At 47.3% G+C, this 72,089-nt stretch overlaps 1 protein-coding gene across 1 annotated transcript; it reads left to right on the top strand.

Moving 5' to 3' along the window:
- The first annotated feature begins 53,269 nt into the window (after positions 1-53,269).
- LOC123389045 (ral guanine nucleotide dissociation stimulator-like) lies at positions 53,270-55,036 on the top strand. The gene is made up of 2 exons (XM_045069701.1): positions 53,270-54,340; positions 54,592-55,036. The coding sequence occupies exons 1-2, from the start codon at positions 53,914-53,916 to the stop codon at positions 55,017-55,019; spliced, it is 855 nt and encodes a 284-aa protein (XP_044925636.1). The 5' UTR covers positions 53,270-53,913; the 3' UTR covers positions 55,020-55,036.
- The last annotated feature ends 17,053 nt before the right edge of the window (positions 55,037-72,089 follow it).

Here is a 72,089-nt window from a genome sequence, read left to right as displayed (position 1 = left end):
GGATATAAGAAGAGTCAGGGACCCAGAAACCTTGGACCCCAGACAGCTGCCTGCAGGGAATCTTCTCACGGCACAGGCAGGAGGGAGACAGATGTCAACTCTACTGTTCAGGCTGGGGAGGGAAGCCAGGACATCCTTGGGGCATGCTGGGGGACTTTGGAGATGGTTTAACACAGGGGTTTGGGGGGACAGACATTGGGGGTGGGTAGATCTGCCCTCTCTCTCCAGCCCATGGAATGTATTGGGAATAGACTGCACCCACCGGAACTGAGGCCTAAATGTCCCTAAGAAATTTTATCATGACTTGTATGTTCTATAAATTGTCAGCCACAAGAGTCTGGAGGCCCATCAGGCCATAAACAAGGCCTTGCCCTTGGCAAACAGCTCTCTTTCCATTGCAGTGAACCTGCCCCAAGGAAGGAACAGCTTTATGGGAGGCAGGAATGAGTTCCTCAGAGAAGACTTGGCATGTGACCAGAGACAAGGCCATCTGTATCTGCAGACGGGACTTCAAGTCCCCAGATAGCAGCAGTGACAGGGAAGGCAGGGGAGAGAGGAACCCAGGGCTCAGGGGTAGACCTCTAGCTAGGCAGGAAGGGCCCGGTGACCATGCAGCCTGTCTGGACAGGCTTGGGGAAAGTCCAAGCCCCACAGGGCCCCAAGTCAGCACCTGGCACCGATCAGTGCTGGTCCCCAGGAGAAGGTGGTACCATCATGTGAAGAAAACAGAGACAAGCACACTCAAATATAAAATTAAAATAAAGTAAAAATAAAACTTACTAAGCTAACTAACTGAAAGATGTATCCTGACTCTCAGGAGGTCAGTGGACTAGATGTGTGTTAATGTTCTTCTGCCAACCCCCGAAATGAATGACCCTGAAGATCATTGACAATGATCCATGCTCAGCCCTTTGCCTTAGGACCAGCCTCTTCCAGGTATCCTCCCCACCCCCACCCCTACCCCCAAGTTTGCCAAGTGGGTCCTGACACTTCATGTCTTGTGGAATGGTGACATCTGCTGGCCGTCGCTGTCACTAGAAGCAAGTTCTCTGAAATTAAAAGGGGGTTGTGGGGGACAGCACTTGGGTATGAGCCTTGACATGCCATGACCTCTACGCGGGGGTGGGGGTGGGGGCTGGCATTTTGTTATGAACACACACGCGTGCGCGCATGCACACACACACACACACACACACACACACACACGTCCTCTCCACATTAGAGAGCAGAAAGGCCCAGTGAGGGCTGATACGCTTGGAAGAGGTTATTGAAAAAGGATATGAACCTCCTCCCAGCAGAACCGGACCCAGCCTCATTGGTCCAGAATGACCGCTCAGTGAGTTGATAGAGCATTCCGTGATCTCTTTAGAGCTAGACCAATCCACATGCTTCATGCTTTCACTGCTTCCTGCAAAATCAGATGCATTTTTGTCATTCCTCTTGTTCCCTGGTCCCTGGGCCAGCACAGGGCAGGAATGCCTGCCAAGCTGGCAGAGGAGTCCAGCTTTATTTTATTTTATTTATTTATTTTTAAAATATTTTATTTATTTATTTGACAGAGATCACAAGTAGGCAGAGAGGCAGGCAGAGAAAGAGGGGGAAGCAGGCTCCCTGCTGAGCAGAGAGCTCGATGCGGGGCTCCATCCCAGGACCCTGAGATCATGACCTGAGCCGAAATCAGAGGCCCATCCCACCGATCCACCCAGGCGCCCCAGGAGTCCAGCTTTAAAAGTAAAATTAATAAATTTATTCAACAAATACTTGCGGAGTGCCTCTACTTCTAGGCGCCATATGCTGCCCGTAAAGCCAGGAACAGGAGGGTGATGTGAACGATGCGCACGTTGCGGCTGGGAGAGAGACTCGCAGAACATAAGTAGACAAAGGCACTTCGTGATGTTGGGAGGGAGAGTCAATATTTTGTGATAATATTATCATGGCAAGACTCCCTTAGATTGGCAGTATTTGGGCGCAGCCTGGAATGATCCGAGGAGCCAGGCAGGAAGAGGAAGACTATTCCCAGGAAAGCCAGCAGGTGCACAGACCTGGGTGAGATGCTGAGGGGGGCCACCTGCAGTGTGTCTGCTCTGGGGCGCAAAGAGGGCACAGGAGATGACTTGCAAGCAGAAGCTATGTGTACAGGGAAAAAATTCCTGAAAGGGAATTTTTTTTAAACCTTTACATTTTGTTTGTTTTTTTAAAGATTTTATTTATTTGAGAGAGAAAGAGAGCACAAGCAGAGGAAGGGGCAGAAGCAGGCTCCCCACTGAGGGGGAGCCCTACACAGCACTTGATCCCAGGACCCTGGGATCATGACCTGAGCTGGAGGCAGATGCTTAACCGCCTAAACCACCCAGGTGCTCAATTGATCTTTTTTATTTTATTTTATTTTTGGAATAAAAAAGAAATGGGCACATCCCCACAATATAGAATATATTCATATATATGTATATGTATATTCATATGTATCCATCCATCATATATATATACGATTGGTTGGATTTACACTGGTCAAGGAGAATTTCCCCTTCAGAAAAGGAACCTTTGCCCAAGATGAAAAATTCATCAAGAGAGGAATCCATATAGTTTTTCAGTGGAAATGGCTTATGATGGGGAAAGAGAAATCGATATACTACTGTTCGGTTTTGAAAGCACTGGCAGATTCTTTAAAGAAGAGGACATGGACTGTGTGGGCTAAGACAAGGTCAAGGCCTGTGTGAGCATGCCGCCACCAGGTGGCGCTGTAGCCTCACAAAAGTAGAGCACGAGTCCCAAGCCCTTGGAAATACAGCCTGGACCCCAAGTGTTTCCTCTCTCCAGAGGGAAGGAATGCTGCAGAAACGTGTCCATCTCAAATATTAACACAGGCTTGCTTTTGATTTTCTTTTTTTCGCAGCACAGCAAGTCTTGATTATCCCCCGTTCATATCACTTTGGTCCTGAGGTCCCCTCCAGGCCAACACATGTGTTCCCTCAGCCAGTGTGTCCCCAAGACAGGAAGTGCGTGGGAAAATGGGAAGTTTAATGAAATCAGCCCTTCTAGTCCCTGATGAAAGCCTTGCAGGAGTGTGCTTGTTAGGAGGCAGGAGTTAAAGAGGTATGAGGTTTGGACACAGGCTTGGTGACAGAGAAAGAGTTATTTCTAAGAATAATTCAGGTCCTAGAGAAGAAGCAGGTGTGATTTGAGCCATGAACATGCCCAGCACATGGCCAATGGTTTGTAATCATTACCTATTTTTACCTTTGTGACCCCAAAAGGCAGGTCCTGCCGGCAGCCCGCATATAGCTCAGGAATCCAAGGCTCAAAGAGCTAAGTCACCCAAAGCCACCAATTTGAACCCCGATACTCTGACCCCAAAGCCCAGGAAATCAGCTACCCATGTGAAAATAAGGACAAACCAGGTTTCCACCATAGCATGGGTGCATTTCCACCTCTCATTCCTAAAGCTGCCTTGAAACCTTTGATTCACGTGTGTCTCTCCCCTATTTACTCCTTTTTAAAAAAAGATTTTATTTATTCATTTGACACACACATAGAGGTCACAAGTAGACAGAGAAGCAGGCAGAGAGGGAGGGGGAAGCAGGCTCCCTGCTGAGCAGAGAACCTGATGCAGGGCTCCATCCCAGGACTCTGATACCATGACCTGAGCCCAAGGCAGAGGCTCAACCCACTGAGCCACCCAGGCGCCCCCTTATTTACTTCGTAATGATGGAAACAGTCTTGTTTATTTTTGCATCCCCAGGTATTGATTACAGATATCCACCTAGTTAACAAATCTTTTGTTCATTAGGTTTACTAGTTAGAAAATCACATTTTTTGAATTGAGGAAAATGCACATAATGCAAAGGTTACCACCCTAAGCCTCCTTGAACTCACCTTCTGGTGACCTCATGTATATTTTCTCATTGTTGGACCCCCATGGCTACCACCCACGCACGGAGCTCTTTGCATCTTGCAAAACTGCACGGAGCTCTTTGCATCTTGCAAAACTGAAACTCTGTCTCCATTAAACAACAATTCTCTATTCCCCTGCTCCCAGCCCCCCACGAAACCACATCCAGCTTTCCTGCTGGATGAATTTGACCACTCCCAGTGTGGAATCATACCATCTTTGCTTTTTTGTGACTGGCTTGCTTCAATTTCTTCATGTCTCAAGGCTCATCGATGGTATAGTTTCAATAATCATCACCTTTCATATCACATATTTTTTCAACAAAAAAGAGTAAACGAGGAGGGCACCTGAGTGTCTCGGGGGTTAAACCTTTGACTTTTTTTTTTTTTTAAGTTCCTTTTCAGTGTAACAGAATCCATTGTTTATGCACCACACCCAGTGCTCCATGCAATAGTGCCCTCCACAGTACTCACCCCCCCTCCCCACCCCCCCTTCAAAACCCTCAGATTGTTTTTCAGAGTCCACAGTCTCTCATGGTTCATCTCCTCCTCCAATTTTCCCTCAATTCCCTTCTCCTCTCCATCTCCCCATGTCCTCCATGCTATTTCAAATAAGCGAAACCATCTGATAATTGACTCTCTCTGCTTGCATTTCACTCAGCATAGTCTCTTCCAGTCCCATCCATGTTGCTACAAAAGTTGGGTGTTCATCCTTTCTGATGGAGGCATAATATTCCACAGCAAATATGGACCACATATTCCTTATCCATTCATCTGTTGAAGGGCATCTTGGTTCTTTCCACAGTTTGGCGACCGTGGCCATTGCTGTTATAAACATTGGGGTACAGATGGCCCTTCTTTTCACTACATCTGTATCTTTGGGGTAAATACCCAGGAGTGCAATTGCAGGGTCATAGGGAAGCTCTATTTTTAATTTCTTAAGGAATTTCCACACTGTTCTCCAAAGTGGCTGCACCAGCTTGCATTCCCACCAACAGTGTAAGAGGGTTGCCCTTTCTCCACATCTTCTCCAACACACGTTGTTTCTTGTCTTGCTAATTTTGGCCATTCTAACTGGTGTAAGGTGGTATCTCAATTAAACCAGCGACTCTTGATTTCAGCTCAGGTCAGGATCTCAGGGTCCTGGGATCCAGCCCTGCATCGGGCTCCACACTCAGCACAGAGTCTGTTTGACGATTTTCTCTCTCATCTGCCCCTCCCACTGGCTCATGCTCTCCCTCTCTCTCTCTGAAAATAAATAAATAAATCTCTCTTTTTTTCTTTTTATCTTTTTTTAAAGATTTTGTTTATTTATTTGACAGACAGAGATCACAAGCAGGCAGAGAGGCAGGCAGAGAGAGAGAAGGGGGGTAAGCAGGCTCCCCGCTGAGCAGAGAGCCCAATGCGAGGCTCCATCCCAGAGTCCTGGGATCACGACCCAAGCTGAAGGCAGAGGCCTCAACCCACTGAGCCACCCAGGGGCCCTCCCTTTTTTTTTTTATTTTTCCTTTTTAAACAGCAAACATCTATTGAATGTTCCAGGGTGTTAAGCAATTTTTAATTTTAATTTAAAATTTAAACTTAAGATTTTAAATTTTAATCATGTTAAGTAATTTTGCCTCCACCTGCTGACTTGAGCCTCCAAACAACCCCCTGTGGTAAGGGCTATCAGGATCCATAATCACAGATGAGAAAACAGGAGGTCAAGGTTGTATCACCAGCATGCGGTAGAGACAGGATTTGGCCGCGGGCAGCTTCCCCCAGATCTCATGCTCAAGTCAGCATTACCCTGCCATATGGCTTCTCTCTCTCTTAAAAGACTTGTGTTTTTGGAGGAGAACATAACTGAATTGAAATCTATACTTTAGCAAGGACCATAGAAATTAAGAAAGGTAACCAACCAGCTCAGGTCACCTAAAATATACTTAAGGGATATGTCCGTGGGAAGTTGAAGAAGATAATCAGAATGCAGTTAGAAGAGGCATAACCTTGGGTGTGGCTAAAATGGGGAGGAAGAGGAAGGGTCCAGAAAGGCAGCTTTGTATTTAATCAGTATAAATAAAGAAGAATTTTTGATTAGTTTGAGGAGAATGGAAAATAACCTAGAAGACCACGGCTGAGAGCTACTACAAAGAAGGGATAGGAAAATAGATCATATATCCAAAGTCCCTTCCAACTATGAGAGTCAGCAGTTTGATGCAAGCCTGGAAGAATGTATGCTTTACACCTCGGTGCCTGGAAGGATCCAGGACGTCCCCGGAGATAGGAAAATTATAAGGAAGGACTGATTTGGAAAAGCAAGACAAATCTGGTTTGGGGCAAATGTGGCTTTTTGTATGGCAGAAAGGGAGTTTTTGTTTCTTGAAGTATTGTAGGAGGTCCTCCGGAGGTGAATGCTGAAGAAAGTATAAGAAAAAGATGGGCGAGAAGAGCCTTTTGGGAGGGAGGTTCGGCCTGAACAGGACCAAGCCTGGAACAGCCTCCCTTCCCGGGGGAGGAAACGCCTTTGGGCGGCAGCCTGCTGTCAGCCTACAGAGGCCTGCGCGGGTTCCAGGAGAGGCTACCCGGGCCGCAGGGACAGGACGTCGGCCCAGCTGTGGGTGGCTCTCGGGTGGCAGAGGGCGTAGGACACCAGTCATCCTAAGCCATGAAAGGGCTGGAGCAGAGTGACACAAAGCAACAGGCGGTTGCCGGAAGAATTATTGCGCTGCTCCCTGCCCTGACGGGCCCCCTTCCTGGCCCCTCTGCCTCCTCCCTGGCAAACCCCAGTTCACCCTTAAGACTCAGGTGAGGCTCTTCTCCCGGGAGAAGCCGCAGCCCAGCTCCCAGGTCCCCCCCACCCCCAGCCCCACCCCAGCCTAACCCACAGACCTGCATTGACTGCAGCTGGAACGCAGGGCTGGGTTGTACCCACTTTGTAGCGCTGGGGCTGCGGGGCCTCCGCAGGCTGTACGCGCTGCTGAGCGGGTGTGAGCAGGGAAGAGGCCAGGGGCTGGAGAATGAAGGAACGGGGACAGGCTGTGGGGACAGCCCTTGTAGAGAGACTTAAGGATGCGCGAGAACGCAGAAGGTCTTCCCTTCCCCTCTCTGGCCGCCCTCAGAAGCAACCTGAGGGCTTTGAAGGGGCGGGCGAGGGGTGGGAGGTTGGGGTGAGCCTGGTGGTGCGTATTAAGGAGGGCGCGTATTGCATGGAGCACAGGGTGTGGTGCAAAAACAATGAATACTGTTACGCTGAAAAGAAATTTTAAATAAATAAATAAATAAAAAGAAGTTCATCACAGCCCTCCTTGGGTCGGATGGTGCCCGGTGACAGGGAGACTGCAGGGGCAAGGGACCAGAATGTGCAACCCGGCCGTGGTCTCTGGCAGCTGGAGGGGCGGGTCGCTCAGCAGGACCCAGAGCTGGGGCTGGTCCAGGAGGAAACTGGCAATTCTGTACCAGCTCCGTGCTACCTGCCAGGCCCACGGGCCAGGAGACTTTCCTGTCTCTGGACCGGTACTTTTCCTCATGAGACAAACATGAATCACTCTGTATAGCTCGTTTCGTCTGTGCTTCATCGCTTACTCACTCACCACTTTCACATGTGTATAACTGCTTGTCGCCCGCCCTCAACACTTTTGGTGACACCGATGTCTGCATGTACCAGTACCTGCGCTTTGTCCGAGGGACACTCTTGGAGCCCTGGGAATCACAGCAAACTTCCGAAACTCTTCCTTCTCTGGAAAGAAGCAGAGCACCATAAAGAAGAAACTCTCCAGGACTGGATGTGGCCTGTTTCCCCAGTGACTTGGCTCTGAAGCCCCCCTGCTCCGGAGAAGGGCGGAGGGATCAGCGCCATCCCAGCTCTGCTAATCATTGGCTGTGTCGCTTTGGACAAGGTACTTAACCTCTCTGAGCTGCGGCATTGTCATCTGTCAGTCTAAGGTAATCCTAACACCCCACCCACCCCCCCCCCCAACCCAGGGACAGTGTCCTGAAAACCCTTAACAGAACACTTGACAGCATTCCGGAAGGGAGCTGTTCTTCCCTCCCCTGCGAACCTTTCTTGCTAGCTCCTGCCTCTGAGTGTTCTCTCCACGGCGGGGATGAGGCTGTTTTGTATGCGGCCAACCAACGACTGAACAGAATGGTGTATCTCTTTCAACCCAGAACGTAACCTCTTAAATGGAACACAGTGAGGTTTTAAGCAGACGTGCAAAGTGGTTTTTCTCTGACTGTTATCAAACATGAATCAGGGGTTTGGGAATCTCTGGCAGTGGCTTTCCTCCATTGACCCCAGCATTTGACGAGGGCCCAGAAGACCTGTCCGTGACCTTGTCCTTGAAAGGCTGGAGTCATGCCCCCCAAATCCATGTCTTTCTGTAAGAGATGACTCGTTCACCCCTGCTCCTCCTGAACATCACTGACCTTACTCGCTTTTTCAAGCCGAACAATATGAATACGAGACCGGGGTGTTAACCAGCCAAGGGGACGCCTGAGGCTGAGCCCATCCACAGCCCGCCATAGGCTCGGGAGCATCACAAACACGCAAAACCTAAGGACTCTGAGCAAATATTTATTAAATCCAGTACACTGAAGGCACAGGCCTTGACTGCAGCTCTCTGGAAAAGTAATCATGATTTCCCCAGCTGGTAAGTCAGCTTGTTTATCTTCCGCATATTTTTTAACGAAGATCTGTTATGATTTCCCTTTACAGTGGTTAAGGCTCAGCACGCCAATTACTTTGGATTTATTCCACTTGACATCATCTCCTAAATTGGGGTTTTGCCTCTTTGTGCCCTGATAACTCATCCAAGCACCCATTTTATGGCTTCTGTTGGTAATACCTGAAGCCGGGATGCTTATTACTGAAATCGTTCCTTCGCTTCCCCATTTCTGTGCAAGGGAGAAGCTGGCACAAATCTCCTTTGGTGTGTGAGATGGATGCCCTATTTGCCTTGCCAGTGGCCAGATACTCTCCTCTGACCAAGACCTTGCCCACAGCCTACAATGCCAGGGCCAGCCGACAGCGTCTGCTTTCCAGAACAAATTCCACCCTCTGGGCGATGATGGTACTCTCTTCCCAGGACACAGCCCTCAGTTGATGCAGTTGCCTCCTTGGCGGGCTCTCCCATTTCCCCTATGTCTCCCCCAGGCCAGGTTTTCTTTCGGGGCCACGAGGCTAAGTGGAACCTGGGCAGCTGCACCAGCAGCACTGACAGAGGCAGCCAGTGAGGGGCCCAGCACCAGACCCTGAGTCGGACATCACCTCTATGACCCAGGGCGAGCAACCTAGCCTTTTCCGCTCCATTTCCTCACTAGCAGAATGAGGTTAATAAAGGAAAGCCTACCTTGAAAAATTAGAAATAATCGTTAGATCTGGGTTTCTCCAGGCCGTGCCAGCTAAGTCTTATGTTAAGCCCCCCCAAACAGCAACCCTTAGCATTTCCAAGGAATGGTCTATGGAGGTCTTCCCTCTCCATCAGGGACCCTCATGTGCTCATGATCAGCACCCCAGCTATGGCCTGGTGTTAGCCAACTCCTGCCCTCTATCATGGCCTACTTCAGTGGAATGGGAACATGAGGCCCCTGATCCTTGCCCCAGAGCCTTGGGGATGCACAAAACTGAAGCCACAGAAGAAACCCAAAGATCCAATGGTGATGAGCACACAGGTGCCCCTTCCTGTGGCTGCTGAAGTTGCTGGCCCCATGGAGCCTGTCGAGACCATCCTCTGAATTGTAAGGGGCACTTCCTTCTGTTCCCATTGGTTATTTCATTGTACCATCTTCTACTGAGGCTAAGTTCAGGGGGGCAGGAAGATGACAGGTGATAGATCTCAGTAGTTCTAGAACACACTCCTCCTCTCCCGACCCTGACCCATTCATTCACTTATCCAGCAGCTACATCTCCAGTCCCAACTACATAGCAGGCATTGGGGTCTGCCCCAGGGATACAATGGTGAACAAAATCAGGGCAACCCTTGGTCTTATGGAGCTCACAGGCTGCTGGGGGACAGTGGACAGCCAGCGTGGTAAATGCTCTGATAGGAAACATAGGGTGCTCTGTCTTAGGTACTAGGCACCGTGAGGTCAAGGAAGGCTTCCCAGAGGAAGCCTATTCAAAGCTTGAATAGCAGCTCTCTCACCTCTGGGAGGCCCTCTTCAAGAGACCCCCACCAACAGACTCTTTGCAGGGCACTTCATGGGTCCTGCAGGCAAGTCGAACAACCCTCTGTCCTGGGGAAGCCCTAGGTGAGCTCGACCCAGACACTCAAATGCGGGTGCAAAGAGACCAGCACAGTGCCTGGCCCAGAGCAAATCAGTGAAAGAGAAAAGGGAACTTGTTTTTTCTTACTTACAGGCTTTTAGCCAATGATATGGGGCTTGTCTGATAGTGGGTAGTCATTTGAAACAGTCCTAAGATGGGCTTAGGGGAAGTGGGGGTGCAAAGGTAGAATTCACATGACAGGGGACCCAAGGACATGCTTCCCCGTGGCCACCGGGGTTCCCCTAAATGATTTCTTCCCATGGTAATTTCGTGCAGTGTCTTTTTGCTGATAGAACAGCAGTAACTTGCATTTTCTGTAGCAAGAAGTTTTTCTTTCTTTTCCTCTTATTCCTCAGGTTTGTCTCTTTATGGTTTCCTGTGTTCCGACATCCTCTCCTTTCTTCACTTGAAAGTAAAGCAAATTAAACCGGATGAAAATCCTCTGTAAAGAGACATCTTGATCCACCAGCAGCTTGGCAGCCAAGGGAAATTTGCATCTCTTCAATTCCTTGTAATTATTCATTTCCTTTCTCTTTCCCCTCTTGAACAGAATGGCAGCAGCACAGCACGCCTGGTTATTCCCTAGATAAGAACTTGAAAGGGTGAAACTGAGGGCAATGACTCAGCTCTCTTTTCCAGACTCCTCAGTGTCCCTGAATTTTTGCCCGAGAGTTCCTGAGGAGGAGGGCCACTCCAGCCCCACGCAAAGACTAGCAACGGATGCATTAAGTAATATTCCTCCGAAAATGTATTGTCATGCCATTAAGGGTTTTCTGTTTAATATTTATTACCCACTTATAGTGCATTTGGTGTTAAGTGAAGCCATAAAAAGTTCAAAATCAATTATAATAACAATAACGGCTCCTATTTGCAGTTTATGGTTTAAGGTTTGGTTTCCCCTGCATTTACAGGTTGTGCACTTAAGTGGGTGGCTCAAACAGCCCAGCCAGGGTTCAAACCTGCTTGGAGAGAAGGCAGCTCCAACCTGCCATCTAATGGAAGTCACAGACTTCCCCCACCCAACCCCCTAAACTGGAGCCCTCCTTGCTGTTGCCATGGTGACGTGAAGATCCACCTCCTTTTTTTAATGCCAATCACCATCTCCAGTTCAGACCTGTCCCAAGTGATAGACTTGTAGACATAGTAGCTTCCTGGGCTTTGCTCTATGACGTTACTACGTCACATCAAACTCAACCCTTCTGAGGCTAAATGAGAACGTTCTGCACTAAAACCTGTGCCTCCTACCAGCTTCCCAAGCTACAGGGCTGGGAGTTCTGTCACCTCTCCCCGATTGCTCAGGGAAAGAAGGAGCTGGAGCAATGGTCCTTTCTCCAGGCATTAACCACCCTCCAGTGAATCCACCCCAAACACTGTCGTATGTAATGAGAAGAACCTGCAAAGGTTAAACTCTACCCAACTCCTGTCTCACTGAGGTCCATTTGTTCATGACCTGAGAAGAGAACTAGCCTAGGTTAAAAATCGACTCGATTCTATTGTACGGTGATACTTGTCGCCTTCAAGCACAACAGAGTTGGAAGACGGGGTGACTGATCATACTTTGGAAAGGAAGACAGGAAGTAAATTGGTTGAACAGAACTTCTAAGAAAAGGCCAGCAAGGGCTACGTGTGTTGTGCCCTGCAAAAATTCCTATTGGCTGCCTGCCTGAAGGTCAGAGTCATTCCAGGAGAAGCATTGTTCGTCTTCGTGACGACCACGACCCTGGTGAACCTCAAGAGCTGTGCCGCTCCAGAACTTTGGACTGCGGCTGGCACAGATTGACGTGACTGGGGTGAATCCCTTTCTCACCAACATGCAGGAGGATGGTGGTGCAGATGGTGAGAGGCAGAAGACAGATGAGGAAGGGTGGAGACCAGAAGCTGGTCTGGTCTGGAGAATTCCAAAAAGGCAGAGGCTGGCCCTTGAGAAATCTGTCAGCAGGGGCATTCTTGTGTGGTCCGATGGCTCCCCCCCTGCCGCCCCCCTGCACTGTTGTGCAGTCCATTCCAGAGCCCCAGAAATGCCTCTGCCACCGTAACCCCCAGCCCAATCCCAGGCTTTGATGCAGAGCCAGATGCCTTCCACCCTCCCTGGGTCTACCGTTGATGGACATTGTAACTCTTCCATCCTCACCTGCAGACCTGTGGGGACAGCCGGTTATCTGCCAGAGATGTTTTTTTAGATATTCTCATGTGCAGCAATAAGCCTGAAACTGGGAGTTCAAGGAACTTGTAAGAGGGATACATACTTTCATCTACCCACCCTGGATTTTCCCGTTAGCTTTACCCTCCCCATCAGTGAGCTCAGCAGGAGTGCAGAATCGAAAGCTACATATGTAACATCTAGGGGAAGCTGCCCCCAGGGCCTGAGCAGTGAGGAAGATTGCAAAGCCAGCTCCCTTCTGACACTCAGAAATTTCCCTACAAGAGGGATTTGCTTTGATTTGCTCAAGGCGAGCAGCACCATGGGACTGAGGCATATCCGAATTCTTGGAGGGTTGCTGCCTAAGCAACTTAAGCAGCCCAGGGAGTCAGGGGGAGGGGATAGACCAGCGCTCAGCACCCACTGAACCCTGCTGCCACGGTGCCCCCCAGGACAGCAGAGGCTGGAGCGTGACAGACTCCTTGCAGCCGAGGTTGTGAATGTGGGTCCAGTTGGGTCAGACCGTTTGCAGAGGGAGAGGAGGCAGGCAGCTCTCCGGGTGCCCGGCGTGCCTGGCCTCAAGCAGGGCCATGAGAGGCTGGGCTTTCCTGCCCCAGTGTGAGCAGAGGTGGCCGCAGCTGCAGCGTCTGGTCATGGGCCTCGGAGTGTCCAGAGAGACAGGGCGCTGGGCAGAGACGGGGGCAGGGCACGGTGATTCAAGAACGAGCCGAGGGGCGGCTTTCTGATGGGATCTAGACCCACAACTTGAAGCTAGACGCTGTCGGCTCTCTGGAAGACCAGTCCTGGGCTGTGACCCAATTCATAATCCACAGCTTTCAAGGTGCCCCGGAGCTCATATCCTTCATGGCAGCCCTTTATGAAGAAAGTCATTCCAGAGGGTCTGTCCTCTGCAAGTCACCCCTGACCATGCAGGATCAGAAAACCACTAAGCTCATGGGTGCACGGCATTGCCAAGAAGAAGTTTTAGGGGCAAAGAATAAGGTACGCTGGCCTGTGTGTGTGTATAGTTTAGAAGGTCTCCTGATACGCCACAAATATACAAGCATTCAAAAAACCTTTTTTTTTAAAGATAGTCATTAAACTGTGGCTAACTCAGGCAGCACCATGTCCAAGAGATCAGAATTAGCATCCCCGCTTGGAGCAGACAGAACTCATGTGCCTTCAGCCGTGAGACTTCAAGGACCTCCTGTCATGTACACTGTCTCCAAGGGAGGGTGTATAACCTCGATCTAATCATGAAGAAACACTGAACAAACCCAAAATGAGGGAGGCGATGATGAGGAATTGCATTTTCTTCTTCTTTATTTTTATTTTTATTTTTTTTTAGATTTTATTTATTCATTGGAGAGAGACAGGGAAAGAGCATGAGCAGGGGGGAGAGGTGGAGGCAGAGGGAGAAGCAGACTCCCTGCTGAGCTGGGAGTCTGACGCTGGGCTTGACCCCAGGATCCTGGGATCACGACCTGTGCCGAAGGGAGATGCTTACACATTTGAGTCACCCAGGTGCCCTGAGGAATTGACTTCTTTAAAAATGTTGCTGTCATAAAAGGTAAAGGCTGAGGAGACATTCTAGATTAAAGGAAGCTAAAGAGACACAACAGCTAAATATGAAATCTGTCCCTCAGCTGGAGTCTGTCCGGGAATGCAAGAAGTGCCACACAGCCCATTATTCAGTCAGTGGACAAAATTTGGGGAATGAACAATAGATTAAGTTAAAAGTATGAATCAACATCAACACACAAAGTTGATGGTTTTATGTCAAAGAAAATCCTTGTTCTTAGAAAACACACATGAAAGTATCTAGGAGCCAAGTTCCTTGATGTATATCACTTACTCCCAAGTGGTTCAGCAAAAAATTGAGAGAAAGCGATAGAAGGGGGCTGGGGGACAAAGAAAAGAGACAGTAAAACAGGTGGGTTAAATGTTAACAGGTGAATCTACATAGGTTTATAAAATGTTCTTTATTCTATTCTTTTTTTCCCAAGATTTTATTTATTTATTTGACAGAGAGAGAGAGAGATCACAAGTAGGCAGGCAGGGAGGAAGCAGGCTCCCCACTGAGCAGAGAACCCAATGCGGGGCTTGACCCCAGACCCTAGGATGACCACCTGAGCTGAAGGCAGGGACTTTAACCCACGGAGCCACCCAGGTGCCCCTTTTTGTTCTATTCTTATGTTTGCAATTTTTCTGTAAATTCAACATTACATCCAAATAAAAAGTTAAAACAAGTGCCATTTCTTTACCTCCATGGTTTAGGTTTTGCCAATATTAGGATGCCTGCCTCCTCTGGGTCAGGCTGGCTCCAATTCTCTGGGTTGCAATGAGACAGAGGAGCTAAGGTCGCTTCAAGGCAGAACCAGGAACCCGGGGCTCCTCCCCCTTTCTGTCCCATCAGTGCCTTGCTGAGTTTCCAGGCTTATTTATGCTGCTCCCGCCCTCTGGCCGAAGGGGAGACACTATCCTGGATCCCACAGCAGGTGCACTGGATGGAGCCTTTGCATTAGATGGAACTCAGCAGAGCTGCTGCCCCTTGGGTCCAGTGTGAATCTATGGTGGTTTGAGCTCAGTGTTTCCATCCATTTCTTTAACATTGCCAGGCCTTTGGTACTCCTTATGATCCTCTATTACCGTTTTAAGGACTGATTGACAAACCTCCTCCTAATTGTAAAGAAACATAAAACACAGAGAGGCAGATTGTTGATTTTTGGACTGCAAAAGACTTTGACCCCCAGATTTATATCATGGTCTGGACAGTGAAGAGACTTTCCAGAAACACTTGAGGAAACTGATCCAAAACCAGGTGCTAAAAGTAGGTTTGAGGTAGTAGAGTGTGAGGTTCATGGAACACAGAAGTAGGTGAGGTAGGACTAGACAAAGAGTTGGTGTTCCCACAGGTGGGCAGAGCCTAGGTAGGCTGAGCACCCAACAGTGGAGGCCCAGGCCCAGTGGTCACCCCCAACGAAGCCAGCTGGAGGTGGTAAGACTAAGCCACATGTCTAGGGTGGGAAAAGGCAAATTGTTAGCTCAGCGCATCTGAGGACCCTGTAACAGAGCCCCAATCCCTGCTACAGGGCTGGGTCCCAATGTCAGGGCAGAGGGGCCACCAAAAGACCTTGTGCTGAGACCGGAGTTCACCAGGACTTTTCAAGCTGCAAAGAATGGAACCCCACCATGACCTGGGAAGCCCATGGATTCTAGGCTATCCATGGAAGCCAAGAGCAGAGTTGATGAGGAGCCCAAGAAGTAAAACTGGAGGTGGAATCATGTGGGAGTGGGACTGTCAACCCTCTGGTCCTTGTCTCAGCTTCCCTCTGTGATTTGCTTCATCTGTCTCTCTCAGATCCACCTTCTCTGTCTCTCAGACCCCAGAACTGCAAATGAAAGTGGCCAACAATTTCCACACCAGTTTGGCCGCCTGGAGAAAGAGAGATGGATTCTTCTGTCAGGCACAGTTGTAGGCTCCTATGCGAGGGGATGGCTCAGATTTTGCAGTTTGCCCTTTCGTGGGCTAATTGACTCTAGAAGGAAGCCTGAATGCATTGTGGGTGGATGGTTGGATGGATGGATGGACAGATGGATGGATGGATGGATGGATAGAGTCGGGGTGTGGCATTTCCTAAGAAGACTAGAAAGACCGCCCAACACAATGCCATCCAGAAAGGGGTCTGCCGAGGCAGGCTGCAGAATTAGGGGACTTTAATACATGTCTCCACTTAAATGCTGCTTCTTTGAGGCTATTTTGACAAAACCTGAGACTGGTTGTCCCTGGTCATATGACTAATGAAGGTTCTGATTAACAACCAAAGCCTCTCACCCACGAGACAGCTGTGAGGCACAGGAACGAGGATTAGTGCTGACCTCTAAGACCAGGACTTCTCCCCAACATCCCTGCACTCGCCAGTTAACATGTTAGGAATGTGCTTCCGGTGGGCAAATTTTGCTGGGCTGTGAGGTGTTGGAAAGGATACAGTGAACTGGGGAAGAGGAGAGAGGAGAGCGGCCTGGGCACGGCAATCTGCTCAGACAAGGCCCCTCCCACACCAGAGCCCATCTGAGAGAAGACTCCAAAGAGGCTGGAGGTATGCCTGTGGAGAGGCATACCCAGGTATCAGGGGGCTTGACTCCTGTGACCAGCTTTGTGCCCAGACGGCATGTCTACATTAGAGGGGGCAAACTCCTTAGCCCTGATCGGTAGCCATCCGTCCGTCCGTCCATGCAGCCATCCGACCATCCATCCATCCATCCACCCACCCACCCATCCATTCACCATCTAACTAACAATCTTAATTTATTTATACATCAAGCTCTGTGCTATAGGGACTATTCTGGGATGGAGTCAGCAGAGACAGGCACATAAGCCCTAATATGATCACTACTTTAAGTATGAGTAAAGCGCCAGGGAGAAGAGAGAGGCTCTCGGGTCACCTGGGTGAACTGGGCTCAGCCTCATGGAGGAGGAGTTTCGAGCTGAGTTGTGAAAGATGATCCCACAGGGTGTGCGACGGCAGAGTGAACACTGAACAGGGGGCATCAGGATGCTCAGGTTTTTGTCCTGAGTCTGTGACCATGCCGCCTGGCAGGGGTGGGGAGGGGCTAAGTCGAGGCAAGAGATGTGCCCAAGGGGCTAAATATAAGGAGAAATCACCATCAGAGTCACGCAAGTGTAGGCTGAAAGGCCCCTTAAGTCATGTGGCCTAGACCCTCTCTTCCCCACCCCTGCTCCCAGCCCTCCCAAACTCCCCCTCCAGCTTTGGGTTCTTAGTAAGTCACTTCACCAGCTAAGCTCCATTTCTTTATCCACAGGGCCTTGGACTAGACAGTGGTGGAAGGACAGCTCCCTCTTAAAGATCCCATGGTCAGTCCAGCCCAGAGCGGCATGTGAGCAGGCAGACAAGGCCGGGGAGTCCCCGCTAGAGTCCCAACGAGCAGACAGAGCTCTCCTCAAGCCTTGAGCCAGACCCCAGGGCCTGGAATAAGTATTAGCTTTTCCTCTTCCCTCCCTGTCTCTCCTGGGTCCTGGTAGCTCCCATGCCTCTCCCCTCCACTTAGCATGGGAAGCGGAAGTCATCGCATCCCGTGCACAGTGGAGGGACTAGATTTCCAATAAGGTTTATGTGGGAAATGAGCTTCTTATACACCAGGCTGAGCAGTTCCACATTATAGCTGAAGGGAAAAGAGCCTGAAAAATCATTAACCTCTGTGACTGGATAAAGGAAGCTGAGCCACGAGAGGAGGGCCTTCCAGGGACTCAGTCTGCAAAATTACCAGCATGTGGGGGAATTTCTGGCCCCTCCTGTCCAGTAAGAAGAGGAAGTAGTTCCTCGGAGCAATGTATAGGGGTTGGACATATTTTTTTTTTAAGATTTTATTTATTGATTTGGCAGAGAGAGACACAGCGAGAGAAGGAACACAAGCAGGGGGAGTGGGAGGGGGAGAAGCAGGCTTCCCGCCAAGCAGGGAGCCCGAAGCAGGGCTCAATCTCAGGATCCTGGGATCTCGACCAGAGTCGAAGGCAGACACTAGACCGAGCCACCCAGGCGCCCCGGGCTTGGACAGCTTGTCACGGCTCCGCTGAGCTACTAGCCTTCTATCTGACTGATACTGAACAATCCATTTGGATGTTCCCTCAAGCGCCCCAAATTCAACTTGCCCTAAACAAGATACGCCATCCCTTACAACCCATTCCCTGTCCACCCTCACCGCCACTGGATCATCTTGTCTCCCAAGTAGAAACTACAGAGTGACGAGATGTTGCAGACAATTACCTTGAGTTGGTTCGGCACAACCCCCATTGCTGAAGCCCGGAGGCCTACCCCCTGGCCATTTCACGACGCCCCCGCCTCTCCATCTTTTCCTCCAGTGGCCTGGTTCTGGCTGTCATGCCCTCTTGCCCGGATCTTGCCTCCTTACTCATCCCCTTCTTCAGCCAGCTGTGTCCAAGACAACTAGAGTCACCACTACCGAGATTAGAAGAGAGAACTCTGCCCTGTCCTTAGAGTGGTCCATACGGCCCTCACAGGACTCCTCCTCCCTCTCCCTGAGAAGGAACCACGGTTCTGACTATTAGTAGGCTTTTGCATTTCTAGACACATCTCAGAATCAGATTCTAGGGTTCCAGAGAACAAATCTGGTTGGGGTTTTTACATCGAGATGTTTATTGACTTTCTAGATTAATCAGGGGAAGATTGACATCTTTGAAACCTTGAATCTCTAATCCACACCTGTTCTAACATGGCTGTCCCTCAGGTACTTAGTTTCATGCTTCTCAATAAAGACTATAGAAATCTTGTCAACATTTAGTATATTTTTTCCCTAAATTTTGAGTATTCTATGCCATCCTCGGTTGCCATTCTATCAAAATGTCATTGTTTTCATATTGATCTGGATCTGGAAACCTTTAACTTATGGGGGTTCTGTAGAAATAAGCTGCCCCCAGTTCCATCACGCCTGTCCCACTCTTCCCCCACCGTGGAACCATTGGTACATAGCGTCTTAGGCCTCCTTGGCTGCCAGGGCCCCAGAGCCTTTTCGTGGCTGGGGTTGAAAATGTTTGATGGAGGTCAATTTGGTTTTTGATGGACCTGTTGGTGGGATGAAGCCTGGGCACTCCCTGCAAGCCAACACGAAGCCTGAGCCCCTGACCAGTAAGGCAGCGCACAGCCCACGGCCGCCCCTCCCCTAGTGCTCAGAGCTCCCCTTTCTCACGGAGTCCCACTCGCTGGTGTTTCTCTCTCTTCCTGCAGGGAGAGCCCCAAATGCCCTCTCTCTGAGGACCTATCTTCTGTGCCTGGTTAGCTCCATCTTCTGGCAGACAAGACTGGAGTTACTGACGACGACCTCTATTAGAGCGTCAGATCAAGGGGACTCCCCCTTACCCGACTCTGTGGGAGAGGAGGGGTGTGGGCAGGAAGCCCGGCCCCCTCTCTCACACAAGCTTAACTTGAGGGATACAAAGGTTGGAGTTGGCAGGGTCAGGGGGTCACAGCCAGAAGATCCTGAGGGTATGAATGAGCTCTGTCCAGTGCCAAAGGCCCTGGTTGAGGCTCTGTCCATCCTGCAGCTTCCATGAGCAGCCGATGTGCATTGCAAAGGCCTCTCTTGCTCACACAGTTCATGTGGCTCTTGCTGTTGCCACTAAAACTCCATCTGCATGAACACTTGTCTGTCACCCACTGACCGGCACTGTCCTTGGAGGTTCGTCCCTGAGAGGATGGGGTTCAGCCAGGAAGGACAGGGAGCAAGCCGAGAGGAGTGGCCTGGCCTGTGCACCTCTGCTGGCCTGGAGCAGGGTCTGGTTGCTCCAGTGAGAGTCTGGGTGATTGAGCCCGGGGGGCTGGAGTGGCTGGAGCGTGTCACCAGACATGGCATGGGTGAGGTGTGTTCCAGGACACGGGCCAGGGGAGCATCTGGGAGAGGACAGCATCTGGCAGCCTCCCCAATGCTCTATGGTCACTCCCAGGGCCCCGACGTCATCACTGCTGGCTCGTCCTCCTCATGATTTCAGGTCTCATCTATAGAATCCTGGATTCCTTCTTTCCAAAGCAATGCTTCTCCCTAATGAAGACAGCATAGAGGAGCCAGCAGCCAGTCCCCTAAAAATGTGGGTAAAGCGTGTTCCAGTGTTGGTGTTTATAGGAATCATTCCTAAAGAAACAAACATTTATGGCACAGACGTGCTTATCGCTTACATTATGAGGGTCAAATAACTGGAAATGAATTCGTTGTTCAACAGAGGGGTTTCCTGAATGCTGTCACTGAGAATGCCCAAGGGGACAGAGCGACAGTGTCTGTCCACTGATGGGACTAAAGGTAGAACCTTCCCTGCCCCATTCTGTCACATACATGTGCGCACGTGTGCACACACACTCACACACACACACACACACTACACTTAGAGGGAAAGGCAGGGAAGAAGGACGCCGTGTGTGATGGGGGATTATTCCTTGGTAGAAGGAACGTGCCTTCTTTTTTTCATCTTTAAATCATTATTGACTAAATAGACATAGTCTGGATAAAGATTAAAGAACTCTTTATGACCTAACTTGTTAGTAAGAAAGGAGAATATTTAAGATATGATTTTAATATTTGATAAGATGCCCATCAGAATAGTTGAAACGCAGACTACCCGGGAAATTGAAAGCATGTAAAGGTGTCTCATGGACCCAGACATTTCTCTCGGGGTTTCTGCTTTTCAAGGCATGCTTCTAAAAGGGAAACCTAGCTCAGAATGAAAACAGTTCATGTGGGGGCTTCCCGTGATCTCTGTTCTTTCAGGAACATTCCTATGTAATAAAATGTTATTTGTATAACAAAGTTTGAAAAAGGGGAATCACACTTCTGTTCTGCAGACACACACAGAAGGCCATAGTGTAGGATTCCAGGCAGAGGAAAATCCAAGTGGAGGTGAAGTGGCCGAGACAGAGAGCAGAGCAGCGGTTGCAGGGACTGGGCGAGGGACAGAGCAGTGAGCGATGAGGAGCGTGGGTGTCTCTGTGACAGAAACGTCGTAGAACGACATGGTTGTGCAACACCCTGAATGGACCTAATGAAACCTCCATATCCCACTGCAAAGGATGCGAGTAAAATTTTATGTAAACTCAAATTCTACTTTATTTAATAAACTAAATCTATGAAGTAATTATAGAGGTGAACACAGAACACAAATATGATAAAAAAGGAAATGACGGGGGAGGGGGAGATATGCTCTGGGGGTCCAACCAGCACGAGCTGCTGCTCAGGGGCCTAGCCTGCTTGCTCCACGGAGGCAGGTGGCGGCAGCTTGTGGGCCCAGACTGCTTGCTCCACGGAGGCAGGGGGCAGCAGCTCGGGGACAGGACCCTGCTGGTCATCCAGTAAAGGCAAAATGCCAGGTGGCTCTTCTGTGGCAGAGAAGTGAACGAGGGCCCTGACGACCATCTGCCCTGGTCCCAACGGGTCAGGGGGGGTCACTGGTCTCCCTAACCCACTGTGAGCTGCTGCAGCAGGGATGGTGGAGACCAGCTCAGGCCCCAGATGTGCAGCGGGTGCCAGAGGGGCTGCTGGAACAACTTCCTGATTTTGCTCTGGGGCCGGTGCTGTAGCTCCAAGAAGAGAAAGCATCATCAGCTTGATTGACTTCCCTTTTGCCTTTCCCTTTCCCCACCACTCAGCGTGGCCTGCGTTCAAGACCCAGCCCCCAGAAGGTATCCCCGACGGAAGCCCATGGGGACAGTGATCTGAGATGACTCACTCTCTTCGGCCCAATTACAATCTACGGAGGCTTCCTCAGGGTGGCCCACCCTGCCTCCTCCTCAGGCCCACACCAGTTACCCCCAGTCCTCCTCACCCCCAGCCTCTGGCTCCGTGGCCTTTCTGGGAGGGCATTGACTTTCTGGCAGCAGAAGCTGGGCACGGCGCTGCAGGTCCGAGCCCGGCACATAGACCTGCAGGTAGGCCAGCAGCGTATGCAAGCTGGGAAACTCTGGAGGCTGCACAAAATCCCCTGGATACTTTTCCACCCAGGTGTTTAGGATGGCATAGATGGCCCTGGGGAAAGACATGGAGACAGAAAAGTCAGAGGACAAGGTATGCATCCAAACCAATATCCCAGGGAACCCCTGTAGGAACCTGGGCCCCTGGGCTTCCAGCTCCTGTCCGAGACCAGTCGGACTCCTTGTCCACCTGCGACCTGGCAGTCCTGCCTGAGACAGGCCTGCTCCCAGACGGCGGGCTGGCCAAAAGCCTCTAGGAGTGGGAGTCCGTGATCAATGGGGTGATCATTTCTGGACTTCTTAGAGGAGCTGGACACACTCCTCAGTCTGTCTCCTTGCCCACGAGCCACTTCAATTCAACTGCATGTGCCCAGGGAGGGGTGGTGTCTGGCCTCTTAATTACCCTCACTGCACTCGCCTCTGCTCCGTGAAGATCCAACCGAGGAGGGAACAAAGGGACTCTGTCTCTAGCCAGGCCTTCCCAGGACCCTCCCCATACCTCCATCGTTACCTCCTCTGCCCGTTCACTAGGTGCCATGAGAGTGGGTCTGTTTCCACTGACACTCACCTCCCACAGGGTGTGGGATGCCTGCTGCTCCCTGGGCTCTACTGGGTCACCACTCTCCCTGAGCCCCCTCTGAGCACTGAGTGCAGGTGCCAACAGACTGCTGTGCAATGCTTCCTAAATCCTGCGTTCTGGGTCCCAGAATTGGGGCAGAGAGAGGGCTGGGAGGGGGCAGCGATGGAGCATGAACCTCTCAGGGGTTGAAGCTGTCCTCCATGCCCCTCTTCTCTCCCACAGTGCTCACACACCTACCCCAGCTCCCCAGGGCACCTTCCTAGTTTCCAGTAGAAGCTCTCAGACAATTACCCTAAAGCAGGAATCACAGAGTGTGCATGAAGGTCCATCAGCCCCTTGAACTCACAGGACCCTCACTGCCCTGCTGGAGAGGGAAGGCCCTCCTGGAGCAGCCAAAGCTTACTCACATGTCGCGCTGCTCCTGGGATCTCTTGACCTCTTCATACGTGGAGTAATAGCACCCGAATCTAGAGGAGGCCAGGGGGCATCACATGAGATGTCTGCGGATGTTGGGTCTCACCCTCTGACCCTCGACTAGCCTGCAGCCCTGGGGTGCTGTCTGTTCTGTGCAGGGATCCCATTCAGCTCCGAGATAATTGCCTCCACCTACTAGGGCTTCCTGAATGCTTGCTGAATGAAAGGGCCCCAACCAGCCCATCACCAACATCTGAGGGGGCCTGGCCCTGCTCACCCCCAGGGATGACTGTTCTGGATTCATCCAGACACAGACCCCAGAAAGAATCTCAGATCTCCCTTTCAATGGCAAAGGAGCCCTGCTCAAGATCACAGTGAGAGTAGGGATTAGGCAGAGGCTTCATCATGAGGGGCACGGGAATGTTCAAAGAGCATGCCCACAGGCCCTCCAGCAGACTTTTCCACCGGCGCAGGCTGCCAGGTATCCTTTCAGACACCTGCCACTGAGTCCCTGTAATACCTCTGCCCCAGTTAGGAGCAAGGGGAAGTTTGGGGAAGCTTGGGGACCTGCCAAAGTCTCACAACCAGGCATTGGCCTAATCCCACGGGGCAGTTAGGGGCAGGGGAGGGTGCTCACCTTGCACATAGTTGGTCCAGCACCTCCCCGGTGCTGGCAAAGGTGTCGTATGTGTCCAGAAAGGTGTGGACACAGTGTAGATCTTGTCTGAGGATGGCAGGCACCAGGTGATCAATTGCGGCCTCCAGCTTGTCAGCCCGCTCTGCCATCAGCAGTGAGGTCCTCGTCCTCTTCCTGGTTGAACCATTTTTCCCCTGAGGTGAATCAGAGGAGACATGAGTCAGTGCTGTGGCCACCAGGAGGGTTGGGGCTTGGAGGGCAGAATGAGCCCCCAGATCTCAGGGACTTCTGCAAGAGGTGGGACAAGAGAGCCCAGAGTCCGAAAAACAATCACTGACTCAGTGTCTCATTGGGTTCAGCCTAAGGCTCTTGGTTTTGCTTCAGGTCATGGTCTCCGTGTCCTGAGGCTTTGTTCCTCATAGAGCTGGCTGTGTCCATAGGGCAGTGTGTGCTTGAGGATTCTGTCTCTCCCTCTGCTTCTCCCCACTCTCCCCCTGCCTCTCTCTCAAATCCATCAATCAACCAATCAGTTAAGAATCCTTTAAGGCAAAGAGAAAATGTTCTTGGTATCCATATAAAGAATTGATAGAAATGATGTCTCAACTTCCTAGTATCTCAGAACCCTTTGTGAGTAGAGTATTGATAGCATGTCCCTGCGTGAGTGGCATGGATCCTGTGATTTCTGATGACATAGCCCATTCTTTTTATTTTTTCAAAAGACATTTTATTTATTCATTTGACACAGAGAGAGGTCACAAGTAGGCAGAGAGGCAGCCAGACAGAGAGGGGGAAACAGGCTCCCCACTGAGCAGAGACCCATGACATGGGCCTCGATCCCAGGACCCTGAGACCATGACATGAGCTGCAGGCAGAGGCTGAACCCCCTGAGCCACCCAGGCACCCAACATATCTTGAGATGAGAACACAGAGATGTTTTAGGCGAGAGGGCTTAGGATTGGAGGGCACGGAGGCTGTAGGATGCAGCACTGTGCCTTGGCCACAGAAGGGATTACATCCAGTCCTGCCCCAGTAAAGGGCTCCATGGCTGTGATCAATGACTGGCCTTCCGGACTGCTGTTCAGTGCAGTGCAGTGAGGCCCCTGTTCCTGTCCTTGGGGGGGGGGGTGTCCCAACCATGTGTTCCATCAAAACCAAAGCGCAGAGCAAGAAACAGAGTACCATGGGCCCCATGTCCCTTTGGATCAGAGTTTCCCAACTCATTCTTGCAAATGATGATTTGCAATACTTGAAGAACTTGAGGAAGGACTGTTGGGCCAGTGGGGGCACCTGGGAACACGAGTTAGGAAAATGACTAGCCAGGGCAAAAGGAGTCTAGATCAACAGGATGAGACCTGGTCTAAAGTCTCTTTAATGATACTCCTATAAGATTGTGGACAATGGCTCTGCTTCTATCCAAGGCGTGGGCAGGACCATGAGGGCCAGTTTGGGGAAGAGATGGGATGCAGATTCACGGGAGTACAGGACTCTAGGAGGCCAGGCTGGCTTCTAGGAAGTGGGGCCCTTGGTGTTGCATCAGTGCCCCAGGGGTCGGGTCTCCCCAGCACCTGCACTCACCCTGAGCCAGCGCCAGACTCTGTTGGCCCTGTGCGGCTTCTTGTCCTTTGGGGAAGGAGAGCAAGGATTCTCCTCGTTCACCTCCTCCACCATGTCCTCTGGAGCGTTCTGTAAAGACAGTGCCCAGCAGCCAGGCAGGAGGCCTTAGAGCCCTGTTTGGAGGCCTTTGCTGGTCTTCAGACCCAGGGTGCTCCATTCCAGACACACCACAGCCCAGGATGCAGAGCCCTCCCCCAAGGAGAGAAACGTGGCCCAGCTTCAGGGCCTTGGATGTGCTCTGGCACAGCTCAGAGTCACCTCAGGAATCCCCTGTGCACCCTGCCCACCCTGACATTGGTGTGAACAAGAAGGGACCACCAGGGTATCCACTGTGCTCACCCTCCTCCAGCCCATGGGCGGGAACCCCCACATATCCCTCCTCCCCTCAAACTCCAGAGGAAGGGATGGAGCTTCCCTAGGACGGTTCAGAGGGGTGGGCATCGCCTAGTCTCCTCAGAAGTAAGTACCTTATGGCGTTTCCCTCGAAATATCCTGAGGCATCGGGGGGGTGGTTTCAGCCAATGCCTGCAACATGAAAACAAGCCATTTTCCTGGGGTTTCTGATACCCAGAGCCCCGGAAACTCGGCACACAACACGAAAACATCTTTCTGTGTCAGATGTCCTGAGCCCAGTAACCCTGCTACCGGACTAGAATGTGGGTGCCTGGTTGCAGGGGTTCCAAGTTCTGGGGGCAGGTTGTCAAGGAAGTGATATCACTTCCTGTGATCCCCTACCAGGGCCCACCCCTGGTTGGACCCCTACATGAACAGTGCTTCGGTCTGCCATCTCCTCTTCTCCCTTCTGCATGCAAGGCCACATCTCATCTGTACACAGTGACCCCAACACACCCCTCAGAACAGGCCCCCAGGGAAGGTCTGGGAGCAGCCAGGGCCCCAGCTTGCAAACACACCTGGTTTCAGACACAAGTCTCTATACTTACCTGTTTTGGACCTTAGATAAGCCATTGTGCCTGACAGGGATGGTCCCTTCTCCGCAAAATATGGATGATTCCAGCATGTCTTTCTATCAGATGTCCACAGGCATAGGTTGGATAATAGCTATGATGTTAGAGGAGTGCTGTCACAGGTAGGAAATACCTCCCACCCAATTTCCTCCCTCCTATCAACTTCTTGGAATCTGCTACTAATGGGATCCCACCCCACAGTCCCTCCTGCGGTGTGTGTGTTTGTGTGCACAAGCACACTTGCTCCTGTGTGCACACATGTGTTCATTGGTGCTCACGTTCTGGAGTCCCAGAAGAGGACAGCTCCACCTACAGAAGGCTGGATAATAGCTTCCCAAGTTCTTAGGCTTCGAATTTTCAACGCAAACCCTAAAGAGGGGACTGGAGTCTTGGCCCTTGATGGTCAGAATGTACCCTTACCCCTAGAGACCGCCTGTTCCAGGATGCAGGCTGTTCCCTCCTTTCCAAAGGGTGTGATTCAGATGGTGGTCCATCCAGTGGGTCGCCATGACCCGGGATCCTCCTCAGACAAGAACCTGGGGAGATGTCTCCTCTCTAGGATATCAATGATCACCCTCAGCCCGATAACATTTCCAGGCCGACAGCCACTTCCTTCCAGAAAAACTTTTCCAGAGCCACCAGTGAATGGCTAGGTTGCATCCCAGACCCCAACTTTGAGGGCACTCAAAGAGCTGGGTTCAAGCCTGCTAAGCCTCCCTACCAGTCTGATTCTGGGCAAGGCCCGGACCCTGCAGGGATCTTCACAGTGTCCCTTCAGGGGCTCCATTGGTTCCCCAACTCCTTTGTAGCATGTTTTTGTGACCCTGAGTATGGTCCTGACTTGGTGATTCACTTCCATGTCACAGAACGTGGAAACGTGACCCAAAGGCCCTTCTGAGATTTCGTTCTAAAAGTTCACTGCCCAGCCGCATGTTGACTTGGACCCATGTTCTCTCTCCGATCTTCACACTGGAGCACAAGCCCCTAGGTTGAACCATGATACAGACATATTCACATGGCCCAGCCCTGTGGGTCCACAGCAGACAGAAGAAGTCAGGTCTTTGAGATGGGCTGTATCTAGCCCATGCCCCTGAGTTTGCTCAGGTTCTCGGTGAAGCAGGCTCTCCCTTGGTGTTGTCAGCAGCCCAGCTTAAGGAGAGACTCTGGAAGGAGCCCCCAGCGGAGCACTGTTGGATTCCTGATTCCCTGAGACCATGAGGCAGCGTTTGTGGGTTCAGCCACTGAGTGTGGGGAAGTGCGGTCACACAGCCCTGGGAGAAGGGCACTGATACTGACCAACTTCCCGGGCCCTGGCCCTCCTCCCCTCCCACTCTGGTCCTTCCTCAGCTTCTCTGGCCACCCTGGCCCCCTTTCTAACCTCCAGTCCTCTGCTCCATGGTGCCCTCCGCCAGGTGGAATGCACTCGCATTTGTGCAGTGCTGTCTCCTTCTTTTCCTCCCTCAGGAATTCTCCGTGTCATCTCAGCACAGCCGTGTCATACCCCTCACCGGGTGGAGTTCAGGCCTTAGTTGTGTCCCTTGCTCTTTTGCTGTGGAGCAATCGCTTTTCCCGTTCACATTTTGGTTTCTCGTTTGTCCATCTTCTGCTCTAGACCCTGAGCTCTCACGAGGAGAACCCGCTGGGCTGATAAGCCCTGGCACCATCTAAGTGCGCAGTGCCCAGTGGCTGAATGAGCGGGAGACAGGATCCGTCCCAGCACAGACCAGCTCCGTTGTTTGAGCCTCACTGATTTTGGTCCTGTGTAAGCCTTATGTTTTGTTTTTTTAAGTTAACTGTGCCTGATGTGGACCTCGAACTCATAACCCTGAGATCAAGGATCCTAGTGCCTGAGGAAGCCAGGTGCCTCTTTGGTCCTCTTTAAAGGTTTTAGGCTGATCACTATTCAAGTGATCTTGGTCATTTCAACATGCTGTACAGAGCTATATTACATTACGCTGAATGACCATGTAACTCCCCAGGTTTTGGTAGTCTGTCACCACAGAGGTTCCCCCCATGACAGTGCTGAGTGGATCTTCAGATTGGAGACTGAAATCCTTTCTGTGTTCTTCAGGAGCCCAGAGTCTCTCCACCATCGGCCTTCTCCCTCCTTGGGATGACATGCACCTCTGATGCCATCAGCACAAGAAGAAAGATGACAAGGAAATACACACAGGAGGGTGTTTCCGGCCAGGTCTTGAAGGCCTCAAGGTTCACTTTGATGCTCAATCTTTTATGTATTATTTTAGGATTTTATTTCTTTATTAGAGGGAAAACAGCACAAGCAGGGGGAGGGGTAGAGGGAGGAGAACCAGAGAGATGCTGATCTGAGGAGGACAGGGGGTGGCTGATATAGACCTGTGCAGGGAACAGCCGAGGCCGCCCAGAGCTGGCCTGCGTCATCTGGTGGGCCGGGAGTAAGGAGTAGCCTCAGATCCCTGTGCCCATGACCTGCTATCAGGGGAGACCCTCTAGGGATTGCTTCCTGGACTCAGAGAACATTGAATGGTGGGGAAATTTTCCTTGATTTAGGAGGGACGTAAAAGTCAATCATTGGGTTCACACTTTCTCTTCTTGGACCGACAGCCCCAACCTCAGAAAAAGATGCTGAACCACCTCAAGAGCTACCTCTAGCTCCCACTGTGGTGCCTGCGGCAGCTTCAGAGCCCGAGGGGCCTGGATGGGAACCAGTTGTGAGTGTGATACAGCGATGGATACAGCCGAGGGGAGGCACCTACCTGAAGGGGCCTACTGCAAAGTTTCTATGGACAACCAGGTGCATGATTGAAAGACTTAGGGGTCTTCCCCTGTGTGGGACATTCCTGGCTTAAAAGTGTTCAAGCAATGAAGTGGGGCAATATCCCAGGTGTGACAGCATGATCTCAGGATCCCGGGGGTCCCCAGAAGACCAGCTGGGGCCCGAATGCTTCTGAGTTCCCAGACATCAGTTAGGGAGGAAGGCTGAAAACCACGAAGCTAGGTCCCGGCTTTCTGCTCTGGGAAGCAAGCTGGGCCCAGACACCACCTTATTCCATCCACAAAGTCTCACACATCTCGCCATACTGGTTGCAATGAAGAAATGGACTGTACACCAGAATTTCGTACCTGTGGATTATGCCCAGGATTTAAGGTGCTAGAGAAACATTTTTTGACATAAGGATGGAGAAATGGTTCCTCCACAACAGCTACTGGAAGGACAACTGAAGGATTATTTCAGCACAGGAAGTCAGACCTGCAGGAGTGAATGGGAAACAAAGAGCCCGGTGGGTAAGTAGTTAGCCAACATGTCGGGAAATCTGAATTACCATTAGCTGTAAAACACACAAAAAAGCCATTTCGGGAGATGTTAGTGACAAGTTGGAATGACATGATAATGCACATTGTTAGAACAACTGAAGGTACTTAGCATTAAAGGATTCTGAGATTCTCATTTTGTGCTCTAAGAGGGGTAATAGACTCAGTTCAGACGTAAGTTACATGTGCTTAAGAGTTTGGGTTTTTTAAAGATTTCATTTATTTATTTATTTATTTGTCAGCAAGAGTGTGAGAGTGCACAAGCAGGGGGAGCAGCAGACAGATGAAGAAGTGGGCTCTGGGCTGAGCAAGCAGCTTGATGCGGGACTCAATCCCAGGTCCCGGACTCAATCCCAGGTCCCCAGTATCATGGCCTGAGCCGAAGGCAGATGCCTAAGAGACTGAGCTACGTAGGCGTCCCTACATCGGCTTAAGAGTTTTAAAGGTGGGGCACCTGGGTGTCTCAGTTGGTTAAGGAACTGCCTTCGGCTCAAGTCATGATCCTGGAGTCCCAGGTCCCACATCAAGCTCCCTGCTCCGGCAGGGAGTCTGCTGCTCCCTCTGACCTCTCCCCTCTCATACTCTCTCTCTTGCTCTCTCATTCTCTCTCTCAATCTCTCAAATAAATAAATAAAAATCTCTTTTAAAAAAAGAGTTTTACAGGAAACCCTAAAATCATAGAAATCAAGTATATGTTTTTTCAAACTAAAAGATGAAATAAGAGAATAAAGAAAGTATGTCAACTCCTTGACAGGGAACAAATGGGAAGAAAGAAACATTAAAAATGCATGATCAATAGAAAAGTAAAAATCATATGGTAGAAATAAGTCTACCTATATAAGCCATCACAACAAATGTGGGCAGCTAAACCATAAGTCAAATCATCTATGAATGGACAGAACTCTTAAGTTGAATTAGGAAATTAACAAAATCTGTTTCTCTGCTGTTTTCAAAAAAAGATCAAATGCAAGAGGACAGAAACCAGTGCACAGGCCCAAACTAAAACCAAAGCAGATGCATTGGGTTTTGCCTGGAGGTGGAAATACCCCAGGCTGATGGCCTTGGGAGACACAAGGGCAGGGGGTGGGGGGCCAGCTAAGGAAGGACTAAATGGAAGAAGTGATGTGAGATTTGAGGCGGAAATGGTAAGAATGAGCCACCTGGGTGCCGTTCAGACAGAATATCCTAAGGTCCTACGGGACCTTAGCATGTTTGAGGAACAGAAAGGTTGGTGTCCTTTGACAGATGGTACAGGAAATAGATCATGAAGGATGTTGAAGGATATTTGCATTTTATTTTTAGTGCAGTGAGGAAACATCAGAGCATTTGTAGCAGACAAGTTCCATGATGTGTCTTTAAAAAGATCCTTCCAGCTACTGCGGGGAGAATGCAGTAGAGAGGGTTATAGAGAAGCAAGAGGGGAAGCGGGAAAGCCATTTGGTGGCCAGTACAGTTGTTCAAGTGAGAGGAGAGTGTGCCTTGATCCAGAGGGGTTGTAGAGGACACCAGGAGGCAGCGATGGGCTGGAAATATGTTTTGGCGGTTGAGCCAAAGGGACTTCTTGATTGACTGGACACAGAGTACGGGATGGGGAGGAATCAAGGCTGACGCTCTCCTTGGGGGCTTGAGCAACTGGGTCGATGTCAGTGCCATTCACCGAGATGGGGAAGGGTGCGGAGCAACAGCTTGGGGGGGGGGGGTAGGGGTTGCAAATCAACAATTCTGATTGGGTCTGAGATGACTCTCAGCTGTAAAAGTGGAGTTATCAAGTAGGTAGTCCAGTGTTTTGGTGTGGAGATTGGTAGAGATTTCTGAACTGGAGATAAAAATTTCAGAGTTGTCAGGATAAAGCTTGGACTGTGTTGACTCCCCTCAGTAGTGTGTGTGCGTAGAGAAAAGGTCCAGGGTGGAGACTCAAGGTAAGTGTTCCTCGAATTAGCAAATAAAAATAAAGGAGTGCCAACTGAATTTGAACTTCAGATAAACAAATATGTTTATGAGACTGATGCGCTGCCTACTGTGCTAAGGAGGCACCTACAATAAATATTTTTAAAGGATATGTTACATGAAATACTGGGGACATACTTATGCCAAAAGAATCACTTATTATTTATCTGAAATTCAGATTTAATTGGCCATCGCATTTCATTTGACAATCCTACCTAGGGTACTACTTCCTTGTTTAGATGAGATGTGGAGAAGGATCAGGAGCAAAGAGAATGTTCCATTTAGTGTGACTATGTAACCTATCTTGCCAGAATGCAATGTCATAAAAAAAAAAATTTTATAATGCTCACAAATTCTATGGGTCAGGGATTTGGACAGGGGATAGTGGACATGGCTTTCCTCTACTCCTTACTCTAATCCTGGGATTCTTGCCAGCGTGGTGTCTGGGTTCCAATGGTGAGAAAGAAAATGCATGTGCATGTAAGCAAAAGAGAAAAAGAGATTCAGATAGAGAGAGAGAGAGACTTTATAACTCAAATGTCCTGATTCCAGGTAACTTTGATTCATTCTACAAGAAGCTCCCCCATGCCTTGCCCTATGTTCTGGACTGTACAGTAGGGATAGGAGGAAAGCTCTTGTTCATTTTTAAAGCATTTATGGACCAGACCCTGTGCAGGGCATTGGGAACACAAAGGGGCTTAGCCCTGGCCCCTGCTGTCCAAGCACTTACAGTATGGGTGGGTATGTGCTGGTGAAGACAGACATATCGGGAGAATCAGGGCTTGGCATCCCCATCAAACCCTATCCTGGCTTTTGGGGGAGAAGATGTGGAAATGTAAGTTATTTTTAAATAATCTAGCAGGTGACTTAGGATCAGACAGGCTGAAACAGATAGCAGGAACAGGTGGAACCTGGGAGAGGGAGTGATTGTTCTGGGTTGGATTAGTTTGGAAAGATTTTCTACAAGAGAAGCAATTTGAGCTAGACCTTCCAGAGGAGGAGAATTTGATCACTTCCCTTAGCTCAATAACATCCTAGACATCCTCACATTAAATAAGTCTGATCTTCCACACCCAGAGCCCTAGTGACCGCATTTAGTTGACGTTGAAAGAGAACTCCTACCTTCAAAGTACATATTACGCATGTTTCCATTCAACTTTAAGCAAGTGTTTAAAGTTTCTTCTATCGTCTCCTCTCTCATGGAGAGATTCCAGGAGTGAATTTATCTTTTCTTTTTAGTCGAGGTGCAATATTTATTCAAGCAGTTAACAGAACCGTTCACATGTATTTGCTCAACAGCATTGTGGTGGGGAGAAGTGACAGATGGTGGGCGGAGCCTGAAGCCCTTTAGGTCACAGAGTAGAATACAAAGGCCTCTCTAGGGATGTGCAAGTGTCCTTTCCCCTGAAGGAGAAGCCATGGAAAGGTGTGGCTCCTTGCCATAAGAGATAATCTCACCAAAGGCCAGAAGACTTTCTGAAGACTGCCTCCAAACCAGAAGAGCCATCACCACTCACATGGAAGTCACTGTTTTCCACATTTTTATTCTTGGAAATTTCAGAAGTACAGAATTGTTGAAAGCCTAGCACAATAAATATCAGTGAATTGTTTCTGCAGAATTAAACCATTGATAACTTTATGCTGTCTTTGCTTTCTCTTTCTACATGTCCTCATATAGCTTCTAGTATAGCAATTAAGTTACAGACATTATGACCCTTCTCTCCTAAATAATTCAACAAGCATCTTCTAACAATAAGAACATTACCCCACCAGAAAGCAGAAGAAAAATTTTTTAAATTTCTCAGGATGATCTAGCATCCAGTTTGCTTCAATTCTCTGCATTATCCCCAAAATGACTTTCTTAGCTGTCCCCTTTTTCTTCAAGCCCAGATCTAGCTGAACTTCTTTTATTATATCTGGTTGTAATGGGTCTTTAGACAATTTAAATATCGTCTAAAGACAATAAAGAACCCATGGCTTCACTTTCTTCTGTGACACTGATAAATTTGTTTTTGTTTTAAAAATCAACGGCATCGGGGCACCTGGGTGGCTCAGTGGGTTGGGCCGCTGATCACAGGGTCCTGGGATTGAGCCCCGCATCAGGCTCTCTGCTCAGCCGGGAGCCTGCTTCCTTCTCTCTCTCTCTCTGCCTGCCTCTCTGCCTACTTCTGATCTCTCTCTGTCAAATAAATAAATAAAATCTTTTTTAAAAAATCAACTGCATCAAAGTGTAACTTGACCTAAGAAATTCAGCTGTAAGTGTACTGTTCATTAATTTTGACAACTGTATGCACCAATGTAAGTGTCCCATCAAATCAAATAAAAAACAATCTAAATGCAGATTTCTGTTGCCACAGAAAGATCCTTTGTGTCTCTCTGCAGTCATATCCCCTCTGCTCCTTGTTCCAGGCAAGCATTGATCTGCTTTCCATTATCAGATTGATTGTCTGGAGAGACGAGGCCAGTTTGTCTTGTCAAATGTCCCACAAGTCTAATTGTTTCCCTGTAGTGTCATTACCTCCACATTCTAGCTATCGACTTTCCTATACACTGGAAGTTAGGTCTAAAGCCTTGGTTAAGTACAGGTTAAACATATCAGGAACAAATACTATGGGTGATACTGGATACTTCCTGCTGCTTCGAGTCGGGGGTACAACAGCAGGGTGTGCATACTATTGAGTTTTCTTCCTTGGTTGAGTTGTCAGCCACCAATACTGGCCTTTGTGATAGTATATTGTTCTCTTAAAATTGGCAAGTCACCAGTGGGGTGATACTTTGGTAATGTCCAAAGATCCTACTCCCCACAATCTTCTACCCAATGCTTGTAGCATTCATTGATGGCTCTTACCTGAATCAGTTTTTCCATGGGGAGTTGCAAAATGGTGACTTCCTAATTCTACCATTTCTTCTATCTTTGGAAGCTGTCATTCTTTGGTAAAGAAGATTTTTTTTTAAAAAAGGAATTTATTTATTTGACAGAGAGAGAGCGAGAGCATAAACATGGGAGCAGTAGAGGGAGAGGAGGAAGCAGGCTCCCCACTGAGCAGGGAACCTGATGTGAGGCTCCATCCCAGGACCCTGGGATCATGACCTGAGTTGAACACAGACACATAACTGACTGAGCCACCCGGTTGTCTTGAAGAAGACTTCTCTGTAAGGAACCAGGGACTGCATCTCCTAAACAGGCAGAGTAAAGCCTAATTGCTTTATCCTTAGTTACAGTCCGGGACAATGTGATGGTGCGGGAAGGAAAGAAGGCAGGAGGCAGGGCGGGCGGGAGGGAGGGAAGGAAGGAAGGCGAGAAGGACACAAGTAAAGGCAGGAAGGAAGGAAACAAACCGGAACTGAAAGTGAAATACTGAACAAATACAATTCTGCCTGATGAATTGTCTTTTTGGATATGTAATAAAAGCATCCAAGACGACAATGCAAAGTGTTGTAATGATACTGGTCACTCATTGTCGGGCTCCTTATCATCCCAACCTTCACGTAATGTGTAGGTACGAGGCTGGCACAGACACACTGCATTTCCCTCTCTAGTGACGTGGGTGGCGGGAGGGAGGGACATGGACTTTGGAACCAGGCGGCTCTGGGCTGAGTCCTGGCTCTGCCACTTGCTTGCTGGGTGGATTGAACCCCTTTGAGCCTTGGATCTTTTCTCTGAAGGGAGAGTCATGTTGAGAATGAACAGAGGTACCATATGTGAAATTTCTGTCCCAGGGGGAGGGACTGATCCCTAACTTGGGTCTTTTCAGTCCCCTGGAGAAGTAAGGCCACAGGAAGAGGAGCTGCCTGAACTTTCAGAGCCAACAGGGAATTGGGGCTGTTCAGACACTCTTAAATGTGCCCATGAACACAAAGTCACAATTCGCTGCTGGCTTATTCTTCCTTCATGTACTTTTCCAGTGTTTGTTGAATGGTGTCTTTATTGAAGGAAGCACGCTAGAGACTAAGCAGTTAAGGAGGCAACCCAGGTGTACGTTGGTGACCATGGTGCTAACCTAACCTATCTTTGGGCACAGGTGCTTCTCCTATCCTGGGACTCTGGTGCAAATTCCCATTCAGTCTGTCCCAGGATTTCTGAAGCCAGAGAAAGCAAGCAGTGGAGGGAGGGAGGGGCCAGTGTGCTGGACTTCAAAGGAGAGAAGCAGGAGGGAAATGAAGGCGTGGCGTAGCACAACTTCCATAAGCCATCACTGTGAGAGAGACCACTCTGACCATGAATGACATAGCAACTGATGAATGGAGTAGGAAATGTGTGCATTGCATGACGCGGATCGGGGCTAGAGCTGACAAAAACAAACCCGACTGTGTGGCCAGTTGGGCAGACACCAGCCCAGTAGAGATGGGCTCTGAAATGTCATCCTGAAAAGAGACGTGCCAAAGAGGTCATAGTTTTCCCCCATCTGAATTTCTCTCTCTCTCTCTGTCTGTTCCTGTCTTGATGAAAAGTTTGTAACTTTTACACTGTTACAGAGGGAACAATCCAACTTATCATGCCATAATTTATAGAGCTGATTAATGTTGTTTTTCTCCAAAATACTGGGATTTAATATAATTATTCTATGTTTGGAATTATAAACTCATAAAATATACATGCCCCTAAGTGATGTAAAATGCAGACACTCTTTCAAATAATTAGGAGTTTCTTGCTTTTTAAAATACATAGGAACATTGACCTTAGAGGTTATGTGAGTGATAGGATTTCACAAAATCTGTTGTGAAGCTATGGCTTAATGGGATTTTAAAAAAAATAACACACCAAGATATTTGAACTGAAATAATGCTGCATTGATTTTATACCAATTAAAGAAAGACACAAAGTAGAATGCTATGTAGATTATTTTTAAAAGTACCTTACTAATATATTACAGGGGTATTTCTAATGGAATTATAATCTACTCAAACACCAGAAATTCTGCCGCTGAAATCTTGTCTTCAAGACATCAACAGCTAAGCACTTAATATAACCACCTGAGCTGTTCAGAGGACCATATCAAATGTGGGTAATCCCAACTGCTTAATTAATATGGACCCTCTGTCCCCAGGATGAACTTTATAACAGGTTTGATACGCCCAAGGATCATAACATTTAAAGCACAAAATTTTAGACGAAGCCACCACAACCATCAACACCAGCTGTGCCAGGAGTAGAGGAAACCTTTGGCACCATTTTCAAGAAAAACCCGAAATATATCTGAAGAACTTCAAATTTCCAAATTCTCTTTTCAGAAGGACTTATTGCTATGTCCCGAGGAACTCACTGTCCCAAATAAGATTGGGCAATGTCTCAGGAGTAATGTAATCCGTTTTGGGAAGCAGTCGTGAGGACGCTGAGGGGTCCTTCCAAAGAGACCTTCTGCTCAACAGTGACGTAGAAATCCATTTACAATCTTTTTTTTGACATCAGTGAGAGACACAGCTGGTTGGCGGCTTTCACCTTGCTCTATTGGGATATCACCTGACCAAAGAATCCCCCCCCTCCGCCGCCACCACCAAATTCTCAGGCTCTGAGGAGATACCCAGCAAAGGACTGTGTGTGTACAGATGTGTGTGTGTGTGTGTGTGTGTGTGTGTGTGCGAAAAGACGCAGATCCTGAAGGCTTCAAAAGGACATGATGCTGTCTGTTGGAACTCATAATTTTATTTATTTATTTTTGCAAGAGACAGCGAGAATGAGAGAGCACACAAGTTGGGGGGAGGGGCAGGGGGAGAAGCAGACTCCCCGTTCAGCAGGGAGCCCGATACGTGTCTTGATCTTAGGACCCTGAGATCATGACCTGAGCGGAAGGCAGACACTTAAGGTTTTTTGCTTTATTTTAAGCTTTTACTTATCTGTTTGTTTGCTGTTATAATTTTTTTTATTATGTTATGTTAGTCACCATACAGTACGTCATGGGTTTCTGATGCAGTGTTCCATGATTCATTGTTTGCGTATAACATCCAGTGCTCCATGCAATCCGTGCCCTCCTTAATACCCATCACCGGGCCGGCCCATCCCCCCACCCCCTCCCCTCTAAAACCCTTGGTTTGTTTCTCAGATCCCATAGTCTCTCCTAGTTCATTTTCCCTTCCTTCTCCTAATGTCCTCCATGCTATTCCTTATGTTCCACAAATAAGTGAAACTATGTGATAATTGTCTTTCTCTGTTTGACTTATTTCACTGAGCACAATTTCCTCCAGTTTCATCCACACTGATGTAAATCAGTAATATTCCACTGCATATTTTTATTTATATATTGGTTTGTTTGTTTTTGCAAGAGAGGGCAAGAGAGGACAAGTGGGGAGGGAGGGACAGAGGGAGAAACGGTGTTAGGACTTATTAATCTGCGTGCGTTAGTCCTAACGCATTACTAACTTCTGGTTATTAGGACTTTTTTTCTCCCTCTGAGAATATTGGAGGCTCCGGATCTCCTCATTATATTGATGTAAGTCACTAACTTAGGTCTGTGAGGACATAAAGACAAACCAGACGTAGACCTTCCCTTTGAGGGGTTACAGAGTAAAACTTGTTCTCAACTTTGGTCACATATTGAAATCGCCTGGGGAGCTTTAAAAAAAGCTGGAGCCAGTTTCCCTCGCAGAGATTCTGACTTCATTAGTCTAGGATATGGCGTTGGCATCGAGATTTGAATGTCCCCATTGATTCTAGCGAGCATCCAAGGCTGAGAACCATTGCAATAAGGAAAGACAAAGCCTTCTGAAGCCCACAAGCTTCAGCATAATAAGAATTTTCAGCCTCTAGGGGTGATTATACTACTATAGGACTTTTGCAGAAGTATAATAAAGTTTAAAGGTTACTGTTCTCTTTTATACACATATGTATCCATGTTTGCCGATGTGTGTCAGCATGTGTACGCACGTGGATTACATGAGTATCGCATTTTTCTTAGGACAGATCCAGTGACATAGCAGTAATCCAAGTCACATCTCACTCACTTCCCCGCCACCTTATTTTCTTCCAGCTTAAACAACAGAAGTCTTCCCACTTTGGTAGCCGTAGTCTGGGATCAAGGGGATGGCTGGATCGGTTCCTTCCGAGGGCTGTGGAGGACAATCTCCTCCTTGTTTCTCTCCTGGCTTCCGTGACCTCAGCTGTTCCTGGCTTCTAGAAGGCTTGTTCTGTGTCTTCCCTGGTCCTCCCTCTGTGCCTGCCTCTGTGTGCAGGTGCCCTCCTTTTCATTTCCTCTTTGTCTTTTTTACTGATGTATAGTTGACACAGAGTGTTATGTTAGTTCAACATAGGGATTCAATGGACATTACACCATGCTCACCATAGGCAGAGGTCCCATCTGTCCCCATACAACACTATGACAGTATGGTTGACTCCATTCCCTACGTTGTACCTTTCGTCCTCGTGACTTACTCCCACCGTAACTAGAAGCCTGTATCTCCCGCTCCCCTTCAATGATTTTGCCCTCCCTCCCACCCCCTACACCGCCACCGTGGAGACAACCACCAGTTTATTCTCTATATTTATGGGTCTCTTCCTGCTTTTTTAGTTTGTTCACTTGTTTTGCTTTTTAGATGCTATACATAAATAAAATCGTATGGTATTTCTCGTTTTCTGTCTGACATTTCACTTAGCATAATGCCCTCTCGGTCCGTCACTGTTGTTGTAAATGGCAAGATTTTATTTTTTAAATGGCTGATATATACCACTTAATGTATGACTTCTTCTTTATCCGTTCATCTATCAGTGGACATTTAGGTTGCTCCCACATTGTGGCTATTGTAAATAATGCTGTCATAAGCATAGGGGGGCGTACATGTTTTTGAACTAGTATTTTTGTCTTTTGGGGGTAAATACCCTGTAGTACAATTACTGGACCATGTGGTATTTTTATTTTTATTTTTTAGAGGACCATGACTCCCTTTTAGTTCCTGCCCCCACACTGGCTCCCAATCTCTTACTAGTGTCAGTTACTCCTGAGCAATTCCCCAGGCTCCCTTTCTATGCATTTTAAGCACATTTTCAAAGATTTTATTTATTTATTTGACAGAGAGAGAAATCACAAGTAGACGGAGAGGCAGGCAGAGAGAGAGAGAGAGGGAAGCAGGCTCCCCGCTGAGCAGAGAGCCCGATGCGGGACTCGATCCCAGGACCCTGAGATCATGACCTGAGCTGAAGGCAGCCGCTTAACCCACTGAGCCACCCAGGTGCCCTTAAGCACATTTTCATATCCATGACCGATATACCTACAACAGAGAGTTCAGGTTACCTAATTGAGTTTTTTAAAAATTTTAATAATTTGTTGTAGCCACACTTAAAAAAAAACCTTTATTTACTGTTTGTTTGTTTGTATGTTTGTTGTGAGCAGGGGGAGGGGCAGAGGGAGAGGTAGAGAGAGAATCCCAAGCCTACTCCCCACAGAGCCTGAGACCAATCCCAAGACCCTGAGATCAGGACCTGAGCGGAAATCAAGAGTGGGTTGCTTAGCCAACTGAGTCACCCACACACCCCTAGAGCCACACTTTTGACTGGCTCTTCAGTGCTATTTGCTGTTTGGTTCAGATAGTCTCTGCTTGACTTACTCTGTCTCCTACATGAACTGTCTCTTACATGGACTGTTTCTGGTTACCCTCCTTTGGACGTATGTGAAAACTCTTAGAGCAGTAACAAAACAACACAAGTGGTTAAACAAGCAAAATTAAAACTACGATTCAGAATCTCATTAAGATCTAGTGAAGAATTTAGCTTTGAATGCCCATGAAAACCAGAAACCTCTGTTTTTAAAATGAGAACCACTTCTGACTCTATTAAAAAGTCAGGCCTTAGGGAAAAAAAAAAAAAAAAACTGGAGAAATGTCCTGGAAAATGAGTATGGTTTCTATTGGAAAGTATTAAAAAAAAAAAAACCCACACACATAAGCATGAGCATTTTTGAGTGGGAGGAAAAGAAAGACAAACAATTCATTAGACTGAAGGGAAAAGGAACAGGAAGGGGTGTGGCAGCGAGCAGAGGACACCGCAAGACCCATCAGATTCCCTTCCTTATTTTATCTGGAGACAAGGGTGGTCTCGCCTATATAAATCACTTGGGGTGACTAAGCTGAAAGTGGGGTGGGAGGCACCACCGGGTCTGTCCACCGTCACTGGTGGGATGAGCAAGCGATGCTTAGGGGAGAATCGAATCAGGAGATGCAATTTCATGCCATCGCGCTCTTCTCTTGTAAAGCGCCACCTGCTTCTGGAACACCCACCTGGCTGGGGGTGAAACGATCAGGTAGATTGTCCAGGACCGGCTGCAATTGTGTAAACTTTCCATCAGACACTTGTTCCATCTGAAATAATGCTCCTCGTGCCCTGGCTTGCACTCTACCAGCTGCCTCGAGCAGGGAGGGACTGGTTCAGAACCTGAGGAGGTGAAATGCTGAAGTTACCCTGGAGGTGACAGCAAGCACAACAGATGTTGGGATTGGAGAGGTTCTGAGAGAAAGTCTCAGGCTCAAGGCTGCTACTTTGCCTGAGGCTAGTTAGTGAGCGTGTAATACTATAGTTAATCAGGCTTATTATACTGGATGTTCTGGGATTTTTTTTTTTTAAGAATTCTTTTTCATAAGAAACAGATCAAAGGAAAGAAAACCACCAGCTTTCCTAGGAGGGAGCTTGATTTCCCCAGTACTTTTTCTCTTCCATGAGATAACTGTATCACAACATTTGCGGGAGGCGGTGGGGGGCGGTTTCTGGGAATACACCCACCATACATCATAGGATACTCTATGGAGCGGGAGTTCCTAAAGCCTCTGCCTGCCGTCTGCTCCCACCTGTCCAGGGCTGTATTCACACAGGCAGAGGGCTTTCGAGGAATTCAACCAGGAAAATATGGGTCATTATCATTAAAGAGGTTGTTCCAAAACCTCATTTAGGCAAGTTTTAACTTTGAACTTTTTCTAAACACTTACCAGGGGTGCTCCTAGAAAATAAAATTGTTTTCTTGCTCCCTTCTAGGAAACCAGCCTGGCAGCAGTGGCAAAGTCGGGGCAGGGGGGAAGAGGGAGAAGTCAAAAGGCAAAACGTGCACAGGTAACCTGTAAATTATCTGCCTCTGAAGTATCCTGCCTTGTTTTATCCCATGTCATCTGTTTAACTCTCATGCCACCCCTGCCATATGATGCTAAGCTCTGGGGTTGGAGTGACAGCAAGCCAGTTATGAGGTCCCTGTTTTGGCAGCTGGAACCTGACTGGTGAGGGCTTAGTGGTGTTCCAGAAAGGCCAGTCCTATTACCAAGGCCCTTTATCTTAGCATTCATGTTCAAGGTGTCAAGAGCGTCATCCAGATTTGTGATTTCATTAACCATGACTCATTGTTGAGTGCATGGCAGTGGGCATCTGGCGAGTTGGAATTGAACGTGATTAATTGTTGAGGGCACAGCAGTGGGCATCTGGCTAGTTTCATATCAGCCAAGTGAGCTTCCCTCATCAATTATGACTGTCTTGAAACTGGCCGGTCTTGACAGGGGCAATTAATTCCTGGTCCAGAAGCAGCCCAGCATCCACACAGCTGGCTAACAGTCTGGTACTTGCTGAATGAACCATGTACTTTCCGAACATCACCTCGCAAGTGCAGGGTTGTCTTACTGGGAGTCCCCCAGCATTCAGAGATACGAAGAGAGCACATACAATGAGAAGGTCCTGGTGTAGGCAACAGGAAATCTCCAGGGAGAGGATACTTTACCCTGGTCAGTAAGCTAGTGTCCCAGTCGGAGGGCGGAGTGGAATGTGAGGAGGGGCAGTGAAGAGATAGGAGGATCCCAGTCTCAGGAGCGGGGGAGTCTGATCTCTGTCCACTGTACCCTCCCTGAGGACAGATACCAGGTGTATTGTGCTCACAGCTAGATTCTCAACACTTCGCCCATTGTAAGTGCTCATGAAATGCTTGTTGAGTGAATGAAGAGCTTAGAGAAGGACAAGGAGGCATCTGCACTGGCATGATCAATGGGGAAAACAGCCAATATTCTCACAGAAGAAATGCTATGATACAGTGCAGCCCAACATTTCCACAAATCTCCCCTCCAAGAGAAGAGAAAAGAAAATTCTTGTCCCAGAGGGATCTTGAGTAAAGTCTTGGGACAATAAAGCACACTTAGCAATATACACTGATAGTCTGGTTTATGACATAAAGCCATCACCTATTTGTCCTGAGGTCCTTCGCATGGACATCTCTTGACCTAGCTCCTGGACTGCCCCCATGGGAGAAGCCTTTGGATAACCCTTACCTTTAAGTATCTGTAGAGTCCTTTAAGTATCTGTAGAGCCTTCGAGGTCTATCCCTGAGGGATTGTGGCCCCGAGAGCCAGAGCTGTCTCCCCTCCCTCCATGTTCTTCTTTCCTGCTGAAGATCTTGGGATTACCTCTTCTCTCCAGAGATGTTGACCTCCTGCCTCAGAGGCATGGCCCCTACCTGGGGCAGCAACAAGAGGGATATCCCAACTCAGCACAGTGAGTCCAACAAGGGTACCAGGGATGCCCAACGACGCTAGAAGAGGTTGTTCAAGGGATGCAATCTGTGGAAATTAAGACAGCATCGGGAGGCATTTCTTAAGCTGTGGACTATCAAAATAGACTAACAGCAGTGTGAATTCTGCTTGGAAGCACTATAAAATGAGAATAGCCCCTCATCTGCTTGGACCACATAAGCCTGTGCTTCTCTGTAAATGGAGGGTGAACCAAATGTTCTTGTCGGCCTTCTGAGAGTCCATGATTCTACAGCTCCATGTTTATACGGCCCATTTCAATATGTTATTGTGGCCCAGTTTCAAACAAGTCATTGGATATTCTTATTTTATAGCTGAGGAATGTAGGCCACAGCATGTTGGACCATTTGCCCAAAGTTAAGCTGAAAGCTAGCCTTTGTCAGCTTTCTGTTATCCTCTGAGGAGATTCCAAAATCGGCGATGTTCTGGTTTCAGGCTTATAATTAGCTTCCAGAAAATGATGACAGATCATCCTGCTACATTAAAGCCCATCTTTTTCCCCTAAAACCTGACACAAAGTCCCTACACCAGCAGCGATGACCCAGTTTATTTTTCTCATGTATGGAGTTCTGAGGCGTGAGAAGAACAAGCTGTAGTTAACAGGTGTCTGGAGCTCCTGCCCCTTGCTCTTTTCTAAAGAACACAGTTGCCTGTGGTGGGTGGGGGAGATGTCCCACCTGGCTGGAGCCTCAGCTCTTAGAGGTCACTAAACCTCAGCTTGCATCCCTGAATTCTGAGGGAGTTCAGAATTCACTATGCGTAGTTACTGGCTGCAAGTGTCTTAGAAGACCTGACAGGTCAGTACAGGAGCTTCCAGTGATTTCTCTCTGTCTTGGGTACTCTCCCTCATTTCAAAATATTTAAGGCCATCTGAATGGCCCTGGATTTTCTGAGGGAACCCTTGGATTTGGAGTTATCTCAGGCCCCAAAGTAGTCAAGACCACTCACTATTCACTGTAATCCCAATTCTGGCATTCCGTCCTTACAACACATACACATAAACACACACACACACACACACCACCACCACCACCACCACCACCACCACCTCCACATTCTCAAATTTTTTAGATCTTTTCAGAACCGGTGCAAGGCCTTGACTTCTGGCAAGCACTAGGTTCTCTCCAATGTTTCAAGTGCCACTCTTTTTAGCAAAAAGCAATAGAGGTGTCATCATTGTTGGTGTCTTGGCTAGAGGAAGGGAGGGTCCATTTTGAAGATGTAGTTTGATCAATATAGTGATTATTTTAAAAGTTATGTATCTTTGGGCGCCTGGGTGGCTCAGTGGGTTAAGTCTCTGCCTTCAGCTCGGGTCATGATCTCAGGGTCCTGGGATCGAGCCCCGCATCGGGCTCTCTGCTCGGCCGGGAGCCTGTTTCTCCCTTCTCTCTGCCTGCCTCTCTGTCTACTTGTGATCTCTCTCTGTCAAATAAATAAATAAATAAAATTTTTTAAAAAAAGTTATGTATCTTTAAAATACTTTGAATTGTATTTTCAGTAGCCCTTTTCCTATTGTATTTATTTAATATCATATCAGGTAATATCATAGCATATCAGTAAACACAGAGGAAAAGAGCACAACCTGGTTTAAATCCTGATTCTGCCATTTACAAGTCAGCTAACTTTAGATAAGTAACCTAAGTTCCCTGGAGCCTCATTCTCCTCATCTGTAAAATTAGAAATAATTATATCCATCTTAAAGGGTGATAGTGAAGGTAAGAGCCAGCAAGTATAAAGCACCTAGATTTTTGGCTAGCCTGTGATGGGTGCCTATGACATGGCAGTGTGGGTATGGGCAGTCAGGTTGTTGCATGAGTGTACTTTCGTGGCTACACCTCTCCCAATGGGTTAAGCTGCACCCACTGTCAATTTTCAGTTGTACTGGGGTCCCCAAGTTCCTCAGGAACCACCAGTCCTCTGAATATCTGGCACCCAAGCTTGCTCTGATTGGCACTGGAGACCTTGAGAAAGGCTGCTGTCCATGTTCCCTCCCATGGCATTGGAATCCAACCTCTATGAAGGAACCCAACCCTATGGTCAAGTCCATTCTTGGCCCCCTGTCCAGCAGGCCTTCCTCTGAAGGCTGCAGAGAGAACAGGGACCCATGTAATTTTGCTGCCTCTTCTGCCTCAACTAGGTGTGACTGGGTTTCTTGATCTTCGCCCGTTAATTGTAGCATTATTAATACTAGTAGTAGTATCTAATTACTTCTGAAGCTATGTGAACTAGAATTGCATCTCCTCATTTGGAATAGATATATGCCTTTAACAGTGACGTGTAAAGTGAATTTTGGAGTGTCTCATTTTATTTTTCCATTGATTTGCATCATTAAATAGAAATGTGTTTCTTTGGGAAAAAATGGATTTTAATAAAATTCCATGAAGAAATATAGGAACAACACATATTACAAAAGTATTTCTATAAAATCCTAACAATGATACTGAAAATCACTTACACAATACAAACAAAAGCCTCTGAGTGTATTTTCATGTTTAACACAATTGCCTAATATTCTATGAAAGGAAAAACAATGATCATTGTAAAGAACATTCTGGAATAGAAAGTCAATTTTATAAATTCTTTTCTCAAAGCACATAGCTGCATCAAGTGCTATTTTTTCTCTCTCTTGCTCAGATCTTAGAATTCTGAGAAGGCAATTTGTGACATAATTGCCTTTGATTTTCTTAAAACATTGGGCTTGATTAAATCTGAAAGGAGAAACAAAACTATAGATGTGACCAAGAGCATCCTATCAGTCAAGATAGACTAGGTTTTGTGGTGACAACAAACAGTTCCAACAAAAGTTTCTTTCTTTCATTATTTTTTTTAATATTTTATTTATTTGTCAGAGAGAGAGAAAGAAAACACAAGTAGGGGGAATAGCAGGCAGAGGGAGAAGCAGGCTCCCCACTGAGCAAGGAGCCCAGTGCAGAACTCAATCCCAGGACCCTGGAATCATGACCTGAGCCGAAGGCAGTGGCTTAACCGACTGAGCCACCCAAGTGTCCCCAAAAGTTTATTTCTTGGTCTTACTACATGTCCATTGCAAAATGACAGGGAATTCTGTTCATTAAAGCCACTGAGGAACACAGGCTGGAAAGCTTCACTTACCTTCCATGTTTCCTGTCACTAAAGAGGGAAAATGAGATCTCTAAAGGCTCACACTAACAATTAAATTCTCAGCCATAAGAAACATAAAATTTCTACTCATCACTCATTGCTAGAACTAGTTCCATGGCCCGATCCATCCAAACAAAGTCAGATATACAGTCCATATCCTGTGTATAGATGGAGAGAAAGTATTTGGGGAATAGTGTTAATGTACATGGAAAGCATTTGCTGATGCATATTCATCAAGGAAAGAGGCTGTGTGGAAGCAAATTGCTAGAACCCATCCTGAAGAAGGTCAGCAAACCAAGTTAAGAAAGTCTCCAGGAGATATATGTTAAACCAGTTCTCTAATTTGTGAGGGGAGTGGAAATCTTTTTCCTAACAAACAGACACTGAGAAAAATCTTGTCAGATCTTCTTTTTTTTTTTTTAAAATGTGTTGTATGGGGCACTTGGGCGGCTCTGTTGATTAAGCACCAACTCTTGGTTTTGGCTCAGGTCATGATTGGGTGGTGAGATTAAGGCTTCTGTAGGGTTCCCTGCTTAGCATGGGGTCTGTTTAGGTGTCTTTTCCTCTCCCTCTGCCTCTGCCCCTCCTCCAACTCATGCACGTGCACATCCTCTCTCTCTTTTTCTAAAATTAATAAAAGAAAATCTTTTGAAAAATGTGGGTTTTTTCCATTTTTGAGATTTTAGATATTTGGATTTTCATGTAAAATTGGCAATTTTAAATGTTGGGAAGTAGTTAACATAAAGTATGTTGAAGGCACAGAAAGGGGTCTATGCACTGAGACCCAGCACCTCATTGGTAAACTCTGGCCTGCACAGAGTGATGAAGAAGAGCAGAGTAACAAGTCTCATTACACACCAGCTAAGGTTGGATAACAAAAATGTTTAGTGCAGCCAGTCAGCTTGGTCCCAATTAGCAGTATGGGACTGGAGGAAAGGAAAGAGATCGTCCTAACCAACCTGGAGGTTTTGTTATGTGGGTCTGGCAGGCAGTCAAGAGATGGAAAGAAATCTGCGTAGGAAAAGAAGGACATTCATGAACCTGCTGTTGGCAAGCTGACATAGCCTGGACATGCACTCTATTCTCTCCCAAGGATAAGTTTACAGAAAGAACAAATAATAGATAAACTAACAGAGATGCCAAAATGGGACAAGGGAGGCCACTAGGGTACAAAATTTAAGGAGCCACTCGCTTGCAGGGTTATGAAGGCTCATGGCTGAGGCTTGCACAAACCTAGGCGTGAGTGTCTCCTGACATCGTGTGCTCTGGGGGCATCAATTGCCTCACCTTCGTGCTGGTTCACGAGTTTACACTACATCAGAAAAAACTGTTTATTCTTTTCCCAGATGATATGGCTATGTTTTGGGAATAGCAAATCTTAGTGAAAAATAGTAATGAGAAAGCAGTAAAAAAAAATAATCTGGACACTAATGGTCCATTTTGTGATGACAAATTGGCAACCATTTGCTCCAATGAATCAATTTTTATTTGCATTTATACATTTTCGATTACACTTCCAAACTCTGTGATACAATTTCACTTTCTTGGTTTATATATTTATTCATTCAAAGGTATTTATTGAGTTCCTACCTCATGTGTCATTGTGCTAGGCAATTGATTATATATTGGTGAATAAAACAGAAAAGGTGACTGCCCTTTTGGAGTTGATAAGTGAGACAGAAAGAGACACTTAATATGTACATAACAAAATTAATAAGTACTTATCACTGTGGCTAGGACAATAAAAGAAACAAATGATGCAGGAATGTCTACTATTACTGGTTCATGTTCGAGAACACAGTCAAGGATCACCTCCAAGACCTTTGGCAATGCAGCGTGGTTGAGGAGGATTCCTGCCAGAAGTCCTAAGACATTTGAGAAAGTAAATTATATAACACCCTTTCTTTAAATATTAAAAATAAAATTGAAATAATTCATGCATGCTTTAAATAATAGGAAGACATTTTTTCAAGTATGTATTATAAAAACAAAGCACATTTGGTCATACCACAGAGATACTACTAATAAAGTTCTTTCTTTCTTTCTTTCTTTCTAGTTTTGTCTCATGGACACTTTAGTAAAATTCATATTACTCCTTGACTACGCTCTCGCTGCTCTTGGCTTTCTTCTTTCTCTTCCTTCTCCTACTCTTTTTTAAAATTCATGCATATTTAGGATTGATCTAATTTTAATTTCTTCTCACTTAAGGCTACTCTTGGAGGGGAGCCTTGGTGGCTCAGTTGTTGAGTTTCAGCTCAGGTCTTGATCTTTTGAGTCCGGGGATCCTGCCCTGAGTTGGACTCTGTGCTCAGCAGGGGGTCTGCTTGAAGATTCTCTGCCTCTGCCCAACCACACCCCCACACACACTCTCTTTCTAATAAGAATTATTTAAAAGGAGATGAAAGTAAGAAAAACCTGAAAAAAATTAAAAGGCTACAAAATAAAAATACAAAGAATGCTACCTAGTGATTTTCCTGAGCTCTGCAGCTTTGCAGCCCTCTCTGATCAGTGAACTTGAGAGGGGTGAGCTGTTCGTGATGGCCTTCTAGGGGAGGGGCTCTTGCCCTGATCCTCAGGTGGACTTCCCCTGGTGCAACTGCAGCTGGCCCAAGCAGCAGAGACGGGCCCTGGGTTCCAGCAAGTGCCGCTGTTTTACTCCCTGAAGGCTTGCAGCACCAATGGCTGAGGTGACTGTCACCGCACCCTGCTCCCTACCGTGGAGCTGAAAATTCACACCCAGCTCTTCAGTGAGCCCGCACAGAAAAAAACATTCCACCGGTCTTATCTCCTCGGATTCTGTCAGAACTCTGCGTTCACCCTGCCAGGGACGAGGCATTTTTATCGTAGGCACGTGACTGAGTTCCAATTACAATTGTTTTGTTTTGTTTTGTTTTGTTTTTAAAGATTTTATTTATTTGAGTGAGGGAGTGCATGAGAGCGGAGAAGGTCAGAGGGAGAAGCAGACTCCCCATGGAGCTGAAGCCCTATGTGGGATTCGATCCCAGGAATCCGGGATCATGACCTGAGCTGAAGGCAGTTGCTTAACCAGCAGAGCCACCCAGGAGGTGGGAACCACCCACTCCAGGTTCTATGGATTCCAGTGACATAGACTAACACCAGACCTGCAAGGTGTCAGAGGTCTCACCAAGCTCCTGCTTCTTCTGGACCTCTCACAGGAAAGTGATCACCCAACTATGCTGTGATTCGGACTACAGGGCTTTACAGTGTAGAAAGCCGGGACGTAGCTTCATGGTTTTCAGCCATTTTCCCTAACTGATGTCTGGGAACTCTGAAGCATTCGGGCCCCACCTGGTCTTCTGGGGACCACCAGGATCCTGAGATCATGCTGTCACACCTGGGATATCACCCCACTTCACCCCTTGAACACTTTTAAGTCAGGAATGTCCCAGACAGGGGTAAACACCTAAATGTTTCAATCAAGCACCTGTCTGTCGATGGAAACTTTGCAGTAGGCTCCTTCAGGTAGGTGCCTCCCCTCGGATGTATCCATAGCCCTATCACCCGCATAACTTGTACCCACCCAAGGGCCAAGGGCCAAGGGCCAAGGCCAGTCCCTTACTAAGGGATTTCATTGAAAATTCGAAGCCTAAGTTCTTGAGAAGCTATTACCCAGCCCTTTGTAGGTGGGGCTGTTGTCTTCTGGGACTCCAGAATATGAGCACTGATGAACACATGTGTGTACACAGGAGCAAGTGTGCTTGTGCACACAAACACACACACCGCAGGAGGGACTGTGGGGTGGGATCCCATTAGTAGCAGATCCCAAGAAGTTGATAGGAGAGAGGAAATTGGGTGGGAGGTATTTCCTACCTGTGACAGCACTCCTCTAACATCATAGCTATTATTCAACCTATGCCTGTGGACATCTGATAGAAAGACATGCTGGAATCATCCATATTTTGCAGAGAAGAACATCCCTGTCAGGCACAATGGCTTATCTAAGGTCCAAACCAGGTAAGTATAGAGACTTGTGTCTGAAACCAGGTGTGTTTGCAAGCTGGGGACCTAGCTTCTCCCAGACCTTCCCTGGGGGCCTGTTCCGAGGGGTGTGTTGGGGTCACTGTGTACAGATAAGATGTGGTCTTGCATGCAGAAGGGAGATGAGGAGATGGCAGACCGGAGCACTGTTCATGTAGGGGTCCAACCAGGAGTGGGCCCCGGTAGGGGATCACAGGCAGTGATGTCACTGCCTGGGTCACAAAGGCCCACAACTTGTAACCCCTGCAACCAGGACCCACACTCTAGTCCGGTATCAGGGCTATTTGGACAGAAACGTCTGACACAGAAAGATGTTTTTGTCCTGTCTACGTACATCCCGGGGCTCTGGGTACCAGAACCCCCAGGAAAATGGCTTGTTTTCATGTTGCAGAAGTTGGCTGAAACCACCCCCGCGATGCCTCAGGATATTTCGAGGGAGACGCCATAAGGTACTTACTACTGAGGAGACTAGGCGATGCCCACCCCTCTGAACCGTGCTAGGGAAGCCCCATTCCTTCCTCTGGAGTTTGAGGGGAGGAGGGATATGTGGGGGTTCCCGCCCATGGGCTGGAGGAGGGTGAGTACAGTGGATACCCTGGTGATCCCTTCTTGTTCACACCAATGTCATGGTGGGCAGGGTGCACAGGGGATTCCTGAGGTGACTCTGAGCTGTGCCAGAGCACATCCAAGGCCCTGAAGCTGGACCACGTTTCTCTCCTTGGGGGAGGGCTCTGCCACCTGGGCTGTGGTGTGTCTGGAATGGAGCACCCTGGGTCTGAAGACCAGCAAAGGCCTCCAAACAGGGCTCTAAGGCCTCCTGCCTGGCTGCTGGGCACTGTCTTTACAGAACGCTCCAGAGGACTTGGTGGAGGAGGTGAACGAGGAGATTGCCTGCTATCCTTCCACGAAGGACAAGAAGCCGCACAGGGCCAACAGAGTCTGGCGCTGGCTCAGGGTGAGTGCAGGTGCTGGGGAGACTCGACCCCCGGGACACCGATGCAGCACCAAGGGCCCCACTTCCTAGAAGCCAGCCTGGCCTCCTAGAGTCCTGTACTCCCGTGAATCTGCATCCCATCTCTTCCCCAAACTGGCCCTCACGGTCCTGCCCACGCCTTGGACAGAAGCACAGCCATTGTCCACAATCTTATAGGAGTATCATTAAAGAGACTTTAGACCAGGTCTCATCCCGTTGATCTAGACTCCATTTGCCCTGGCCTAGGCATTTTCCTAACTCGTGCTCCCAGGTGTCTCCATTGGCCCAACAGTCCTTCCTCAGGTTATACAAATCTTGCAAATGATCATTTGCAAGAGTGAGTTGGGAGATTCTGATCCAAAGGGACATGGGGCCCATGGTACTCTGTCTCTTGCTCTGTGCTTTTCTTTTGATGGAACACATCTTTGGGGCCCCTAGGGTCAGGAACAGGGGCCTCACTGCCCTGCACGGCAGTCCAGAAGGCCAGTCATTTATCACCGGCATCTAGCCCTTTACAGGGGCAGGACTGGATATAATCCCCTTCTGTGGCCAATGAACAGTGCTGCATCCTACAGCCTCCGTGCCCTCCTATCCTAAGCCCTCTCACCTAAAACGTCTGTGTTCTCATCTCAAGAGTAAGATATGTTGGGTGCCGAGGTGACTCAGGGGTTCAGCCTCTGCCTGCAGCTCAGGTCATGGTCTCACGATCCTGGGATCGAGGCCCACGTTGTCGGGGGGGGGGGTCTCTGCTCAGCGGGGAGTCTGCTTCCCCCTCTCTGTCTGGCTGCCTCTCTGCCTACTTGTGACCTCTCTCTCTCTGTCAAAAAAATAAATAAAAAATCTTTGGAAAAAATAAAAACAATGGGGCTATGTGATCAGAAATCACAGGATCCATGCCACTCATGCAGGGACGTGCTACTAATACTTCGCTCACAAAAGGACCTGAGATACTAGCAAGTTCAGACATCATTTTTTTCAATTCTTTGTATGGATACCAAGAACATTTTCTGTTTTCCTTTAAGGTTTTTTTCTTTCTTTCTTTCTTTCTTTTTTTTTCATTTTATTTCTTTATTTGACAGACAGAGATCACAAGTAGGCAGAGAGGCAGGCTGAGACAGAGAGGGGAAGTAGGCTCCCCACCGAATAGAGAGCCCGATGCGGGGCTCGATCCCAGGACCGTGAGATCATGACCTAAGCCAAAGGCAGAGGCTTTAACCCACTGAGCCACCCAGACACCCCTTCCTTAAAGAGTTCTTAATTGATTGATTGATTGATGGATGGATTGAGAGGGAGGCAGGGGGAGAGTGGGGAGAAGCAGAGGGAGAGACAGAATCCTCAAGCACACACTGCCCCTATGGACACAGCCCTACAAGGAACGCAGCCTCAGGACAGGGAGAGCATGACCTGAAGCAAAACCAAGAGTCTTAGGCTAAACCCAATGAGACACCGAGTCACCCGATTCTTTTCCAGACACTGGGCTCTCTTGTCCCACCTCTTGCTTAAGTCCCTGAGATCTGGGGGCTCATTCTGCCCTCCAAGCCCCAACCCTCCTGGTGGCCACAGCACTGACTCATGTCTCCTCTGATTCACCTCAGGGGAAAAATGGCTCAACGAGGAAGAGGAATAAGACCTCGATAGTATGGAACACTCATGCCAGTTCATTGGAGGCCGGAATAGATTACCTGGTGACTGCCGTCATAAAACAAGATCTAAACTATGTTCACACATTTCTGGAAATCTACCGCAGCTTTGCTACCACCCAGGAGGTGCTGGGCCTCCTCTTTGCAAGGTGAGCACCCTCCCCTGCCCCTAACTGCTCCGTGGGATTAGGCCAATGCCTGGTTGTGAGACTTGGCAGGACCCCAAGCTTCCCCAAGCTTCCCTTACTCCTAACTGGGGCAAAGGTATTATAGGGACTCAGTGGGGTATGGTAGGGAAAGAACACTTGGTAGCCTGCGCCAGTGGAAAATTCTGCTGTTGGGCCAGTGGGCATGCTCTTTGAACATTCCCGTGCCCCTCATGATGAAACCTCTGCCTCATTCCAGACTCTCAATGTGATCTTGAGCTGGGCTCCTTTGCCACTGAAAGGGAGATATGAGATTCCTTCTGGGGTCTGTGTGTGGGTGAATCCAGAGCAGGCATCCCTGAGGGTGAGCAGGGGCCAGGCCCCCTCAGATGTTCGTGATGGGCTGATGGGGCCCTTTCATTCAGCAAGCATTCAGGAAGCCCCAGTAGGTGGAGGCAATTATCTCGGAGCTGAATGGGATCCCGGCACAGAACAGACAGCACCCCAGGGCTGCAGGCTAGTCAAGGGTCAAATGGTGAGAGCCAACATTCACAGATCTCATGTGATGCCCCCTGGCCTCCTCTAGATTCGGATGTGTTTACTCCACGTATAAAGTGATCAAGAGATCCCAGGACCGGCGCAACATGTGAGTAAGCTTTGGCTGCTCCAGGAGGGCCTTCCCTCTCCAGCAGGGCAGTGAGGGTCCTGTGAGTTCAAGGGGCTTTTGGACCTTCACGCACACCTCTGTGATTCCTGCTTTACAGTAAATGTCTGAGAGCTTCTACTGGAAACTAGGAAGGTGCACTGGGGAGCTGCGGTAGGTGTGTGAGCACTGTGGAGAGCAGAGGGGGATGGAGGACAGATTCAACCCCTGAGAGGGTCATGCTCCATCCCTGCCCCCTCCCAGCCCTCTCTCTGCCCCAATTCTGGGACCGAGAACGCAGGATTTAGGAAGCATCGCACAGCAGTCTGTTGGCACCTGCACTCAGTGCTCAGAGGGGGCTCAGGGACAGTGGTGACCCAGTAGAGCCCAGGGAGCAGCAGGCATCCCACACCCTGTGGGAGGTGAGTGTCAGTGGAAACAGACCCACTCTCATGGCACCTAGTGACTGGGCAGAGGAGGTAACGGTGGAGGTATGGGGAGGGTCCTGGGAAGGCCTGGCTAGAGACAGAGTCCCTTTGTTCCCTCCTCGGTTGGATCTTCACGGAGCAGAGGCGAGTGCAGTGAGGGTAATTAAGAACCAGACACCACCCCTCCCTGGGCACATGCAGTTGAATTGAAGTGGCTCATGGGCAAGGAGACAGACTGAGGAGTGTGTCCAGCTCCCCTAAGAAGTCCAGAAATGCTCCCCCCGTTGATCAAGGACTCCCACTCCCAGAGGCTTTTGGCCAGCCCACCGTCTGGGAGCAGGCCTGTCTCAGGCAGGACTGCCAGGTCGCAGGTGGACAAGGAGTCCGACTGGTCTCGGACAGGAGCTGGAAGCCCAAGGGCCCAGGTCCTACAGGGGTTCCCTGGTATATTCGTTTGGATGCTTACCCTGTCCTCTGACTTCTCTGCCTCCATGTCTGTCCCCAGGGCCGTCTATGCCATCCTGGATATGTGGGTGGAAAGGTATCCAGGGGATTTTGTGCAGCCTCCAGAGTTTCCCAACCTGCATGCTCTACTGGCCTACCTGCAGGTCAATGTGCCTGGCTCGGACCTGCTGCGCCGTGCCCAGCTTCTGCTGCCAGAAAGGCAGCGCGCTGAGACCACAGAACCAGAGGCTGGGGGTGAGGAGGACTGGGGGTGACTGATGTGGGCCTGAGGAGGAGGCAGGGTGGGCCACCCTGAGGAAGCCTCAGTAGATTGTAGTTGGGCCGAGAAGAGAGAGTCGTCTCAGATCCCTGTCCCCATGGGCTTCCCTTGCGGACACCTTCCAGGGGCTGGGTCTTGAACACAGACCACGCTGAGTGGTGGGGAAAGGGAAAGGCGAGAGGGAAGTCAACCAAGCTGATGATGCTTTCTCTTCTTGGAGCTACAGCACCGGCCCCAGAGCCAGATCAGGATGTGTCTCAGGAAGTTCTTCCAGCAGCCACTCTGGCACCCGCTGCACCTCTGGGGCCTGAGCTGGTCCCCGCCATCCCTGCTATGGCTGCTCACTATGGGTTAGGAAGACCAGTGACCCCCCCTGACCCGTTGGGGCCAGGGCAGATGGTCGTCAGGGCCCTCGTTCACTTCTCTGCCACGGAAGAGTCACCTGGCCTTTTGACTTTCCTGGATGACCAGCAGGGTCCTGCCCACGAGCTGCCACCCCCTGCCTCCATGGAGCAAGCAGGCTCCGCTCCTGAGCAGCACCTCGTGCTTGCTACAACCAGAAAGCATGTCTTTCCCATCGCCCTCGTTGCTTTATTTGTATTTCTTCTGTTTTGTGTATATGTATATAATTACATACTAGATTTAATTAAATAAAGTAGAATTTGAGTTTACATAGCATTTTACTCGCATCCTTTGCAGTGGGATATGGAGGTCTCATTAGGTCCATCCAGGGTGTTGCACAACCATGTCGTTCTACGACGTTTCCGTCACAGAGACGCCCGCGCTCCTCATCGCTCACTGCTCTGTCCCTCGCCCAGTCCCTGCAACCACTGCTCTCCTCTCTGTCTCGGCCACTTCACCTCGACTTGGATTTTCCTCTGCCTGGAATCCTACAGTATGGCCTTCTGTGTGTGTCTGCAGAACATAAGCGTGATTCCCCTCTTTGCACACTTTGTTATACAAATAACATTTTATTACATAGGAATGTTCCTGAAAGAACAGAGATCACGGGAAGCCCCCAAATGAACTGTTTTCATTCTGAGCTAGGTTTCCCATTTAGAAGCATGCCTTGAAAAGCAGAAACCATGAGAGAAATGTCTGGGTCCATGAGACACCTTTACATGCTTTCATTTTTCTGGATAGTCTACGTTTCAACTATTCTAATGGGCATGTTATCAAATATTAAAATTATATCTTCAATATTCTCATTTCTTGCTAACAAGTTAGGTCATAAAAGAGTTCTTTAGGCTTTATCCAGACTATGTTTATTTAGTCAATAATGATTTAAAGATGAAAAAAGGAAGGCATGTTCCTTCTACCAATGAACAATCCCCTATAATACACGGCATCCTACTTCTCCGCCTTACCCTCAGTGTAGTGTGTGTGTGTGTGTGTGTGTGTGTGCGTGTGTGCGTGTGTGCACATGTGCGCACATGTATGTGACAGAGTGGGCCGGGGAAGGTTCCGGGGCTGTGCTCTTGTTCTTCCTTATGTCCCCTCAGTGGACAGACACTGTCGCTCTGTCCCCTTGGGCATTCTCAGTGACAGCATTCAGGAAACCCCTCTGTTGAACAACTAATTCATTTCCAGTTCTTTGACTCTCATAATGTAAGCGATAAGCACGTCTGTGCCATAAATGTCTGTTTCTTTAGGAATGATTCCTGTAAACACCAACACTGGAACACGCTTTACCCACATTTTTAGGGGACTGGCTGCTGGCTCCTTTATGCTGTCTTCATTAGGGAGAAGCATTGCTTTGGAAAGGAGGGATCCAGGATTCTATAGATGAGACCTGAAATCATGAGGAGGACAAGCCAGCAGTGATGACGTCGGGGCCCTGGGAGTGACCATAGAACATTGGGGAGGCTGCCCACAGCACCCTCATAGGTCCTCTCCCAGATGTTCCCCTGGCCCGTGTCCTGGAACACACCTCACCCATGCCCTGTCTGGTGACACGCTCCAGCCACTCCAGCCCCCCGGGCTCAATCACCCAGACTCTCACTGGAGCAACCAGACCCTGCTCCAGGCCACTCCTCTCGGCTTGCTCCCTGTCCTTCCTGGCTGAACCCCATCCTCTCAGGGACGAACCTCCAAGGACAGTGCCGGTCAGTGGGTGACAGACAAGTGTTCATGCAGATGGAGTTTTAGTGGCAACAGCAAGAGCCACATGAACTGTGTGAGCAAGGGAGGCCTTTACAATGCACATCGGCTGCTCATGGAAGCTGCAGGATGGACAGAGCCTCAACCAGGGCCTTTGGCACTGGACAGAGCTCATCCACACCCTCAGGATCTTCTGGCTGTGACCCCCTGACCCTGCCAACTCCAACCTTGGTATCCCTCAAGTTAAGCTTGTGTGAGAGACGGGGTCGGGCTTCCTGCTGACACCCCTCCTCTCCCACAGAGTCGGGTAAGGGGGAGTCCCCTTGATCTGACACTCTAATAGAGGTCGTCGTCAGTAACTCCGGTCTTGCCCGCCAGAAGATGGAGCTAACCAGGCACACAAGATAGATCCTCAGAGAGAGGGCATTTGGGGCTCTCCCTGCAGGAAGAGAGAGAAACACCAGCGAGTGGGACTCCGTGAGAAAGGGGAGCTCTGAACACTAGGGGAGGGCGGCCGTGGGCTGTGCGCTGCCTTACTGGTCAGGGGCTCAGGCTTCGTGTTGGCTTGCAGGGAGTGCCCAGGCTTCATCCCACCAACAGGTCCATCAAAAACCAAATTGACCTCCATCAAACATTTTCAACCCCAGCCACGAAAAGGCTCTGGGGCCCTGGCAGTCAAGGAGTCCTAAGACGCTATGTACCAATGGTTCCACGGTGGGGGAAGAGTGGGACAGGCGTGATGGAACTGGGCGGCAGCTCATTTCCCTGCTTTGGGGAGAAAGAGCCCCATCACAAGGCACCTCAATATTTGTTCTAAAAACAGGTGGCAGCACAGCGGGCTCCAGCTTGCCAGTCTCCACACGGAGGACTGTCCATGTCCAGGACACTAGCTCTGGGGGATGTCCTGCCCCAGGGCTGGCCTGGGTCTGATGGGTGAGCACCAGTGTAGTGGGATCCCATACTGGCGGGCAGGAAGGCTTTCTGGAAGGACGACTGGGTCAGGGGAGTCTGGATTGGCAGGCTGAAGGGACACAGTAGGGCAGAGGCCCAGAGCCCATGATGGCAACGTGCTCCCAGGGGGCTATTCTGAGCAGGTCAAGCTGAGGATTACTGAGTATCTTTTGAGAGCATGAATCATGACAGTCAATCCCCCTCACAAGCCTATGAGGAAGGGTAAAATGCTGTCTCTGTTTGACTCCGAAGGAAACCAAGGCTTTAAGAACCTGCCCCTCTCCATGCTCCCCATTGAGTCATAGGCAGGATTTGAACGCAGGGCTTGCCAGGCTTGTGGGCCCGACCTCACAAGAAGGTTGCGTCCAGATGCTTCAGAAGGGACTTCTCAACTCTGAGGTTCCATGAGCCTTTGTACCCAGGGAGAAGCCTCCTCCTGCCCAGACACAGGCTGGCTGGGACTGGGAGAGTCCTCAGTGCCAAGGCACAGTGTCGTCAGACAACAGACCCAGGCTAAGCCCCAGTCAGAGGTGGCACCACTGCCCCTTGAATTCAGGGAGGTCTCCAGGCCAGGGGTTGGATGTGGAATTTTGTTTCCAGCGAAACAGACTGCCCGACAACAGGGACGTTTTTTCCCAGCTGAAAACATCTCCCTGTTGAGAGAACATTCCTGGAGAGGTGACTGGCTGTAAACACTTCCCTCAGTCAGTCTGAGTCAGGGCTGACTTTTTTTTTTTTTTAAGATTGTATTTATTTATTTATTTGACAGACAGAGATCACAGGTAGGCAGAGAGGCAGGCAGAGAGAGAGAGAGGGGAGGAAGCAGGCTCCCTGCAGAGGGGAGAGGCTGATGTAGGGCTCGATCCCAGGACACTGGGATCATGACCTGAGCTGAAGGCAGAGGCTTTAACCCACTGAGCCAACCAGGCGCCCCACGTCACGGCTGACTTTTAAGAGAATGGATTCTGCCACGGGGTAGGGCAGCAAAGACCACAGGCTGAGGGCTACGGAGTAGATGCCGGACAGCTGGGGAGTCCCCGGGCTGCCTAGTTTGAAGATGTCACTCACGTAGCTGCTGGCATCTCTCCTTGCTGATAAGTGCTTTTCCGTGTTTTGAAGATTCTCTCTGTGCGTGTGATGTTCTGTCATCGGGCTCCACTATGTCCATATGTGGACCGATCTGTATCTATACTGCTTAAGACCTTGTGTGTCCCTTCAGTCTAAATGCTCACCTTTGCTTTCTCTTTGCTTTGCTTTTCATCATTGTAACTATATCTTACATTCAAAAGAGTGCTTAGACCGTATGAGTAAGGAAACCACTTCCTGTGTATCCACCACCAAATTAAGAGCCAAACCTTCTCCGGTATCTTAGAAGCCCTTGTGTCTTTTCTCTGATCACACCCCTTTCCTCCCTACGAGAGGTGCACATCGCGTGAATTTTAAGTCGTAATTCCCTTCTTTTGCTCAAAGGGTAAAAGGTTCTACCACAGTTTTATGTGTTTCTACACATTTTTAAATTTTATGTATTATTCTACTTGGTATTATTGGAATCCTATATTCTCTATTCTTCTATGACTTGCTTTTTTCGTTCACCATTTAGCTTTTGAGCTACCTCCTTATTAATGCATGCAGTTCTAGTGCATTTATTTTAAGCAAGTATCTGGACTTCCATTATATAAACCCCCCAGCAAATAAATGCTTGTAGAGTGATTGGACAAGTGAATAAACTTACCTTCACACATTGCCGCACTTTGACAACCGAATTTTGCTCTCTTGTGTGATCTTTTCCCAACCGTGGCCTCCAGCACAACTCCTCCGTCTTGCCCAGCCCCGTTCCTCAACTGGCATCTGACCCAGCTTCTCTCCACTATAATAAATCCCTGAGCTTTATTTCATTTTAAATCAAAGTTACACTTCTTTCGGCAATCTTTGTGATTAATCAATGAGCTAGTCAATTGCTTTTAAAAGAAGACTGTAAGGAGCATGTGACTAGATGCCTATCTAGCAAGATATGCCCAGCAGATGGACTCATCTACTAGAATACATCAAATATTAAGGAGCCCACTGCTTCCTAAGGACACCCACTCCACTGGTAGCTTTCACCTTGAAAGCTCTTCCTTCTATTGAGCTGAAACTCCCTCCCAGCACACGCACCTTGGATGGTTATTCTGCATCCTAAGGACACAGTCAAGGAACCTATCCCCACTTCAACTCATCTACTCAAATGCCTGTGAAGTATAAGGAGCCCCTTTTGTCCCACTTCCCTCTGTACACACTCAACCCAACTCAAGATTTTCCCTTTTCTGCGTTCACAATTTTTTCTTCCTTTTTCATCATTTCTTATTTAATATGATTTCTAAGTTCTCTCAGTCGGCTGATCACTGTCCTCTGAACTCCCTCCTATCTATCAATATGACATATGATATGATCTTAGGAAATGATTCCCCTGTCCCCTGTTCCCAAGTCTCATGACTTGCAGCATTTATAGTCTGTATCAGTGCCTTGTGACACATGGTAGACTATTTTAGATGTAAACATACACAAGAAACAGTGGAACACCAAGTAATTCCTCTATAGCCACACCTTGGACATCCTGTGCAGTATATAGATCTGGGGAAGAAACAAGCATTAGAAAATCCTAAAAGTTCTATGCTGAACAGCCACGATGAAGTTCAGGCTCCCTGTTCTAGGTGAATTTGTGTAAAATTGATTACTTTATATGGTTATCTGTGTATCCATCTCATTGCCTCACCAGAACGGAAGGCTTGTAATAGACTGGGGCTAGCAGTTAATCAAACTTTAAATGTTTTTCTTTCTGCCATAGTCTCTTAGACCCTAGACATGAGGAATGTATTTGTTAACAGTGATAAAAATTATTCTAGTTTTTTCAGTACGAGGGTGAGCTGATCATGAAATCTATTGCCCCATTTATCACTGTGTATAATAGCAGATAACATTATTTACATTTGAACTGATTAAATTTGATTGTAATAAAATACAAAAACCCTAAATCACACCTCATTGTCAGAGTTAGCTGGGTGCGTTACTTTGATAATCGCTATCCTGAAAATGAAGGAAAGGTTTGGGACAAGGACCTGTGTGATCAGATAAAACCAGACACTTTGAAATTAAGTGGACATTTGAGACATTTGACAATGTCAAATGATCAACTGAAGAACTAGTTAATGTGAAGGCATGGGTCAATTTGTGCTCTGGTCAGAAACATAACCAGACAATCTTGAAAAAAAGAAAACACTGGAATATTAAGAGCTGTTACAAAGTATAGTAAGGAAGGCCTTTACTATTTATTTATTTATAAAGATTTTATATATTCAACTTAGAGAGAGAGTGCACAAATGGGGGAACAGCATGTAGAGGGAGAAGTAGGCTCCCCACTGAGCAAGGAGCCTGATGCAGAACTTGATCCCAGCACCCTAGGGTCATAACCTGAGCTGAAGGCAGAGACTTAACCAACTGAGCCACATAGACCTCCCAGTCTTTTTTTAATCAAATGATGCTAGATCATAGGGAAAAAGGGATCTTGAACCCCATTTCACACTATAATATAGAGCCACTTGTAAAAGGTAAAAACAAGAAAACTGCTGGAGGAAAACATCTTCATGATTTTGAAGAAGACAAAGATTTCTTAAACAGGGCACTAAAACAATAATTATAAAAGAAAAAGATGAGTTGTACTACATGACAATAATGAATTCCATCCATCAAAAGACACTGTTAACAGAGTAAGAAGTAAATCTATGTACTGGAAGAAGATATTTGCCATACAGGCTCAACAAAGAACTTACATCTGAACAGAAAAACTACTCCTTCAAAGTGATGAGAAAAAGAGAGAATATTCAATAGAAAATATGAAAAAAAAAAAGGCTTGAACAGAAATTTGATGAAAGAATATATCCAAATACAGTAACATATGAAAAGTGTTCACTTTTGGGTGGCTCAGTCAGTTAAGCGTCTGATTTCAGTTCAGGTCATGATCCCAGGGTCCTAGGATGGAGCCCCACTTTCTGCTCAGCAGGAAGCCTACTTCTCCCTCACCCTCTGCCTGCTGCTCCTCCTCCTTGTACACTCACATGCTCGCGCACTCTCTCTCTCTGTCAAATAAATAAATAAATAAATAAAAATCTTTAAAAAAAAAAAAAAAGGAAGGAAGGAAGAAAAGTGCTCAACTTCAATTGTCACCAGGAAAACACCAACTAAAATGATAATGTGATGTCATTTTACACCTGCTGAAGTAGCTCAAAGGAAAACACTAAATATTGCCAGGATTCAGAACAACTACAACTCCCACATACTTCTGGTCGGGGTATAAATTTGCAAGACCATTTTTGAAAACTGAACACAAACCCAATCAAACCCAAACATATGTTTACTCTATAATCTACTACTACTACTCCTCTACAATTCTATTCATAGGTAGAGATACAACGAAAATGCATACTTATTACATTCACTGCACTCTCAAGCAAAATCCCACAAGATTATTTTGTGGCTATCACGAGCTGATTCTAAAGTTTATATGAAGAGGCAAAAGACCTAGAATAGGCAACACAATGTTTTTTGGGTTATTTTTTTAAAGATTTTATTTATTTATTTGACAGAGAGAGATAACAAGTAGGCAGAGAGGCAGGCAGAGAGAGAGAGAGGAGGAAGTAGGCTCCTTGCTGAGCAGAGAGCCCAATGCGGGACTCGATCCCAGGACCCTGAGATCATGACCTGAGCCAAAGGCAGTGGCTTAATCCACTGAGCCAACCAGGTGCCCCGCAACACAATGTTTAATGAGAACAACAAGTTCGGAGGACTGACATTACCACCTTCAAGAGTTACCATAAGTCACTAGTAACTGTAGTTAGTAATCAAAACCATGTGGGATTAGACAAATAGAAAAATGGTAAAGAATGGAGAGGCCAGAAACAGACTCACACAAATCAAGTCAACTCTTCTTTGAAAAAGTAGCAAAGGCAATTCAGCATAGAAATGACAGTCTTTCCAACAAATGGTGCCGGGGTGGTGGAGGGGAGAAGGAATCTAAACACAGACCTTAAACCCTTTACAAAAGTTAACTCAAAATGGATCATACACCTAAATGTAAAATGCAAAATTATAAAACTCCTAGAAAATAACATAGGAGAGATTCTAGATGACCTTGGGCTTGGCAACGACTTTTCATTCATTTTAGATACAATACCAAAGGCATAATCTGTGAAAACAATTCATAAGTTGAATCCTTCATTAAAATTAAAAATTTCTGCTCTGTCAAAGACACTGTCAAGAGAATGAGAAAATAAGTCACAAACTTAGGGAAAGTTAGAGAAAATAATCACAAAATACATATCAGATCCCTACTGATATCCAAAATATACAAAGAACTCTTGAAACTCAACAACAGGAAAACAAAAACCCCAATTTTAAAATGGGCAAAAGATCTGAACAGACACTTTACCAAAGATATAATAACATAATATTATATAACATAACATATTTCTATATCATTATATATTATATTATTATATAGTTATAATATACATTATAATATTATGAGATAATATCATAATATTATAGATAATATTAAAATATATATTATAATTATAATATATAATTAGTAATTATGCAATATATGACAACTATTATATAACATAATAATAAAATCATCAGTCAGTAAGGAGATACAAATGAGAAAAAGTGTAATGTCCCTGCACACTATCCAGAATGGCTAAAATTGAAATCACTGACACCACCAAATGCTGACGAGGATGTGGAACAACCAGAACTCTCAGTCATTGCAAAATGGTGGGAATGCAAAAATGGTATGGCCACGTGGAAGACAGTTTGGAGACTTCTCATAAAGCTAAACATACTGTACTGTATGTTCAATTGCTCCCCTTGGTATCACTCAAAGGAGTTGAAGACTTCTGTCCATACAAAAGCCTGCACGCAGATGTTTATAGCAGATTTATCCACAATTGCTGAAACTTGGAAGCCATCAAGATGTCCTTCCACGAGCAAATGAGGAAACAAACTGTGGTACATCCCCACGGTGGAATATTATTTAGCAGTGGAAAGAAAAGAGCTATTAAGCCATGAAAAGACACAAGGGAACCTGAAATACATATTACCAAGTGAGAGAAGCCAGTGTAAAAGGCTACGTGCTGTTTGATTCCAGCTATATGATATTTTGGGAAAGGGAAAACTATAGAGACTGTAGACATGTTGGCAGTTGCCAGGAGTTAGGAGGGAGAGAGGCATGAACAGGGAGAGCACAGGGGATTTTTTAAGGCAGTGAAACTACACCGTATGATCCTACAATGGGGGATACATGTCGTTACACATTTGTTAAAACCCAGAGAATGTATGGCACCAAGAGTGAACCCTAATGTCAACTAAGGATTGGTTGATAATGACCATATGTAATGTAGGTTCATTAATTGTACCAAATGTATCCTTCTGTGCAATATGTTGATAGTCAGGGGGAGGGGGCTATGTGTGTTGGGACCCAGGGAATATATGAGATTCTCTACACTTTCTGCTCAAGTTTGCTGTAAATTAAGTAACTGTTATAAAAAATGAAGTCAGTCAGAAAATTGTTTAAGTAGATGAACCTGTAAAATTTCATTTGTTTAAATCATCATAGGACAGCATCCTTACTCCAGGATTGGCCTGGAGAATCATCCTAAATTAGTGCTATCCTCATGCAAACCTCCAAAAAGACCCTATAAAATGCAACTTGATGTGAGTGAAAAATGGGAAAAGACAGAACCTCCTGCCTTGCCTGTATTTAAGATGAACAATGAAAGATAAAAAACGACAATCTGGAATGCTAAAAAGGGAAATCATTTTGTTAAGGAAAACCTGGGGCGAAGTAGATGATTCGACAGCAAGAACTGTTGCTATGTGATCTTGCCTTTCGGTTCTCATTCATTTCAAAATTTCTTACCCTTTTGTCTTTTTTTCCCTCTCTTTGCAAGATGTTTACAAGCGCTCCAATGGCAACAGAGAGTTCCTTAAATAATCCAAGTGGAATGCACATGTGCCACCTTGAGACTGAACCCATTGTCTTGGGTACCTGTCTGCTCTGCCTCTGGAAAGACAAACACCACTGGGGGAGGAGGCCCAGGCTGAGTAAGCTGCAAAGAGGAACACCCCGAAGCTATCAAAGGGTGAAATGCAGAGAGGGGGCCTACCATGGGCCACCCAAAGCATAGATTTGAGGTTTTTGGGGTTTTGTGTGCATTTTGATTTGTTTTTAGATTTGGGTTGTGAGTCTATGACTCACTTCTGCATTTCCTGAAGCGAGCCCTCTCAGAAAATGGTAAGTACTGCCTGGTAAGAAGTAGCCACATGTTGCACATGCTCAGGGGCCTCAGAAGACTTGGTAAACATTGTTAACTGTGAGGTAAGAAGAGCATGCTTTCTGATGGGGGTTACTTTTTTTTTTAAGATTTTATTTATTTATTTGAGAAAGACAGAGACATGTGTACGAGCAGGGAGGAGGAACAGAGGGAGAGAGAGAAGCAGACTCTGCACTGAGCAGGGAGCCTGATGTGGGATTTCACCGTAGGCTCTGAGATCATGACCTGACTCTTATCCCACTGAATGCCCCAGGCTCCCCTGGAGATACTATTTAGCCACGAAAAAATATATCCCTATAGTCAGCCTGCCAAGTATGGATACTTTTAATATGTCTTTAAAAGCTGGGGCACCTGGGTGGATAACTGGTAAAGCCTCTGCCTTCAGCTCAGGTCATGATCCCCGGGTCCTGGGATCCAGCCCCACATCAGGCTCTCTCCCTGCTCGGGAGGGAGCCCGCTTCCCTTCCTCTCTCTGCCGGCCTCTCTGCCTACTTGTGATCTCTGTCTGTCAAATAAATAAAGTCTTTTTTATAAAAAGTTATTTATGATTTAGAGCTAATTATAACACAAGATTTGTCCACATAACCAATTTCCTCTGCTCTCCTGTGATTTCCAAATCTTGGGCTGTGGCTGTGACCACCAATCTTCTGAGAGGCTCTGGCCCTACCCTGTTAACTAACTTAATATTTAAGCAGGTTCTAAAGAAAGTGCTTTCTTCACACACAGAGAGAAAATAAATGTTTGATTTTATTTACCTGGGCTCTGGCTCCTGTGTCAGGTCAGCCAAGGGGCCTAGGGCAAAGAAGTAGGCTTCCCATTTATAGGACAATTCTGTTTGCATCATGGGCCAACCACCTAAGTATGCCCCCACGGGCCATGTGGCTGGTATTTCAGAGGTCCTGCTGGCTCCAACATTGACAGGCTGTTAGTGGATAGTTACAGAGGGCTATAGCCCCATTAACAGGCTGAAAGAAAGATGTAATGCCCGTGTCATGGGTTTACTCAGACCCAGTGTCTCAGTGACCTCCACACACTCTTTCTGTGTCATAGCCCCACCTGCTTCTCTGCCCTCCGCTTCTGGGTGATCAGTTAAAGCAATTAACAGAGCATCTGACGCACCCAGAAGGTCACGGTGAGTGTGGTCAGATGGAAAACCCATCAGCTGTGCCAGTAAGCTCCCACCCTTTGCTGGGGGACCTGTGATTCATCATCTTGCAGGGAAGGTGCCCAGCCTAGGAGTTCACAGGATCACTCCTTGGAAGCTTGTGTTTCCCACTGAGCCAAAAACAGGTAGTTGTATCCTGCTACCCCTGGGCTCTCGAGCCCCACCTGGCATACAAGCAAGGTTTTCCCTTCATTAGAAGAGGAGGCCTGTGCATCACCAACACATTAATGCTACTACACAAGTCCTTGCTTGGCGGGTCCCACTTCTCCCCTTGGCATGAGTGGTGTACAAACAGGGATGGCAGGGGGCCAGCCAGGGAGTCTTTATTTGAAGATATATGGAGCAGGCAGTATTCCTTCTCCGTCCTTTTCATAGTAGAGCAGTCCTCCCCACCCCCTCAGGGATTCCTTCTAGAATCCCTCTGGGCTGAGAATGACCCAGCAGTGTCCTCCCAAGCAGACTCACTGAAAAGCTGCAGGGCTTCCTTAAAAGGACAAACCCTAAGCTCCCCCAGAATGGTGGTGCCTTCCTTAAGCAGACACAGTGAGTTGCTGTCCGATACCCATCCTCTCCTTCTTCCTTAGTGACAGAACTCCAATATCACGAGGGCTGTCAATGCTCCCAGAGTGGAGACTACCTTTCCCAGCTTTCTGTGCAGCTGCATGACCCTGTGACTAATGAGCTATAAGTGCATGTTTTGGGATGGACTTTGAGAAAGATGAATTGATGAAAGCTAGGCCATCTGGGATGCTCCTTCCCACTGCCTGCAACTTAGATGGCTGGTGCTTTGGTAGCCATCCTGGACCACGAGGTTGAAGGCTACACACCCATGAAAAGCTGAGTGGGCAGGACAGAAGTTCCCACTACACTTTTATCCTCCCCACCAAACACACATACACAGTTTCTCCTATAATCAACATCTCACATTCATGTAGTACATTTGTTACAATAGGTGAGCCAATATTGAGGCATTATTATTAACTGAGGTCCATCATGAGGTCCACATTAGGGGGTCGCTATGTTGTACATGCTATAGGTTTTGACAGTGATAGGAACAGGTATCCCCCAGTATAGTAAGAGACATAAGAGTTTCCCAGCCCTAAAACTGTCCTGTACTCCACCTGTTCATGCCTCCCTCCCTTCCCTGAAATTCCTGGCAACCATGGATCTTTCTACTGCCTCCAAAGTTTTGCCTTTTCCAGAATGCCATATGCTTGGAAGCACATCGCATGCAGCCTTTCCAGATTGGCCTCTTTCACTTAGCAGCATGCATGCAAGATTCTTCCATGTCTTTTTATGGCTTGAGAGCTTGTTTCTTTTGTATTGCTGAATAATATTTGACAGCCTGGACATTTTAATTTTAGAGCATCCTTAATTTTATGCATTCACCACTGAAGGATATCTGGGCTGTACCTGCCTCTCTAGACTGCTGGCTTGCCCTGCAGATTTTGGGCTGGCCCCTCGCTCCGGAGGGTTTACCTCTCCTTCAGACTGAGGAGGGGTGGAGGTGAGCATCTGCTGGCATCTTTATAGTCCAACAGCAGCAGGTGCTGGGAGATGAGGCAGGAAGGAGAGCTCACGCGCACAGACACACATACGCACACTTGTGGCTTCTAGTTCTGTGGGGTGCTGCTGGCCTCAGTGTCTGCGGCTGCTTGCGTTGCCTTTCCACATGATTTCCCATACCGCAGGCTCAATACTTGTTCTCCCGCAGTCCATGGCCTTCACTGTGATGAGAGAGTACTTAGCAAGGAAAGGACATTGTCACTGATTACAATCCATTTTTCTTTTCTCTAGATTTGGAGCACATTTTATATAATATTTTATCTTACATATTACTGCTATTTTCCCAATCATGATTAGCGTCATTGTAATTCTTCCTTTGTGAAAATCAGCAGCCTGGCGGGGACACTATGCTTCACAAATAGGACTAAGACAGTCAGTATTCCTCTCTAGATAAAAGACAATGGTATAATCAAATCCCACCTCATTTAAAAAAATAAAACTTCTGCTATTCACCTCTCCCCCAAGAGATAAATGCTTGTAACAGCTTTAAAAATATATATTTTTTATTTATTTATTGGTCAGAGAGGGCACAGCAGGGGAAACAGCAGACAAAGGGAGAAGCAGGCTCCACACTGAGCAAGGACCCTGATGCAGGACTCCATCCCAGGGATCATGACCTGAGCCCAAAGCAGATGCTTAATGGATTGAGCAGCAGGTGTCCCTGTAACAGTTTTATATTGGAGGGTCTTCTGAGAAGTCCACCATCAATAAGATAGCAACTCAGAACTAGAAAAAAATGTTATCGCCAGTGTGGAGTGTGATCACTTAGGCCCAGGAGGGTGAATTCTGCATGACCTCAGGGGGACAGCTGAGTGTCCCCAGTTCTCCGTCTGTCATGTGTAAGCCAAGACCAGCTCCCTCCTACTCCTTTCATGAGAAGTTGGGCATTTTAAGAGATGTGCTTATCCTTAGGTCCATAATAAGTTTTCAAACTTCTCCGAGAAGATTTATCCAAATCAACCTCACAAAGAAACACTTTTCCAACTATCCTTCAGAAGTTTTCTGATTTGAAGCCAGAATGATCACTTCTGTTTTATTCACCATGGTTTTGCTATTTTAAGGTCTTTTGCCATAAATAGCAATAAATATCCGATAGAAATTCCTATTACTTCAGTATTTTAAAGGAAAGCCACAGAAACCAGGATGTTTTCTCATTGAAAGATTTTTTAATTCAATTAAATCGAGTCACTAAAAAAGAAGAGGGAAAACTCTTTTAATAAAAAAATCAGTTTACCTGGGTGGCTCGGTGGGTTAAAGCCTCTGCTTCAGCTCAGGTCATGATCCCAGGGTCCTGGGTTAGAGCTTCATGTCAGGATCTCTGCTTAGCAGGGAGCCTGCTTCCTCCTCTCTCTCTCTTTCTCTCTCTCTCTCTCTCTGCCTGCCTCTCTGCCAACTTGTGAACTCTGTCTGCCAAATAAATAAATAAAATCTTTAAAAAAAATCAGCTTAGAGTTGATATTAAAGGTTAATATCAAATACAAAGTAACATCTGACTAGCAGAGGTTCCTCACTCAAGAAACTTCCAAAAACACAAACAGACCCAGGGACCAAGATGTAGCAATAGCTCCAGGTGCTGAACAAGTCAATCATTTCACGCCAGAAGAATCACTCGGGTTCCATTCTCAGCCAAATGATTTCTTTTCAAAACACCTCTTTAAATACACCTTCAGAAACGGGGTGCCTGTGTAGCTCAGTCGGTTAAGTGACTGACTTTTGGTTTCAGCTGAGGTCATGATCTCAGGGTCGTGGGAGTCTGCTTCCCTTTCCCTTCTCCCTCTGCCCCGCCCCCTGCTTGCACACAGACACTCTTTCTCAAATAAATAAATAAATCCTAAAAAAAGAAAAAAAGCACCTTTAGAAAGAATGGCATTTTCTAAGTTCATGGTTCATTTTAAGCAGCCACTCAGAAGGGTAGACAAGGTTGTACCAGAATTGGTATAAGAATTGTACATCTTGGGATGCCTGGGTGGCTCAGTGGATTAAGCCTCTGACTTCAAATCAGGTCATGATCTCAGGGTCCTGGGATCAAGCCCTGCATTGGGGCTCTCTCCTCAGTGAGGACCTCTTCCTCTGCCTGCCTCTCTGCCTACTTGAGATCTCTCTCTCTCTGTCAAATAAATAAATAAAAGCTTAAAAAAAAAAAGGACTGTAAGTCTTTTTAAATTTAATTTAACTAATTTATTTATTTGACACATAGAGAGAGAGATCACAAGTAGGCAGAGAGGTGGGGTGGCAGGGGGAGCAGGCTCGATACCAGGACCCTAAGACCATGACCTGAGCTGAAGGCAGAGGCTTAACCCACTGAGCCACCCAGGCACCCCAAAAATTCCAAGTCTTGTGACACAGGGCTACGGTCAGTTCTCTGTCTTTGATCATGTTTGTTACATGATCATGTGCATCTTTTACGTCTTCTATGTTGTGATGTCAAATTTTATGTGTCAGCTTGGCTGGGCTATGGTACCAAGTTGCTTGCTCAAACACTAGTCTAGACATTGCTGTGGGGCACCTGGGTGGCTCATTTAGTTGAGCATCTGCCATTGGCTCCAGCCATGATCCCAGGGTCCTGAGATTGAGCCCACATTGGGTTCCTTGCCCAGCAGGGAACCTGCTTCTGTCCCCTCTCCCTCTGTTGCTCCCCCCCCCATTTATGGGCTCTCTCTGTCAAATAAATAAATAGCCTTTAAAAAAAAAGTTATTGTTTTTGTTTTGTTTTTTGAATAATCTGTGTGAATGCAAATGAAAGTGTATTTTTAGGTGTGTTTAGTATTTAAATCAGTAGACTTTGAGTAGAATAGATTATCCTCCAGCATGTGGGTGGGCCTCATCTAGTCAGTTAAGGTCTTAAGAGCAAAACTGAGGATCCCCAAAGGAAAAAACTGTCCTCAAGACTCCAATGTGGAAACTCTCTGTGAGTTTCCAGTCTTCTGACTCGGGGCTAAAACCAACTCTTACCTGACTATCTAGACTGCTGGCTTGCCTTACAGATTTTGGACTTGGACTTGAAGATCCCCACAATCACATGAGCCAATTCCTTAAATAAGTCTCATTCTCTCTCTCTCTTTCACAGATACACACACAGACACACATTATATATATCTTTATGTGCATACATACAATATCTATAATGTATGTGTGTATATATATATATATATATATATATATAATATTATGTGTATTTATATCTTCTGTTGGTTGTGTTAGAGAATTCTGACTGAATCATGTTTTATGTCATACTTGGAAAGACCTTTCTTATTCTGAAATTATTAAAACAATTTTCTGTCTATTGAACTCTACCTCTGAAACTAATAATATGCTATATGTTAATTGAATTTAAATAAAATTAAATTAAAAAACAAAACTAAAAAAATAATTTTCTGTCATTTCTTTTAAACCCTTTAATAGTTTTTTTTTAATGTTTAATGTTTTACCCATTTGTTGTTTATTTTGGTGTCAGGTATGACTAACGATGGAACTTTATTTTATTCCCAGATAAGGAAACGCCATTTTGATACGTAAATGTGGCATAGATATAAAGTAACAAGACTGATTTCATCATGCATTTTGTAAGCTGGCTCAGAGAGCAACTATAAAAGAAGAGTTTTAAAACATTTTAGAGAATTCAAGAATCTTTGGGAAAGATGTATTATTTTTTGAAAACTACTCTTGAAGGACAGAACTCTCAGATGTAGGAATCTTGAAGGGTTTACTTTAAAAAAGCCAATAACTCAAGAGTAATGCCTCCTACCTCAAACTTTATTACCAAAATTAAAGTACTTGAGGGGCTCCTGCCAGAGGCATTGATTTGGGGCTGAGGAAGGTATTTTGCCCACAAGCCTTAATATCAGTTTTCCTTGTTTCTTTGGTTTTGCTCAGGAACAGTGACACCCTGACTCAAAGCACCAGGGAACTCACACACAATATCTCATTCTGCCCTTTATTGAATCCTAACATGCACTGTGAAATGCCCTTTAGCAAAAGATAATTTGTAATCCAATGGGAAGATTATTTATTGGGTCAAAGTCCTCAGGGTGCTGATTCAAGGGGTATGACTATTCCTTGGGTGAATTTAATTTGTTCAAAAAGTGGTTTGAACATTGTAAACACTTGAACACTTGGGAACTCCTCTCCCACCAAGGTAAAAAAGGAGAACACAATTCTAAAACTATACAAAATGATACTACTCACAGGGTTTACAATAAGATCTTTGGTTTGAATTGAAAGTCCAAAGTTAGTCCCAACAGGTACATTCTTCTCATTAAACTGTTTGACATTTTCAAATGAATCCACATTTCAGGAGGAAAAAAAAAAAAAAAACACTCAAATCAAGCATGGTCCGAATGCAATACACTGCAAATAACTGGAAACTAATACAAGCAGTTAAGGAACATACTCTTTTAAACCACCAAACCTACTCTAGGTTCAAATCCTACAAAACTTGCAATATTTTAAACAGTACATGAAGAAAGGTGCAAAAATCACAAAAACTAGAATTGGGGGCATTTTTATGGTAATGGGACTTGAACACAATCCAGTCAGGCAGGTGAACTGGTACATAAGTTAACAATTTTGTTGATT

This window comes from Mustela putorius, unplaced genomic scaffold (genome assembly GCF_011764305.1).
Source record: "Mustela putorius furo isolate JIRA1106 unplaced genomic scaffold, ASM1176430v1.1 tig00003942_pilon_pilon_pilon, whole genome shotgun sequence".
NCBI lineage: Eukaryota > Metazoa > Chordata > Mammalia > Carnivora > Mustelidae > Mustela > Mustela putorius.
Note: the sequence above shows the minus strand (reverse complement) of the source record. Positions and strands in the feature narration are given on the sequence as shown.

Bases quoted from the DNA above. Each gene is read 5' to 3' on its own strand.
- LOC123389045 (XM_045069701.1), top strand. From the start codon at position 53,914: ATGCTCCCCCCGTTGATCAAGGACTCCCACTCCCAGAGGCTTTTGGCC. The intron at 54,341-54,591 runs GTGAGGAGGACT...TTGGAGCTACAG, and splicing joins CACAGAACCAGAGGCTGGGG to CACCGGCCCCAGAGCCAGAT.